Source organism: Hyperoodon ampullatus (assembly GCF_949752795.1).
Source record: "Hyperoodon ampullatus genome assembly, chromosome: 14".
Classification (NCBI taxonomy): domain Eukaryota; kingdom Metazoa; phylum Chordata; class Mammalia; order Artiodactyla; family Ziphiidae; genus Hyperoodon; species Hyperoodon ampullatus.
Genome location: NC_136927.1, coordinates 63,178,497 through 63,241,283, shown reverse-complemented (window position 1 = coordinate 63,241,283; position 62,787 = coordinate 63,178,497). Strand labels below are relative to the sequence as shown.

Genomic DNA, 62,787 nt, shown 5'->3' with positions numbered 1-62,787 from the left:
GGCAGGAGGCCCTAGTTCCTCACCACATGGGCCTAATTATAGGGCTGCTTGAGTGTGCTCATGACAAGGAGGTTGGCTTCCCCCAGAGTGACACAGAAGAGAGACCCAAGAGGGGTCCACAATGCCTCTTATCACCCAGTCTTGTATGTCACATACTGTCACTTTTGCTTTATTCTATTCATTAGAATACATGAATAGAGTCACTAATCCCAGCCCACACTCAAGGGGAGGGGAATTAGGCTTCACCTCTTGAAGAAAGGAATGTCAAAGAATTTGTGGACCCATTTTATTTATTTAAACATTTTTTTTGTGGACCTATTTTAAAACCATCATAGAGAGCCTCTCGCTTCTTTCCTGCAGAAGGGAGGACGCTTGGAGTATGCTTCGTGGAATGTTTCTTTGGAATCTATACCATGCAGCTGGCTGCAAATGAGCCCCAGTTTCTTGCGTTGTCCAGAAAATTACCGTGATGACAGTAACGATAGCTTACATTTAGAGAGTGCTTGCTATGTGCTAGGCACTGTACATACATTTCCTCATTGCATCCTCACCACATATCTATGTTGATAGGCACGGCAGGCTCCATTACACAGGTAAGAAAACTGGGGCTCAGAACAGGAGAGTGACTTGCCCGAAGTCACACAGCTCTGAAATGTCTGAGCTTGATTCAAACTAGGTTTTTCTGACTTCAGAGCCCTTGTTCACCTTAGAAACTTTCTGGCCCTGCACCATCCACTAGAAATATAATGCAAGCCACATTTGTAATTACCAATTTTCTAGTAGCCATATTTTTAAAAGTAAGAAAAAATAGATGAAAATAATATTAATAATAAATTTTATTTAACCCAGTAGATCCAAAATATTATCACTTCAACACATATTATAAAAATTCATTAATGAAATGTTTTACATTCTTTTTCTCATACTGTCTTTGAAATCTGGTATGTATTTTATACCTACAGCACATCTCTATTCAGATACCAAATTTTCATTGGAAACCTTTGATTGGTATTTAGATTTCATAAAGTTTCCAGTTGAAAAAATTAGATTCGCATAATCAAGTATTTCCAAATGTACTAAAGTTTTCCAATAACTGAATTATCAGTTTTTAAATTAAAATTCATTAAAATTGAATTAAATTCAGTTCCTCATTCACACTGCTTGCATATCACATGCTCAGTAGCCACATGTGGTTAGTAGCTACTGCATTAGACTAAGCAGTTCTAATCAAGGTCCCACACGAAACTGAGGCCCACATAGATTCACGTAACAAGCCAGAGCCAGAGCTTGTTCTAGAAACCTGGGGAAATGCAGGTAAGCAGAGATATTCCAGCTTTGCCCACCTCAATCTGCCCACCCATTCGTCAATCCACTGTTCATTTGAGAAATACATAGTACACACCTACTTTGTGCTTATCCTTGGGTCCAGGAGCTGATTTGCTGGGAGCAAGACTGACAGGCCCCCTTGCACAGGGGAAAGAAATTCAGCAGAAGCTCTCACAATCAAATGTGTGATTGGGTAGACTCATGGAAATACCAGAGAGGACAGTGGGGACCTGACCTGCTCTGGGGGTGAGGGCAGTTTTCTCTCAGGAAGAGACCTGCAGCTGATGTCCTTCTGAAGGAGCAGGCTAAAAATCAGCTACTGTTGCAACAATGCTGTGGACCAAAACAACAGCAGACTCTGTGGCCACAGCAATAAGCATTTATTTTCATGCTTCTGGGGCTGCATGTTGACTGCAGTTTGACCATTAGAAGCTGGGCTTGGCTGGGTGGCTTTGGTCCAGGCTGTGGGTTGGGCTCAGGCCTACTCTATGATTTTCCTTCTGGAGCCCAGGATGAAGGGGCATCAGCTCCCAGGGCATGTTCTCATGGCAAGTCACTGGAGTTCAAAGACAAGCAAAGTGCACAAGCATACTTACATCCTCCGCATTTTGTCCTCTCTAATTCCGTTGGCCAAAACAAATCATTTGGCTGAGGCTGAATCAGTGGGGAAGGAGGAGGGGAAGAAGAAGTTGCTCAGTAACTGTTAGAACTATCAGCAACCAGTAGGAGTTAGTCAGGTAGGAGGGGGAATGGCATCCCAGATGACAGATTCCCAAGGTGGGATGGAACATGAGCCTTCCAAGCTCCTGGAGATCTGGGCGGGGCGGGGGGTGTTGTTTTTATCACCTTCATTGCCCAAGACACAACACTGTCTGAGACTCCACAGTGTGGCAGCTGAAAGGACCCTTGTTGTTGGAATGTGGTGGGTGATGGTTTGGGAGGTTGGAAATGGTCCCTGGCCCTCACATGGGCTGATGTGTGTGGGAAAGGATAGTAGGGATGTTGGGAATGGCTGGTGTGTGTGTGTGTGTGTGTGTGTGTGTGTGTGTATGTATAGGTGGGGGCAGCATAACACGCACCAGAGAACATCCCTCATGCCCATCCCATGGGCAGTCAGAACTGGCAAGGGGTAGCTCTGACATCTTCTGACTTGCTGCCTCCTGCTCTGGCCACAAAAGGGGAAGGTGACACCTCCTTCTGGGGCCACTAGGGGAAGATCCAGATTTGAAAGAGCACAGTTCTAAGAGGCCAAGAGACCTGGGTTAAAATCCCAGCTCCTCCCTGACTCCCACATTGGAAGTTCTAAAAGTGGCTTCCTTCCAGCTCTAGAATCCCTCTCTCCTGTGATTCTAGGAGGACAATACCGAGGCTAAAGAGGGAAGGGCCATGTTGAAACGATAAGTAGGACCTGAAATAGAGAATTGATGTGTCAGGAAGGACAGGGTCCATGCTTGGGGTCACTGTGGAGAGTGAATGGGTGTTGTCTGACCTTGGCAGCGTGGGTGGGAGGCTTCCCTCCTCAACATAACTCCTATTGGAACGGAGGTTCGGCCACCATGGTGGGGCTCTGTGTGGCACGGGTGGCACCCCCCCCCCATGGCCGAGTTAGGACAGAACATCTTCCCCTTGTAGTAAAAACTTTGACAGGAAACCTGAATATTTCTCCAGCTGGAGTCTTTAGATCTCAGAGTTTCCAGGAACTTGTCTCTAGAGTCTGAAAGTTTTGCAGGAATTCTGAAATTTTGTATTTTCACGGTGCTGATTATTGCCTGAAAAGATCAGAGCACATTCTATATTACCTGGAGAACCACAGCAAAAAACAAGAGCCATAATACATTTCTTGGGCTGTGTTTGCCTTTGTATATTTGACTCAATTGGCACCCAGCAGTCATGTAAAGAGATGCTGTGGAATTTATTGTGGTATGTCTCAAACTCCTGAAATCTGGGTTTGTTTTTTCCTCACTGCCCCAAGCCATCGCACTGGCCCAGGACTCCACAATCTCTGGACAACTGCCACAGCCTCCTCAATACTCTACTGATTTGTCTTCGCACCCTCCTACCCTCAAAGCAGTATATTTTCTACACAGAAGCCACTTTATATTGCAAAGAAAGTGCAAGTCATCAGGGGGGACTGACTTGGCCATGGCTATCATGGTAAGCATCGGAGCCTTAATGTGAACCCAGCCAGTCTGACTTTGAATTAGTCAGTCAATGTTAAGAATAGGACTTTGGGATCAGACTGACCTGTGGGTGGATCCCAGTTCTGCCATACCCTAGTTATGTGAGCTTCAGCACTCGACTACCTTTTTGTATTTTCAGTTTTCTCACCTGTAACTTGGGCCAATAATAACCTCATAGAGTTCTAATGAGGTGTCGAAGAGGCCAGTTGTAGCAGGGGTTGTCAGGCCGCCCAGAGCCTTGGTAATTCAGAATGCTGGAGTCAGTGACTGCATCTTATTGATAGAGGGCTTTCTCCCAAACCACAGCCTTCCCTGCATAGGCAGAGTAGAAGCACTGAGGAATTAACACATGTAGGAGTATACTTCCACCATGGCTGGTAGTATATAACTACCCCAGCTTCCTCTCCCTTTGGGTGAAATAATTCTGAGGTCTGTGTCTTACACTGTTTCCTAGAGCTCCCCAACAGAATGAAGACCCAGATGCCCACCTTGGTAACTGGCTTGATAACACACTCCTTATTGGCTGTCCCCCCTGTCTCATTCCCTGAGTTACCTTATCAGCATCTCCTGTGATCACCTGCCTGCACTCAAGTCCTTTTTTCAAGGTCTGCTTCTGGGGAACTCAAACTAATACATAAAGCAGTCATTTGTTCATTCAACAAGTATTTATTAAGCCCTCCTATGAATCAGACTCTGTGCTACATCCTGGGGATATTGCCGTGAACATGACAGAATGTGTTGCTGCTCTCAGGGAGCTGAATGTCTAGGAAATAGGCAATGGCAAGTAAACAAAAAATGCTATCATTTTGGATAGTGACAAATACTGAGAAGAAAATGATGTGATAGTGATGGGAGCCTTTTACATGGGGTGGTCAGAGAGGGCCTCTCTGGAGAGCTGATATTTAAGCTGAGACATGAAGGATGAGAAGGCACCAGCCTTGAAACAATTTGGGGGGACATTCCAGAGAGAATGTTCAAAGTACAAAGGCTCTGAGATAAGCATGTGCTTGGGGTATTGAAGGAGCAAAATAAAATTGTGTAGTTGAAATATAGTTAATTAGAGAGAACACGCTAGGAGAAGTAAATAGTAAGAAATAAATAAGTAAGTTGGAGAAGTAAAAAGTAAGCAGTAGCCAGATCATGCAGGTCCTAGGACACAGCAGGAAATCTGGATTTTATTGCAAAGGCAATGGCAAGCCACTGGGAGTTTTCAGCAGAGGAATGATGTGATCTGAGTTAAGTCTTGTTTTTTGTTTGTTTGTTTGTTTTGTTTTGTTTTGTTTTGTTTTCTTCCTGCTGCACTGCACAGCTTTCAGGATCTTAGTTCCCCAACCAAGGACGGAGATCGAATCTGGGCCCACCTCAGTGAAAGTGCGGAGTCCTAACCACTGGGCCGCCAGAGAATTCCCATGATCTGAGTTAAGAAAACAAACTCTCTTAGGCTCTGTGTGGGAAATAGTTGGTAGGAGACTAGGTTAAGGGCAAAAGCAAGGAGGCCAGTTAGCAGGCTATTGCTGTCCTTTCTGATGAGATGATGATGGCCTGGGCTAGAGCTGCAGCAGGAGAAGAACAGGAGAATGGGAAGTGGATAGATTTGAGACATTTTGGAGTTAGAGCTGACAAAACTGCTGATAGACTGAGTGTGGAGATTGAGGGAGAGGAAACAAAAAAAATGACTCAGTTTCTCCTAGTGCAACAGGGAGGATGCTTGGGTCATTTACTGAGATGGGCAAGACTGGGCAGACACAGGTTTTGGGTTAGGATGTGTACAAAGAAATGAAGAGTTCTGTATTGAGTTAGAGACGGTCGATAGGTACCCAAGGGGAGGTGCCCCATAGACAGTGGAACTTATGTGTCTGTGACTCCAGGGGTTGGGAGGGGGGTTCTATGATGGAAACGTGAATTGGGAAGTCTTTAACCTATAACGCAGCGCTGTCCAACCGAAATAGAAAGCGATCCACGTAAATAATTAAAATTTTCCCAGTAGCCACACTGAAAAAAGTAAAAAGAAACAGATGAAACTAACTTAAATAATATACTCATTTAAACCAATAAATCCCAAATATCTCAGCACGCAGTCAATGTAAAAATTATCGAGGAGATAGCTGGCATTCTTTCTTCGACATCCGGTGTGTATTTTACATTTAGAACACATTTAGCTAGCACTCGCCCTATTTCAAGCGCTCAGTTGCCACCTGCCGGCTAGGGTTTACCGCTTGGTTCCGCTCACCAGTGGAGGGTTTTCAAAGCCAGGAGCTTGGACCCACCCGGACAGTAGAGAAGACGCACTTCCGCCGGATGGGGCGCCCCGGACGGAAATTGCGGCGGAACGGAAGTTGCGCGTGTGCGTGCGCAGCCGCAGACAGCTGAGCCGGGAGCTTGCCTACTGAGAGGAGCTTCAGCGGCTGGACGCCAGGCCTTCGGGCAGCGGTAGGTGAACGGAGCGCCGGCGGAGGTCGCCTGCGCCCTCTGCCACGCCCCACGTCTGGGACTGGAGGGGCGGCGGTGCCCCGGGAATGCGCGGTGTTCAAGGGGAGGATGGCGCGGTGGTTACAGCGCGGACCCTGGAGTTAGACTGTCGGGGTTCGCACTCCAGCCCCGCTTCCTACTCGTTTGTGACCTTGGACAAGTCAGCCCTCTTTCCTCCGAACCTTAGCTTTGTCACCTGTGAAGTGAGGATGATAGTAAAACCTGCCTCACAGTTGCTGTGAGGATTAAATACGGTAATCCATGGAAAGCGCTTAGCACCACGCCTGACACATTGTAATCACCCAATAAAGTGGGATGCTTTATTTATGTTGAGATGAGGCTATTGTCTCATCGTTATTGTCGACTACCAATTAATGTGGGCCCCCACCGGGGCCCCCTACATTGTGCTATGCAAGCATTGTGTTCGTATTGTCACATTTGATCCTCACAACAGACATGGAGATAGGTGCTGTAATAGGTACCATTATTCCCATTTTACACATGAGGAAATGGAAGCTCCCAGAACTTAAGACGCTTCCACGTGCCCAAAGTTACCTGGCGAGGCAGCAGTTGGGTCAGACGCTGTCTCTCGCGTCTTAACCACAGTGCTCTATACCCACCATCAAAGGAGGTGTGGACTGCAATTGTGCAGTTACTGAAGACTTACTGTATGCCAAGTTAGGTTTTAACATCTTTAATTCTCACAACACCTCTGAGAGGTGGGTATTATTTTTATCCTTATTTTACACATGTGGAACTGGTGGCTCAGAGGTAGGAATTTGACTTTCCCGAGGTCACAGAACAAGTAAGGGGCAGAAACGGGTGACTTTTCACTAGTGTGAACACTTAGTTCACACTAAAAGTCTGCTCTTCTCTGTCACTTGAAAGTAGGTTGGCATTGCTCCTGCCTAAAGTGCTGGTAGCATGTACAGCAGGTGATCGGGTTGGAGAAGTAACAGGCCACATCTGCTCATTTTACATGTATAGCACCTGCCATGTTACTAGAATGGGAGATACTAAGAATATAGAAATGAATGAGATTTGTTCCCTGCTTTCAGAGACCTCCGGCGTACAAGGGATAAGCAGTAATTAACAGCAAAGTGTGATGAGTCTTGTGATAGTTATAAGGAGGCTTTGGGAACCTAGGGGAGGACCCCTAGACTTTGGCGGTGGTGGCCAGGAAAGGCTTCCAGGAGGAAGCAGAGACCTAAAAGTAGTGTAGGAGTTGGCCACGTCAGTTAAGCGAAGATACACCAGCCAGAGAAAACAGCATGTGTAAAAGCCTAGAAGCTAGTGAAGATCAGTACAAAGATGTCTGGTATGGCTGGAGTGAGGTAGTCAGGCTGGAGATGTGGGGTCCATTAAGAATATGTGGTGGAAAGTAAGTCTCCACCTTTTGTACTTTGAGTCACCTAGGTTCCTTCCTGGGAGGCACCCACTGTTTCTTATGCATTCTAGAGATATTGTGTGCATTTACAAATATGTACCTGAATATTCATGTCTTCTTTCCTACACAGGTTTGTGGATGGCCCGCTATATCTAGTATAGCACTTTGCTTCTTTGCTTTTTTGTCATGTATAGATTCGACCTAACTTTCTAACGGTTGCATCTTATTCCATTGTATGGATGTACTGTGACTTATTTAACTAGTCCCCTATGGATGACATTTAGATCTTTCCCGTTTCTTCGCTATTAGAAACACTGCTGTATCAAATATCCTTATGCATAGGTTATTTTGCACATGAGTCTATCTGTAGGATAAATACCTAGGAATGGAACTGCTTGGTCAAAGGGTTTTTGTGTGTTTTTTTTAAAATTAATTTTTATTGGAGTATAGTTGACTTACAGTATTGTGTTAGTTTCTGCTGTATAGCAAAGTGAATCTGTTATACATATACATATATTCACTCTCTTTTAGATTTTTTTCCCATGTAGGTCATTACAGAGTACTGAGTAGAGTTCCCTGTGTTATACAGTAGGTTCTTATTAGTTATCTGGGGTTTGTGTGTTTGTACTTTTGACGGAAGGTGGCAAATTGCTCTCTGTAAAGGTTGTGCCATTTTCCATCTCTCTCCCCCAGCCATATGTGAGAGAGTCTGGGTGGGAAGTTTGAAGGGCAGTAATCTGAGACTCTTGGAGGTCGAAAGTAGTCACCGACCAGGCATATGGTGCCCCCACGTTAGATACTTTCCTTTTGAAGGAACCCAAAAGAAGATGCCCTCAGTAAATTGTTTTCACAGTGTGGGGAGGCGGTGTAGCAAGGTGGCTAGGGACACAGGCTTTGTTTTAATAGAGACCTTTATTTGAATCACGACTCTGCTGCTTACTGGCTGTGGGAGCTTAGGTAAGTCCCTCAGCCTTTCTGTCTATTTCCTCTTCTCTGAATGGGGATAATAATAGTGTCTGTTGCCTATGTTACTCAGGATGCTGTGAAGGTTTAAAGAGCTGATACACTTAAAACCCTTGGAACTGTTCCTGGCACAAGGTGCTACTTTGTTATTTTGTCAGGGCTTCTCATTTCATCTCTACCACCCCTTTGTTTTGAAAACAGACTACCTGGATTTGCGTCTCATCTCTGGCACTTCTTTGTGTGATATTTGGCAAGTTGTCTCAGTTTTTTCACCTGTAAAATATTATAAATGGGACAATATTATTAAGAGTGCCTTCTTGGGTTTTTGTGAGGATTAAATGTATTAATACACTTGGAAGTGCTTAGAGCAGTGCCCTGTATATAGTGTTCAATAAATGTTGGTGATGTCTATCATTCTCTTGCAGTCTTTGGGCTGTTTTAGTGCCATGCATCCTTTACAGTGTGTCCTCAAAGCGCAGAGATGTCTGAGGTGGGCGCCCTTGGCCTCTGTGTCCTGGCTGCTGCTCAGGACCTGCAGGGCACACAGTGGTGTCCGCAGCTCTGCAGGTCCCAGTCCAGAGAGGCGGCAGGAGGATGGAGTTTGGAAGGATTTCAGCTCCAGGCTGGCCACTGGACCGACTTTTCAGCATTTTTTAAGAAGTGCTTCAGTTCCTCAAGAGAAACCGTCTACTCCAGATGTGGAGGACCCACCCCCATATCTCACAGTGGATGATCTTTTAGGAACGCAGAGAAAAGGTTGGTTTTACTTTACTTCTTTTTGAACTTCCTGCTTTACTCCTTTCCAGTATCCATAGTCTGATTCCTTCTTTCTTTATTTTTTTGGCTCCGTTGGGTCTTCATTTCTGCACGCAGGCTTTCTGGGCTACTCTTGATTGCGGGGTGCGGGCTTCTGATTGCAGTGGCTTCTCTTTGTTGCAGAGCATGGGCTCTAGGCATGCAGGCTTCAGTAGTTGTGACGCATGGGCTTAGTTGCTCCGTGGCATGTGGGATCTTCCTGGACCAGAGCTCGAACCCATGTCCCCTGCGTTGGCAGGCAGATTCTTAACCACAGCGCCACCAGGGAGGTCCCATAGTCTGATTCTTAACAGGTCTTTTATTACAGACCTGGCTTTGGAGGGTTAACAGAGTGGGAAGGCTGCTAAGTTATGGAATCGTCAGAGTCTACCAAGTAACAATAATATAAAGGAATTATAGTTTTGGTACACGCAACTTGTGGGTAGAAGTCCTGGGTAGTCCTCTTTTTGGTTACCTTTGGAAACCCTTATGATCTCTATTCTGATTTTTAGATCATCCTAAGTTATAAGGTAGGTTTCATAATTGGTGCTGTAGAAGATCATTATGCTTAGGCAGAGGTTTTCTGAGAAACATAATGCACTCAGTTAAAATGCCTTAAAAAAATGTTTGAGGGCTTCCCTGGTGGCACAGTGGTTAAGCATCCGCCTGCCAATGCAAGGGACATGGGTTCGAGCCCTGGCCTGGGAAGATCCCACATGCTGCGGAGCAACTAAGCCCATGCACCACTACTACTGAGCCTGTGCTCTAGAGCCCGCGAGCCACAACTACTGAGCCTGCGTGCCATAGCTACTGAAGCCTGCGTGCCTAGAGCCCGTGCTCCGCAGCAAGAGAAGCCACGACAATGAGAAGCCCGCGCACCACAACAAAGAGTAGCCCCTGCTCACTGCAACTAGAGGAAGCCTGCACACAGCAGTGAAGACCCAACACAGCCAAAACAAACAAACAAACAAAATTTTGAAGAGACATTAAGAGACAACCAAACCTCTCCCATTTTGCACTGTTTCAAAAAAAAATTTCCCTTTATAATTCTTAATGATTTGGTTGCAGTCATATGGTGCAAATTATTTGTAATGTGCTATTTTCATTTAATATTCTTCCAAATAGTAGTCTTCATAATTAAATTTAGAAACATTGGTGCAAAATATCACATGCTGTACCATGATGTTTTCCAATTGTTGGGACATTAGGTTGTTTCAAAAATTTTTATATTATAAATAACACTATAATAAGTGCCTCATATGTATGTATACAGATACATGCATATATAGATAGCTTTTCTTCTTTAAAAATTTTTTTCTGGAATAAATTTCTAGGAGTTGAATTGGTAAATCAAGGAGTCTGTATACCTTGTGACTCCTGCTCGGTATTTTGTAGTCCTTTAAAATTTGTTGTTCCCTTCAGTCTCTCCCTGACATAAGTTTGGTGTTTTCTTTTTTTAGACAAGGGAAGTGAGCCAAGGAAGGTTTAAAAAAAAATCCTGATTGTTTCTTTCTTTTTTAAAAAAAATTACTGCTCTTTTCTATTGGTTTTCATGTGATTATCCTTCAACTTTTAACTCCATTTAGAATTTATTTGGGTTTGTGGATTAAAATGCGTTGGTGGGCACAGGGGTTGAAATAGGAATTTAGTTTGAAGGGTCTTGCTACGGTGTGAAATTGAGGTTCTTATAACTTTATGCAAATGTGTTTTATGTCATGTTAGCCATGCTTGCTTTCATTTAAGACATTTGAAGTTACTGTAGGAAGTTGCCTCATTTTTATTTTGTGGCTTTATGTACCCTCTGGCCACTGCTGCTCCCTCCAGAGTCTGGAGAACCTCATTTTGAGAAGGAGGAGTGTAACATATGGATTTTTTTAAAATAAATTTATTTGTTTTATTTATTTATTATTTTTGGCTGCGTTGGGTCTTCGTTGCTATGCATGGGCTTCTCATTACAGTGGCCCCTCTTGTTGCAGTGCACGGGCTCTAGGCACATGGGCTTCCGTAGTTGTGGTTCGTGAGCTCTAGAGCATAGGCTCAGTAGTTGTGGCTCACGGGCTTAGTTGCTCCGCGGCAAGTGGGATCTTCCTGGACCAGGGCTCGAACCCATGTCCCCTGCATTGGCAGGCGGATTCTTAACCACTGCGCCACCAGGGAAGACCTAACATGGATTTAAATTTATTTCCCCCCAGGTTGATAATTATTGTCAACTAGTTCTCCCTTTTCTAATTGTTTTTATAACCCTATTTCCTGATTCTCAGGTGCATGTTTTCTCCATTTTTAAATGATACAGCTTGTAATTGGTGTGTGTATATAATGTAGTATTTCTTTTGTTCTGAAAGGCTGTCATTAATTTGGGGGTACATCTGGCAATTAATGATGCCTTAGAATTGAGGCAACAGGGGACTTAGCGGCTAACCAGTTGCCTCAGGTGTTTCTGGGGCATTTGGGGAGGAGACCTTTTGAGACATGCGGTCCCTTTTCATCTGCCTACAGTGGAATTGCCCTCTCATTGCAGTCTACCTTGAGACGTATGGCTGCCAGATGAATGTGAATGACACAGAGATAGCCTGGTCCATCTTACAGAAGAGTGGCTACCTCCGGACCAGTAACCTTCAGGAGGTACACACATTTCCTGCTTCCCCTTGTTTCCTGGGTGAGATTCTGAATGTTTGCCAGTTCTTGGGTGGAGTTTCAGGAGCAGGCTGTGGCCTAGTGAGAGTGAGTTCCCTTGAGGAAATTGTGCAGTGTGGGACCAAGCTATACTTTTGTTGCAGTTATTTTTCAAACTTTTAAGGTGGTGCTCACCTTCAGGCAAGGAGCTAGGTTAAAAATGGGCCATGAGGAGGAGCGGAATGGGGAGTTAGTGTTTAATGGGTACAGGTTTTAGTCGGGGAAGTTGAAATAGTTGTGGAGGTTGATGGTGGTGATAGCTTCACAGCAGTGTGAATGTACATAATGCTACTGAACTGTACACTTAAAAATGGTTAAAATGGTAAATTTTATGTTATGTGTGTTTCACCGCAATCTGAGAAAAAAAAAAGGGCTGTGGGCAGTGATTCTAAAAGGTTAATTTCAAGGATCATAATTTTCTTTTTTTTCCTTGCTCTCCACCCAGGCTGATGTGGTCCTCCTTGTCACATGTTCTATCAGGTGGGAATTTGTTCTTTACCTAGAGAGTGAATATATCTTATATAATAATGCCAGAGCCAACGGTGCCAGGCTGGCCCTACCTATGGAGATGAGCCAGTGGATTTGCAGTTTTACACCAGTGGAGATAGTAATGATAGAACGGTCAGCATTTGCTAAGCGTGTACTGTGTGTCAGGTCTTGTACTGAGTACTATACGTGCACTAACTAATTCTCACAACAACCCTATGAGGTAGGTGCTGTTATTAAACTCATTTTATTGATGAGGAAACCGAGAGTGTGCTGAGTTGCCCAGCTTTTCCTTCGGTTTTTCTTGTAGCCAATGGCACATGTTTATGATGTACCTCACATCATAAGGGCTAGGTACCGTCAGTGGTCAGGGACAGAGTTGTTCTGAACAGAGATGGGTGGCATCCATCAGAAGTGAGCATACCCTGTTTATTACTTGTTTCTGTGTACAAGGCATGTTGGTGTTATGTTTCCTCAGCTGGCTATACTATCAATTAATCCAACATTTTTGTTCTAAGGGTCTTTGCTGCAAGACATTGGACTAGGTTCTTTGAGAGATTCCGAAATGAACCCTTCCTCCATGGAGCCTGACTTTAAGGAGTCTGGTCTGATATGGGAACTAAGACACATACACAGATAGTTCTAACATCTGGCAGAAAGCACTAGGTAAAAAAATCAAACAGTATAAAGGAGAAATTGCTGAGTACAGGGAATAGAATAGTTAAAGTGACAGGAGAACAAACTCTCCAACAGAGGAGAGTTGGGGAGGGCTTTGTGGAGTAGATTGTTTTTGATTTTGGCTTAAAGGCTTGTCAAGATTTGGAGATGTGCAGGGAGGGCATCATTCTAGGAATAGTTTTGGCCACACTGCATGAGTTTCAGGATCTTAGTTCCCCAGCCAGGGATTGAACCTGTGTCTTTGCAGTGAAAGCGTGGAGTCCTACTAAACACTGTACTGCCAGGGAATTCCCATTCTTCCCATTGTCTTGCTCTTTTAGATTGCTTTGTAGTTTATTTTCAGGTTCAGGTCTACCTTTTTTGACCTCTGCAGGGAGAAGGCTGAACAGACCATATGGAATCGTTTACATCAGCTCAGATCCTTGAAGTCAAAACGGCTCCGCTCCCGAGTGCCTCTGAGGATTGGGATTCTAGGTATCTGGTAATTTGCAGATTTTGTGAGTTTTGTGAGACTTGGGCTCCATGTAGCTTTATATGCTAGGGTTTCCCTTAGAGGCTGGATTCCCAGTGGTGAAGAAATCTTATACATGCCATTCAACTCTTATACTTAATGTCAGAGGCTGTAGGATTAAATGAGATAAAGCTCATAAAAGGGCTTTTCTTAGTGCCTTAAAGTAATAGGTACTGTACTCAGAAAGTGATCTGTCCTTACTAGTCTGATGGGGCTCATGGTGGCACAGAGTAGTGGATAGGAGAGAGTTTGGAGTCTGAAGGGACAGCTTGAATTTACCACGTAGGCACCTTTTTTTTTTTTTTTTTTCTTCTTTTTTTGCAGTATGCGGGCCTCTCACTGTTGTGGCCTCTCCCATTGTGGAGCACAGGCTCCGGACACACAGGCTCTGCGGCCATGGCTCAAGGGCCCAGCCGCTCCATGGCATGCGGGATCTTCCCAGACCGGGGCACGAACCCGTGTCCCCTGCATTGGCAGGCGGACTCTCAACCACTGTGCCACCAGGGAAGCCCCACGTAGGCACCTTTTATCTTGACTCCTGAAGCATGCCCAAGTGAAGATCTAATTATTCACTGACCAGTATAATAGCCACTAGCCACATGTGGTCATTTAAATTTAATCACACTTAAATAATATTAAAAATTCACTTCTTCAGTCTCACTAGCCACATATCGACTGCTCAGTAGCCACACTTGACTAGTGCTACCAGTTTGAACAGCATAGATACAGCACATTACCATTGTCTTAGAAAATTCTATTGGACATCTCTGGTATAGATAGCTGGGAGGCATATTTCAAAAATAAATATTCTGTACCCTCATGGTCCCAGAAGTTAGTCAATGTACTTAGCCTTAAAATAGACTGTGTCCATTGTGGAATAGTTAAATTAATTCTTCTTGATGATGGGTCAAAACACAGGTTGGAGCATATCCTTTATTACACAGATTAATGTACTAAGTGATGCAGGAGGATGGAAAGATTAGCTAGAATGTTTTGTTCCATTCCAATTCCTTCATTATAGAAGCCCCTGGGTATATATCTGTTAGGAATATCAGAAATCCCCCAAATAGTTTTTTTCTTTTTTTCTTTTTTTTTTGCGGTACGCGGGCCTCTCACTGCTGTGGCCTCTCCCGTTGCGGAGCACAGGCTCCGGACGCGCAGGCTCAGCGGCCATGGCTCACGGGCCCAGCTGCTCTGCGGCATGTGGGATCCTCCCGGACCGGGGCACGAACCCGTGTCCCCTGCATCGGCAGGCAGACTCTCAACCACTGCGCCACCAAGGAAGCCCAGTTTTTTTCTTTTAATTGTGGTAAAGTGTATGTAACAAAGTTTACCATTTGGACCCCTTTTAGATGTACAGTTCAGTGGTATTAAGTACATTCACATTGTTGTGCAGCCATCACCTCCGTCCATTTCAGGAATTTTTTCATCTTCCCAAACTGAAACTCCACACCAATTAAGTAATGACTCCCCATTCCTCCCTCACTTCAGTCCCTGGCAGCCACCATTCTACTCTCTGCCTTTGTGAATTTTACTGCTCTGGGTACTTCATATAAATGGAACCATACAACATTTTGGTGACTGGCTTTTTTCACTTAGCATAATACCCTCAAGGTTCATCCAGGCTGTAGCTTGTGTCAGAATTTCCTTCGTTTTTAAGGCTGAATAATATTCCATTGTATGTATATATCACATCTGTTTATGGACGCTCGGATTGCTTCCACTTTTTGGCTATTGTCAATGATGCTGCTATACACGGTTGTACATCCAAGAATAGTTCTTAAACCAGTGTTTTTAAAGGTTTTTTTTTTTTAATAAAATGGGTTTTTAAATTGTATAGTTTTACTAATAGTGGTATTCTTGATTATGGAAGATACCAGCGTAGATGGATAACTCATTTCTTATAGGTTTTAATAAGTATTATGGGCACCAAGAGGGATAAAGTGTGTAAGTGCAGTTGTATATAAATAAGTTTTATTTTAATAAATAAGTTCCTGACACAAAATAGTTTTTATTTGTAGCACCAAGTAATTTTCAATTGAAAAAAGAGGTGGTTCATGTCTAGAAAGGTTTTTGGATGGTGGTTTCATTTTTTCCAGGCATTTAATTGAATTGCTATAGAGCTCTTTTCCTGTGGTTTTCTTATATAGGAATATGCAGGTTCCAGAGGTATAGAAGTGTTGGGCAAATTTGAGGGATGATGCTAAACTCCTAGAGAAGTTTCTGTGACCTGGTCTCTGATCCAGCTGGAGAGAATGTGTACTAAAAAGAAGTGAGACGAGATGAATTTGGGAACAGGTCTTAGCTTATCTCTTTTCCCTCCCAGGCTGCATGGCTGAGAGATTGAAGGAGGAGATCCTCAACAGAGAGAAAACGGTGGATATTTTGGCTGGTCCAGATGCCTATAGGGACCTTCCTCGGCTGCTTGCTGTTGCCGAGTCAGGCCAGCAAGCTGCCAATGTTCTGCTCTCTCTGGATGAGACCTATGCTGATGTCTTGCCAGTCCAGATGAGCCCCAGTGTCACTTCTGCTTTTGTGTGAGTCACTGACCAAGAGATGGGGAGTCAGCTTCTCCTTTCTTACTTTTAAAATAACATGTTAATTTTATTACATTAAAAAAATTAATGCATATAGTACAAAAAACTGAAGACAAAAGATGGTATAGTAAGACTCCCTCACACCTGTCATCCTCAGTCTCCTAGGCTACCTCTCAGAGTCAGCCATGTTAGGAGTTTCTTATATAATCCTTTCAGAGGTATTCTTTGCACATTCATTCATGTACATAATATGGAATCTTTCCTACCCTCCCTTCTATACTCTTATTATTTTTTTCACTTAAAATATCTAGGGCTTTTAGGATCTTTTTTTCCCCTCCTCTGATCTTTTAAGTTAAAAAAAGAAGATCTGATGACAAAATAGTTCATGTTTGTTGAAGAATATGTGGAAAGATAGAAAAACATAAAGAAGAGAGTAAGAATTACCTATACTCCTACCAGCTAATGATAAACACTATTAGCAGTTTGGTGTGTATGACCCTGTTCTTTCTTCTGTGTTTGTATGTATATGCTTATTTATATTTATTTATAAAAATTGGCTCTTGGTGTACTTGGTTTTATAACCTTTTCATATTTAAAATAATGTACATTTGTTATGTCATGAAATTTTCTCTAACATATTGGCAAATAGGCTTATAGCCTATTTTTGTAAATGAAGTTTTATTGTAATACAGCCATACCCATTTGTTTATATATTGTCTGTGGCTGCTTTTGCCACTACAATATCAGAATTGAGTAGTTGTGAGGAGGATGAGTCTCTACTGTATAGTCTGCAAAACCTCAAATATTTACTATCTGTTTTTTTACGGGAAAAGTTTGCCAACCTCTCATTTTAATGGCTATCCAATACTCTGTTGTTGGAATGCTTTATAAAAATTAATAGCTAACATTTATTTAACAGTCCTTCAGTGAACGTCTTTACTATACATCTATCCATCATTATTTCCTTAAGATAAATTTAGGCTTTCATATACATGTGCAATGAAAGAGGGTGATGTAACTTAGATACTTAGCATTTGGATTAGGAATGGGTGAGAGATGCAGAACCTTGTGTTTTAAATCCAAGGTCTCCATTCCTAATACATTCTTTATAATATTTATTTTTTTGGGTCTAGATTTAAAGAGTTCAAAAATATGTAAATATAAACAGTAGAAAGTCCAAGTGTGGTACGTCTGCAACCCGTTCCTTCACCACTGCAGTCCCTTAGGGTAACCACTGCATCCACCAATTACAGTTTGGTTTATATCCTGTGATTAACACATAATAATTTTTTTTTTTTTTTTGGTCGTGTTGTGCAACTTGTGGGATCTCATTTCCCTGACCAGGGATTGAACCCAGGCCACGGCAGTGAAAGCCTGGAATCCAAACCACAAGGCCACCAGGGAACTCCCCATAATAGTTTTTGTTTTGTTTTTTGTTTTTTTTTTGTGGTACGCAGACCTCTCACTGTTGTGGCCTCTTCCGTTGTGGAGCACAGGCTCCAGATGCTCAGGCTCAGTGGCCATGGCTCACGGGCCCAGCCGCTCTGCGGCATGTGGGATTCTCCTGGACCGGGGCACGAACCCATGCATTGGCAGGCGGACTCTCAACCACTGCGCCACCAGGGAAGCCCCCCATAATAGTTTTTAAAGATAAAAAATGTCTGCTTTATTGCTTCTTAGATCTCTGATTGGTCCAGTGTGAGCCTGTTGCCAAGAGAATTCAGAGCCAAAGGATAATGCCAAGGGAGCTGCTCCTTGGGTTGGACCAGGCCATCCTGCTCCTGTTACTAAGTTCTGGTGCTTTCCTCCCCAGGTCTATCATGCGAGGCTGTGACAACATGTGCAGCTACTGCATTGTTCCTTTCACACGTGGCCGGGAGAGGAGTCGGCCTGTTGCCTCCATTCTAGAGGAAGTGAGGAAGCTTTCTGAGCAGGTGAAAAATTCTCCAGCCCTTCTTACTGTGAGTGTGTTTGTGGGAGGATGAGGACAACCTTTCTAGTTTTGCAGCCTGTGCTGTCTCTAAGCTGTACAAGTTTAGAACCATACCTGGCCAGAAGGAAATACCTGGGTGTACATCTTGGGTTTGCTGCCCAGGAATTATAGGCAGATCCACTGAGTGGTTTGCTTGGGTGGCAGCACAGTAGAATGGAGAGAGCATGAATCAGATGATTGTGAATTCTGGCTCCACCATTCTCTGGCTTGATGCCCTGGCATAGGTCACTTAACTATCTTCTTCAAAACACAGTTTCCCCATCTATGAAAAGAGGGTAGATACCTTCTTTGCTAGGTTATTGGAAGGACTGTTACTGGAAGGACAGTTGTTACTGGCACTTAGTAAGTTTTCAGAGAATGATTTATTAGTCTGTCTTTGTATTCTAGGCTATTCCCAAATCTCTTGTTCATTTTATCACTGAGCCTGCTCAGTGGTTGAGGGACAGAGGTTAGGTGAGGGTAGTGAATCAGATCAGAGGCCAGAGGGGAGATACCTCCTGCCTTCCTCCTATTGGGAGCTGGTCCCTCAGCCCTTGAGGTCTCTCCCTAACCCTAGACCCTAATATTCCAGCCCTGCAAGAGAGGACAATAGGTGGGAATACAGAGCTTTTCTTCCACTTGAGTCTTTGTGTTTTCTTACTTGCTTGGCTTAGGAACCATGGGAGGCTAGCCCCTGCTCCAGTTCTAAGTCAACAGTTTGCCTTTGTTTGTGCACTCTGGCACGCTGTCTTCTCTTCTCCCATCCCCAGATTCTCAGTTCCCTGATTTGGTCTCTGGCTGCTCACAGGCACTGTGAGTATTCTTCGTACCTTACCTCACCCAGTGCTATCCAAAGTGGTCCAAAGTGGTCTCCTTCCTCTCCCCTTCCAGCTCCCCAACAGTACCAAAACTCACTCCTTTGGGATGGAGATGGTCTGTTTAAATAGACTGAGGTGATGACAAAAACCCCCTAACTTTTCTAGGGTATTTGCATATAAAAGAAGGAACTTAATAACATTAAAGTGAATCTTAGTGAATTCAAAGGCATTGACTTATGAAAAATTAAGATTCTGCATTGTGTGTGTGTTTTTTGAAATTAATTAATTAATTTGGCTGCATCGGGTCTTAGTTGTGGCACTCGGGATCTTTGTTGTGGCATGCAGGATCTTTTGTTGCGGCGCGTGGGCTTAGTTGCCCCGCAGCATGTGGGATCTTAGTTCCCTGACCAGGGATCGAACCTGTGTCCCCTGCAGTGGAAGCGTGGAGTCCCACCCACTGTACTGCCCGGGAAGTCCCTGAAACTTAATAATTGTTACATTTTGCTATATTTACTTTATTTTGTTGTTGTTGTTAAGTATCTCAGAGTACAGCATGACATTTCACCCTTAAGTAATTGTGCATCCCTAAAAAAAAATAAGGATATTTTCAATACCATTAATTCCTCTAATAGGATTAACAAAAAATGCTAAATATCTTTTCATTTTAGTCCACTCCTACTCAAATTTTCCCAATTGTTCCATAACTCTTTTTTCATTTGGTCATTACATTTCTTTATATGTGTGTGTTTTACTTAGTTTTATATCTTACTATCTTTTAAAAAATTTTCTGGTTTGGAATAACTTCAAACTTTTCTGTAAGAAAAGTTGCAAAGATAGTTACCTCTAATGTTAACATCTCACTTAACTTTGGTACATTTCTTACAACTAAAAGATTAGCATTGGTATATTATTGTTAACTAACTTCAGACTTTATTCTGATTTTGCCAGTTTCCCCACTAATGTCTTCTTTCTGGATCCAATCCAGGATCCATGTTGCATTTAGTATATCCTGTTTTTTAAGCTAACATTATGTCACAACTTGTAAAAAAATAGTCTTTATGGAGACTCGGGTTTTGACAGTTAAATGCATTGCATGGTCCTGGAGTGGGATTCTAATCAGGGGAAAGAAATGTTTAAAAAAATTACATATGGGGCTTCCCCGGTGGCGCAGTGGTTGAGAGTCCGCCTGCCGATTCAGGGGACACGGGTTTGTGCCCCGGTCCGGGAAGATCCCACATGCCACGGAGTGGCTGGGCCTGTGAGCCGTGGCCGCTGAGCCTGCGCGTCCAGAGCCCGTGCTCCGCAACGGGAGAGGCCACAACAGTGAGAGGCCCGCGTACTGCAAAAAAAAAAACAACAAATTACTTATTTTAATGTGATTGTGATGTCATTGCCTAAGCAAGTTTGTATCCTGTCTGTAATAGTGTGAACATTTTCTCATGTCATTAACAGCTTTTAATTTATTTTTGTAGTTGTGTGGCCTTCCTTGGTATGGATGCACTATGATTTACTTGTAGGACAGCAGCTTTCAAATTGCTTTCAGTTCTTCCTCTGTTAAAACAGTGCTTTGTAGAAGTACATCTCTATGCATTAATCTTTGTCCATCTTAATAGTTATATCCATAAGATAAATTTCTAGACATGCCGTTGATAAAGATTAAGAAAAAAGTTATGAAGGACATAGTATGGACAGTTGGTGAAAATTTGGCTTATGGAATGTGGCTTAGATAATATCAATATTTCTGATTTTGATAATTGTCCTGTGACTACTATTATATAAGAAAATATTCTTATATGCTGAAATATTTAGAAGTAAAAGAGTATGATGTTTGCAACTTATTCTCAGAAGACTTAGAAAAATTTGTGCTTGCGTGTGTGTGTAGAGAGAGAAAGTATATACATGAGGTGTGAATGTGAATAATAAAGAAATAGGGCACAATGTTAACAGTTATTGAATCTGGGCAAATAGTATATGGGAGTTGTTGTTTTTTTTAATTAAAAAAAAATTTTATTTATTTATTTGGCTGTGTTGGGTCTTAGATGTGGCATGTGGGATCTTTTCATTGTGGCGCATGGGCTCTTTGTTGCGGTGCACGGGTTTCTTTCTAGTTGTGGCGCACGGGCTCCAGAGCACTTGGGCTCAGTAGTTATGGCACGCGGGCTCTCCAGTTGTGGTGCGTGGGCTCCAGAGTGTGCGAGCTCAGTAGTTGCAGTGCGGGCTTAGTTGCCCCACAGCATGTGGGATCTTAATTCCCTGACCAGGGATCGAACCTGCTTCCCTAGCATTGGAAGGCGGATTCTTAACCACTGGACCACCAGGGAAGTCCTGGGAGTTTTTTATACCATTGCAATTTTTCTGTAAGTTTGAAGTTATGTCAAAATAAAATTATAAACAATAGTCTTTATAGAAACCATTATTCTTCTTCTTTCTGAACTTTTACAATGCAGATTTTCAAACAGACAGGTTGAAAGACTAGTCTAATAAACATGATTATTAACATTTTGTCATATGTCCTTTATCTGCATATATAAAATATATATAAAAATATATAAATATATTTTTTCTGAACTATTTGAAAGTAAGTGGTAGTCATCGGGCCACTTTGCCCTGCATCCGTCAGTATGTGTCTTCTCAGAATAAAGAATTTTCCCCTTCATAACCATAATACCTTATCATTTGTAGGAAATTTAACAATTAACTAATATTCTCTAACATGCAGCCCCTATTCAAAATTTATTAATTTATCCAAAAATATCTTATTACTGTTCTGTTTTCAAACCAAGATCCCATCAAGATTTGTACAGTTTTGTTTGATTGTATTATAATATTTCTTCAAACTCTCTTAATCTAAAACAGTCCTTTCACTTTTTTGTTGTGTGTCTTAACTGATGCATTAGACATGTCTGGGTTTGTCTGATTGCTTTCTCATGTTGTCATTTAAAATATTCCCCTGAATTCTGGTAAACTGGAAGTTAGGTGTAAAAGCTTGATGGGATTTAGACTAAATGTTTTTGGCAAGAATACTTCATAGGTGATGGTTATATAACATTCAGTGGACAGAATGGTGTCATAATTTGATTTTGGTGTTATAAATTAACCATTATTATTGAACATGGGGCTTGAATCCAGCTTTTTTGCTATTCTAAAAAATGCTTTGAAGATTTTTTACATAAGGTTTTATTCTGAAGTTCATTTCTTCAGACAAGATGCCCAAGCATGAAATTATTGGGTTAAAGACAGAGTACATTTATGGATGGCTCTTGGTAGGTTTAGCTAATTTTAGTCAGTGATTTGGTATGAAGCTGCCAAACATGTTTTAAAATTGCTTCCAGTGTATTTATTTTCCCTTTTTCAGGGGCTGAAAGAAGTAACACTCCTTGGTCAGAATGTTAATAGTTTTCGGGACAATTCAGAGGTCCAGTTCAACAATGCAGTGTCCACCAACCTTAGCCGTGGCTTTTCCACCAACTATAAAGCCAAGCAAGGGGGCCTTCGTTTTGCTTACCTTCTGGATCAGGTCTCCAGAATAGATCCTGAAATGAGGATTCGTTTCACCTCTCCCCACCCCAAGGACTTTCCTGATGAGGTGAGTATTGAGAGTTTAGTGTGTCGAACTGACATCAGTATCCTTAAGCATGCCAAAGGCTGCAGCCGGTAGCATGCGGCAGAGGCATCCGTCCTCAGAGGATCAGGGGATCCTGTGGTGTATTACTATATTGCCCTCTGAATCTACCCATCCTTTGGAAAGATTTGAAGTCTCCCAAGGGAGGGAGGGGCAAGTAAAGGACTGATATTAAGACCACCAGTGGGACCATGAGGGCTGTGCGGAGAGAGGTTTTATTACAGGATGTTGTGGGAAGGACAGGTGGGGGGGCAGTGTGATGCAGTGTGAAACAGTCTAGACTTTGGCCTCAGAGCTGAGTTCAGTCCTGGCTCTTCCACTGCTTTACCAGTAGGGCTGACCTTTTCAACTTGTCATCTTTGTTTGTAAAATGGTTAATAATCACTTCCTGCTTTGGGTTATTGAGAAATAGATATAACGGGTGGAACGTACTCGGCAATGTGCTTGGCATGTAGTATGTAGTTCACGTGTGAAACCTTTTTTTGGAAGGTTTTTTGTGTTGGTGAAATGTCTGTCTTTTGGCCCCACCCCTACTTTTTCCCCTCTGTGTTATTTGTCTTATTGAGTTGTGAAAGTTCTTTATGTATTCTTTTTTTTTTTTTTTTTTTTGCGGTACGTGGGCCTCTCACTGCTGTGGCCTCTCCCGTTGCGGAGCACAGGCTCCGGACGTGCAGGCTTAGCGGCCATGGCTCACGGGCCCAGCTGCTCCGCAGCATGTGGGATCTTCCCAGACCGGGGCATGAACCCGTGTCCCCTGCATCGGCAGGCAGACTCTCAACCACTGCGCCACCAGGGAAGCCCTCTTTATGTATTCTTGATACAAATCATTTGTCAGTATATTTTTTTCAGGTATTTTCTCCTAGTTTTAGTTTCTTGATGATATCTTTTAAAGTGGCTAATTAGTTGGTAAGCTGGATGAAACAAATGCTGTTTTTCCTTTCTGGTCTGTGTTGGCACTACCCCTGTATAGCCCCATGGCTTGAATCTGACCTCTGCTTACTTTCTTCACTCTTTGAAAGCAGAGATGCCATCAGGTGAAATGTCTGGGACAGACAGAACATGGGTTGAGCAAAAGTAAAGATTTTCGGTAATTTATGTGTTTGGTTTAGTCAGCCTCTTAATTCTCAAAAATTAACCTTGGTGGAAAAACAGTTGGGGATGGTATTCCTTTCTGCAAGATTCTTTGGTGAGACTTTGATGACCTTTAATGTGTTCTATTTGATCAGGTTCTGCAGCTGATTCACGAGAGGGACAATATCTGTAAACAGATCCACCTACCAGCCCAGAGTGGAAGCAGCCGTGTATTGGAGGCCATGCGGAGGGGGTCAGACTTGCTTGGGCCGGGGGGCGGGCATCCCATACCTTTCCATGTTTCCTTAAGGACCAAGCAGTGTCTAAGAACCTAGTGTAGTGTGTGGCACACAGTAGCTACTCGCTAAATATTTATTACGTGAGTAAACCCATGGACATTATAACTTGCTTCTGTTCATTCTGTAAGTATAGACTGAGGACTAGATCACTCATTTCATTTGTTTAGCATGTGTTTTATTAAGCACCTACTGTGTGGCACACTGAGATTTTAATCCTTTAACTTTTAACATTAAAGTTTTTTAGGTCTTAGAATTTAAATATAGCTCCATGTGTTCACTCACTTTGGGAATAGTAAGTATAGCAAAGATAAGACTGAAAGGAGCATGTGACAAATGGCAAGCTGTATGGAACTAGTAATTTCCTTGTATTCCACATTGGCAAAGAGTTTTAGAGATATTAAATGTTAATTTGTCTTCATTTCTTAGTTAAAACATCTATTTAGAGTAATTTGTGTTCTTGAATTAAAATTTTATAGGCTCTGGATTAGGTTATAGTACAGGATTTGAATCAAAAGGACTCTTCTGCATACTTACTCTTGTACTGTCCTATGTGAATGAGAAGTAATTACATGTGATTAGTTCATAGTGTTATCTTCTTATAGCATTCATTTAAAGAAGATTGGTTCATCTAAGCTTTTTCTTTTTTTTCTTTATTGCAGATATTCAAGAGAAGCTTATGTGGAATTAATTCATCATATCAGAGAGTCTATCCCAGGTACATGTAAGAAACATATTTTGCTGAGCACATTACTCTACCAGTGACCCCAGTCTTCTTGGTCAGATATAGGCAACACCTGTGATAGTACATTGTGTCACCTTTCTCACTTCTTTTGCTCCTCTTCATTTCTCTCTTTCTCTTCTTTCTAATTTTTTAATATCTTGGTCTTGCTAGATATACTCAGAGGTGTGGATTAGCTTGTGGCCTCAGGTACTAAAGAGATTCCTTTTCTATAGTCTTTGTGTTTCTGAACATATGAGAGAAACCTTGTTCCTGCTCGTTAGCTGGCAAAGTTATAGTCTAAATTACTTCTGATTTGGGAGCAATTGATATCTTTAAAAATGTGTACTTAGAGGTAATTCCTTTCTTGTTATCATAACCCTTACTCCCCTTTCTCTTTTCCCTTCCTCCAAATAAAATTACTCTGTAAGTCTTGTAGTTTAGATTTGTTGATAATGTCTACATTGTTTTACAAATTTCTAATTATTGTAACTTGTGTTCTGTACCAATACTTTCATTTGGATGGGGCAGGATAGTGTGGAGGATCTCTGGGCTGCAGTTTCCTCATCTGTAACATGGAGTTAATAGTACTCACCTTATTGGATTGTTGGAATAATTAAATAAATTAAAGTGTGTTGGAACATTGTGTTTAACTTCAAAAGTATATGTTTGGATGAGGTACTGAAACATTCTGCTTGATAGATCGCATGCTGGGTCACACAAACCACGGTAAATTTAAGAAAACTGAAGTCATATCAAGCATCTTTTCTAGCCACAACATTGTGAGATTAGAAATCAACTACAAGAAAAAAACTGTAAAAAACACAAACACATCGAGGCTAAAAAATGGATTGCCGAAGAAATCAAAGAGGAAATCAAAAAATTCCTAGATACAAATGAAAATGAAAACATGATGGTCCAAAACTTTTGGGACACAGCAAAAGCAGTTCTAAGAGGGAAGTTTATTTATTTATTTAAAAAATTATTTATTTATTTTTATTTGGTTGTGCTGGGGCTTAGTTGTGGCAGGTGAGCTCCTTAGTTGCGGTTCGCTGCCTCCTTAGTTGGAGCACGCGGGCTCCTTAGTTGTGGCATGCGAACTCTTAGTTGCGGCCACAACATGTGTGTGGGATCTAGTTCCCTGACCAGGGATCGAACCCGGGCCCCCTGCATTGGGAGTGCAGAGTCCTAACCACTGTGGCACCAGGGAAGTCCCTAAGAGGGAAGTTTATAGCAATATAATCTTACCTCAGGAGACAAGAAAAATCTCAAACCATCTAACCTTATACCAGAAGCAACTAGAGAAAGGAGAACAAACAAAACCCATAGTTAGTAGAAGGAAAGAAATCTTAAAGATTAGAGCAGAAATAAATGAAATAGAGACGAAGAAAACAACAGAAAAGATAAACTAAACCTGGTTCTTTGAAAAGATAAACAAAATTGATAAACCTTTGGCTTATATATAAGAATATAAGGGAAAGGGCTCAAATCAATAAAATTAGAAATGAGGGAATTCCCTGGCAATCCAGTGGTTAGGACTCCTTGATTCCACTGCAGGGGGCACGGGTTTGTTCCTGGTTGGGGAACTAAGATCCCTAAGATTCCATATGCCATGTGGCACAGCCAAAAAAAAAAAAAAAAAAAAAAATGAAACTGAAGAAGTTACAACTGATACCACAGAAATACAAAGGATCATAAGAGACTACTACAAGCAACTATATGCCAATAAAATGGACAACCTAGAAGAAATGGATGAGTTCTTAGAAAGGTACAATCTTCCAAGTCTGAACCAGGAAGAAGTAAAATATGAACAGACCAATTGCAAGTACTGAAATTGAAACTGTGATTTAAAAACTTCCAACAAGGGACTTCCCTGGTGGCACAGTGGTTAAGAATCCGCATGCCAAAGCAGGGGATGGGGGTTTGAGCCCTGGTCCGGGAAGATCCCACATGCCCTGGAGCAACTAAGCCTGTGTGCCACATCTACTGAGCCTGTGCTCTAGAGCCCGCAGGCCACAACTGCTGAGCCCATGTGCCACAACTGCTGAAGCCCACATGCCTAGAGCCTGTGCTCCACAACAGGAGAGGGCACTGCAATGAGAAGCCCACACACTGCAACCAAGAGTATCCCCTGCTTGCCACAACTGGAGAAAGCCTGCACACAACAATGAAGACCCAACGCAGCAATAAATAGATAGATAGACAGACAGACAGACAAACCCACCCCCTAAACTTCCAACAAACAAAAATCCAGGACCAGCTGGCTTCACAGGCACATTCTGTCAAACATTTAGAGAAGAGTTAACACTTATCCTTCTTATCCTTCTGAAACTATTCCAAAAATTTCCAGAGGAAGGAACACTCCCAAACTCATTCTGTGAGGCCACCATCACCCTGATTCCAAAACCAAAGATACCACAAAAGGAAAATTACAGGCCAACATCATTGATGAACATAGACGCAAAAATCCTCAACAAAATACTAGCAAACTGAATCCAACAGTACATTGAAAGGATCATATACCATGATCAAGTGGGATTTATCCCAGGGATGTAAGGATTTTTTTTCAATATCCACAAATCAATCAGTGGGATATACCACATTAAGAAACTGAAGAGTAAAAACCATGTGATCATCTCAGTAGATGCAGAAAAAGCTTTTGACAAAATTCTACACCCATTTGTGATAAAAACTCCAGAAAGTGGGCATAGAGGGAACCTAACAACATAATAAAGGCTATATATGACAAACCCACAGCTAACATCATACTTAAGGGTGAAAAGCTGAAAGCATTTCCTCTGAGATCAGGAACAAGACACTTATTCAACACAGTTTTGGAAGTCCTAGCCATGGCAATCAGAGAAGAAAAAGAAATAAAAGCAATCCAGATTGGAAAAGAAGAAGTAAAACTGTCACTGTTTGCAGATGACATGATGCTATACATAGAAAATCCTAAAGATGCTACCAGAAAACTACTAGAGCTCATCAATGAATGTGGTAAAGTTGCTGGGTACAAAATTAATGTACAGAAATCTGTTGCATTTTTATACACTAAGAAAAGATCAGAAAGAGAAATTAAACAATCCCATTTACCATTGCATCAAAAAGAATAAAATACCTAGGAATAAACCTACCTAAGGGGCAAAAGACCTGTACTCTGAAAAGTACTATAAGTACTTTAAGTACTATAAGTATAAAGTACTTATATACTATAAGACACTATAAGATGAAAGTTAAGAAACTATAAGATCAAAGAAATTGGGGCTTCCCTGGTGGCGCAGTGGTTGAGAGTCCGCCTGCCGATGCAGGGGACACGGGTTCGTGCCCCGGTCCGGGAAGATCCCACATGCCGCGGAGCGGCTGGGCCCGTGAGCCATGGCCGCTGAGCCTGCGCGTCCGGAGCCTGTGCTCCGCAACAGGAGAGGCCACAACAGTGAGAGGCCCGCATACCACAAAAAAAAAAAAAAAGATCAAAGAAATTGAAGATGACACAAACAGATGGAAAGATATACCATGTTCTTGGATTGGAAGAATCAATATTGTCAAAATGATTATACTACCCAAGGCAATCTACAGATTCAGTGCAATCCCTATCAAATTACCAATGGCGTTTTTCACAGAACTAGAACAAGCAATTTTAAAATTTATAATTTAAATTTAAATTTATAATTTAATAATTTATAATTTAAAATTTAAAATTTGTATTGAAACATAAAAGATGCCGATTAGCCAAAGCAATCCTGAGAAAGAAAAACGGAGCTGGAGGAATCAAGCTCCCTGACTTCAGACTATGCTACAAACTTACAGTCATCAAAACAGTATGGTGCTGGCACAAAAACAGAAGTATAGATCATTGGAACAGGATAGAAAGCCCAGAAATAAACCCACACATCTATGGTCAGTCTGTGACAAAGGAGGTAAGAATATACAATGGAGAAAATACATTCTCTTCAATAAGTGGTGCTGGGGAAACTGGACAGCTACATGTAAAAGAATGAAATTAGAACATTCTCTAACACCATACACAAAAATAAACTCAAAATGGATTAAAGACCTAAATGTAAGACTGGATACTATAAAACTCTTAGAGGAAAACATAGGCAGGACACTCTTTGACATAAATGGCAGCAGTACTTTTTTTTGGCCATGCCACATGGCTTGAGAGGTCTTAGTTCCCCAACCAAGGATTGAAACCAGGCCATGGCAGCGAAAGCACCAAGTCCTAACCACTGGACCACCAGGGAATTCCTGCAGCAATATCTTTTTTGGATCCACTTCCTAAATTAATGGGGATAAAATCAAAAATAAACAAATGGGAGCTAATTCAACTTAAAAGCTTTTGTACAGCAAAGGAAACCGTAAACAAAAAGACAAGCCACGGAATGGGAGAAAATATTTGCAAACGAAGCGACCGACAAGGAATTAATCTCCAAGATAGGCAAACAGCTCATGCAGCTTAGTATCAAACAAACAGCCCAATCAAAAAAATGGGCAGAAGACTTAAATAGACATTTCTCCATAGAAGACATACAGATGGCCAAAGAGCACATGAAAAGCTGCTCAACATTGCTAATTATCAGAGAAATGCAAATCAAAACTACGATAAGGTATCACCTTACACCGGTCAGAATGGCCATCATCAAAAAATTTTCCAACAATAAATGCTGGAGAGAGTGTGGAGAAAAGGGAACCCTCCTACACTGTTGATGATAATGTAAATTGGTACAGCCACTATGGAGACAACCATATGGAGACAGCCGCTATGGAGACAACCTCCATATTGGTACAACCAGTATGGATGCTCCTTAAAAAACTATACATAGAGCTTCCATATGATCCAGCAATCTTACTCCTGGGCATATATCCCAAGAAAACCATAATTTGAAAAGATGCATGCACCCCAGTGTTCATTGCAGCATTATTTACAGTATCCAAGACATGGAAGCAACCTAAATGTCCATCGACAGGAATGGATAAAGAAGGTGTGGTACATATATGGAATGGAATATTACTCAGCCATAAAAAAGAACAAAATAATGCCATTTGCAGCAGTGTGGCTGGACCAAGAGTTTACCATACTAAGTTCAGTAAGTCAGACAAAGACAAATAACATATGATGCCAATTATAAGTGGAATTAATAAAATAGATAATCAACAAGGACCTACTGTATAGCACAGGGAACTCAACTCAATATTCTGTAATAACCTAAATATATGGGAAAAGAATCTGAAAAAGAATGGATATATGTATATGTAAAACTGAATCACTTTGCTGTACACCTGAAACTAACACAACATTGTAAATCAAATATACCCCAATATAAAATAAAAATTAAAAAAAAGTTAAAGCAGGACAAATTTGAAAATATGGACTCCTACTGTGTCCCTAAATCCAATATTTGAAGTGAAAAATACCTTTTCTAGCACTGAGGGGAATGTAGACTGAGAAGCCAGGCTCTGGCATGGGAACCTTGTTGATGAGCAGGCCTTTACCTCCTTGCTCTATAATAACTGTTCCGTTTCACTTGCACACGGGTTGGCTAGCTCCAGGGAAGGCCTTACAGTCTCTATTCTTCCCTCTGTAATCCACAGGTACCAAAGGCTTCTCTTAAAGGTAAGCAGCAGTGACATGCTGTCTTTTGTTGTGTGTCACAGGTGTGAGCCTCAGCAGCGATTTCATTGCTGGCTTTTGTGGTGAGACGGAGGAAGATCACCTCCAGACAGTGTCTTTGCTTCAGGAAGTTCAGTACAACATGGGCTTCCTCTTTGCCTATAGCATGAGACAGGTGAGCCCTGGGCTGGAGGAGGAGCTACTTCTATGCTGAGACTGACATCATTCCCGACCAGTTTCTGGTCGACTGTGGACAGCTGGGAAGAAAAGAAAGTGGCAGCGAGGCTGTCCTTGAGAAACCACAAGGATCTTATCATTCATTTCTTTATTTTTTCTAATAAACGTGTCTACCTTTTTATACAGTTCAGCAATTTGAGATGAAAAACAATTGTGCTAATCTTCATTAGAATATTTAAAATTATGTTTAGGTTGTTCAGAATTTGAAAGTGGAGGGAGGGGCACTATTCTCTTTAAAAGAAACTGAAAATCTTTTAATATGCAGAACTTCTTTTTTGGCCAACAGATGTGATTTGCTTTATAGAGGCTCCTTGTTGCCCTCCTAGCCATCCTCAGCCATTTTTAATTTCCATTTTTCTCGGCCAAGTGAACCCACTGATGTCTACTTTAGAGTTTCTCCTATAACACAGATTCCCAGGAAAGCAAAGCAGAAGGAGATGAGAAAGAAAAGGAAGAGTAATGCATATTTCCTGCAGAGAGGGGATAGTTCTGGTTGTCTGCCATTTTCTTGATAGTAGGGATGAATTTGCATGGGTCACTTCTCATCCCCGCAGTCACCTCAAGGGCAGCTTGCCGTGTGTTTGGGCTGGAGGCTGAGGGGTCTCTGTGGCCAGGGAAAAGCTATCTGATGAATGATTGAACCATCACTGTCACTCAGCTGTCATCAACCAAGCTAATTCACATCTTTTAAAGCCCACTACCTAGTATTCTGTAGACAGCGTAAGTGGGCCAATGTGTATATTGACGTCTCTTATAGAATTGTTTCAGGGATGAAGCATCAGAAGAGTTGTTGGGTTCCAATTCGCTTCATCTCTGTGGACATCACAAATATGCAAGAGAAATTTTTTTAAAATAAATTTATTTATTTATTTTTGGCTGTGTTGGGTCTTTGTTGCTGTGCGCGAGCTTTCTCTAGTTGTGAGCGGGGGCTGCTCTTCGTTGCGGTGAGCGGGCTTCTCATTGTGGTAGCTAACCTTGTTGCAGAGCATGGGCTCTAGGCACGCAGGCTTCAGTAGTTGTGGCATGTGGGCTCAGTAGTTGTGGCTCACGGGCTCTAGAGCTCAGGCTCAGTAGTTGTGGCACATGGGCTTAGTTGCTCCGCAGCATGTGGGATCTTCCCAGGCCAGGGCTTGAACCTGTGTCCCTTGGATTGGCAGGCAGATTCTTAATCACTGCACCACCAGGGAAGCCCAAGAGAAATTCTTTTTAATGCTAGAGTTGGGAAGTGAGTTTTCAGTGTGAGGTGGAAGCATATCCTATGGGCATTGAATATGAGTGTTTACTTTGGAGTCTAATTCCTAGATTAGGGTTAAGGTCCTAGAGGCTTAATCAAGTAGCATAGTGGATGAGAACAAGCACTCACATTGTGCCTTTCCCATTTAATAATGTGTGACCTTGGGAAAAGTTTTTGCTTTCTTCATCTGTGAAAAGGGATAACATTAATACCAACCTCATCAGGTTATTTTGAGGATTAAGATAATATATATAAAGCACTTAAAATAGTGTTTTATAATAGCTAAGTGCACAGTAGAGGTTGGTTGTTAATAATAAGACAGAATAGAGTAAACCCTGTAAGAGAATTCTGTTTTAGAATTCTCTACCCATTCTTCATTTCCCTCTGGATATGGTAGTTCTCTTAAAGGCAGATTGGTTTGAATGTCCAGACTTTGGTGTATAGACTTCCACTTTTGTCTGGCTCAGTGGTTCTCCAACTCCATTATGAACTTGTGTACCTAAAGATATATATAAACGTGTGTGTGTGTATATTTATATACATAAACATGAATGTACACTATGATTTTGGATGATTTAAAAGCTTTTCAAGGATACATTTTCTTTTTCTTTTTGACTGGGTAAAACCTGAGTGTGGTATAAAATTCAAAAGGTCAAAATAGTATGCAGTGCAAAGGAGTTGTTTATTCTTCCTGGGTTGCCTAGTTTTTCAGTTCCTTCCCTGAAGGCAACTGCTCTTAGCAACTTCTTCTTTAACCTTCCAGAGACATTTCATGTATTTATAAATATATTTATATGTATACTTTCTACATCAAAGTTATTATACATGTTGATCTGTGCCTTGCTTATTTCTGTTCAGAGTATATTTTGGAGAGCAATCATATCTGTATCAAATCTCATTCTTTGTCACAACTGTGTAATATTCCATTGTGTAGATAAACCATAATTTGTTTTACTGGTTACCTATTTTTTTAAATAAATTTAAAAGAATTATTTACTTATTTATTTGGCTGCACCAGGTCTTAGTTGTGGCACCTGGGATCTTTAGTTGTGGCATGTGGGATCTTTTAGTTGCAGCATGCGGACTTCTTAGGTGCACCATGCGGACTCTTAGTTGCGGCATGCATGTGGGATCTAGTTCCCCGACCAGGGATCGAACCTGGGCCCCCTGCATTGGGAGCGCAGAGTCTTACCCACTGCACCACCAGGGAAGCCCCTACTGGTTCCCTATTGATAAACATTTACTATGCTTTGTATCTTGTGTCTTTATAAACACTGCTGCTGAGTAACCTGGTATATGAATTATTTAGTGTCTGTGTTCTATAAATATATCAAGAACAATTTTTATTTATTTATTTTTTTTGCGGTACGCGGGCCCCTCACTACTGTGGTCTTTCCTGTCGCGGAGCACAGGCTCCGGACACGCAGGCTGAGTGGCCATGACTCACGCGCCCAGCTGCTCCGCGGCATATGGGATCTTCCCGGACCGGGGCACGAACCCGTGTCCCCTGCATCAGCAGGCGGACTCTCAACCACTGCGCCACCAGGGAAGCCCTCAAGAACAATTTTGAGTCTATGATTTTCATGTGCTAAATTTAGAATTTAACCCTTGCAAAAACGTGTCTCCACTGCATAGTTACCTTTTTCTCTTAGAAGGCCCAAGAGCTAGAGAACCCTTGTGGTGTGGCTTGAGTTCCTATACATGTGTCTGTAAATTGCAAATTGGATAAGCATGTCTGCCTCCGTGCTTGAAGAACGGATTCTACAAGTCCGTGGTGACCTCCATCTCTTTTTTTTTTTTTAATAGAAGACACGGGCATATCACAGGCTGAAGGATGATATCCCGGAGGAGGTAAAATTAAGACGTTTGGAGGAACTTATCACTGTCTTCCGAGAAGAAGCAACAAAAGCCAACAAGACCTTTGTGGGTTGTACCCAGCTGGTGCTGGTGGAGGGGGTGAGGCTATGTGTGTATGCATGTATATATATATATATATATATGTTTTGTTTTGTTTTTTAGAGCACAGTATATCTCCCTTTATTTAGATCTTTGATTTCTTTTAGCAGTTTTCTGCATATAGATCCTGTACATGTTTTCTTAGATTTACATCCATTTTTTTTTTTTAGCTATTGTAATTGCAACTATATTTTTATTTTGGGTGTCCATATGTTCACTGTTAGTATGTAGAAACAATTGGTTTTTGTATTTCTATCTTGTATCCTCTGATCTTGCTTAACTCAATAGTTCTAGGAGTTTTTTGGGTAGGTTGCTTGGGATTTTCTTTGCAAGTTATCATGTCTGTTTTTCTTTCTTCCTGTTGTTCCAGGGTTCCTTCTTTTTTGTTTACTTTTTGCTTAGAGAACTCCCTTTAGACACTCTGGCAGCACATTCTCTTTGTTTTCCTTCATCTTAGAGTGTTTTGATTTCTTCTTCATTCCTGAAGGATATTTTTGTATTTAGTGAAAGGATTAGTGAAAAGTATTTCTGCTCCACCTTTTTGGAAACACTATTATATGTGTATTTTTAGAAACAATTTTATTGTTTGTTTTCAGTCCTTTTAAAAATCACACTTTCTTAGAAATGTAGTGCGTTTTGGAAGTTTGGGGTTCTGTAGTCTTCTGTGGTCAAGCTTGGGAACCTAGTCATCATTTAGAGCACTAAACAGATGGGATAAGGGGTGAGTTAGGGAACCTAACCTTCTGTGAAGCTGCATGCTTCGGCTATTGAAGAGGAGAGGAAAGAGAGAGATAGGGCTCTTTCTGTGACTCCTCACAAGTCCAGGTTTGAGAAAGGAGAGTCCTGCTCCATGCCTTAGGATATGGCAGTGTCAAAATCAGCAATTGCTTGGTATTTGTGTTTGTTAGGACTCTCTGGTAGTGAGTAACAGTGGGAAACTTGTTCAAGCCATTCAGTCTGAGCCAAAAATAATTCTGTGTTGTATAAGACTTCAGGAGTGTTTTGTGGAGCCCAAAGGCAAGAATACTGCCAGGTGTCTGGAAGGGACTGTACCCAGTCTGGGAAGCCCTTGAGGCTCAGACTTTCTTCTCTCCTCCTCAGACCAGCTTTTCCTGATTCTTGATCTGTGTGGTAGAGTACAGCAGCCCTATAGTTCCTGTGTTTCATGGTGTAGTTCCAGTTTTTCACAGACCAAAGTTGTGTCTTTCAGCTCCAATTCAGATTTCCAGGAGAGGGAGTCCGATCACCTCAGCTTGGGTTAGGAATCTTCCTGTGGTCTGGTCTAGTAGCTGCTGATGGTTGGTGATGCTGAGCTGGTGAAATACCTCAAAAGTGTTTGCCTCGATAAATGCTTTGTTATTTAGGGTGTCACTGTGATTCTGGAGACCTGTACATGAACCTGTCTATTAGCAATCCACATTTTATCCAGTAGGAATTAGGTCTTATTGTATGCCCAGCTCTCCTCACACAGGGTCTGGTACAGAATAGTGTACCTGTCTTTTGATTGAATGAATAAGTACTCAAAGGTTACTAATTTTTGTCCAACACTTCATCAACTCCACAGAGAGCCCATGGTAATTAAATGAACCAAAACAAGGGTTTTTTTTTTTTTTTTAAATACATCCAGCATAAGCCAGTACTCACCTGGGGCTAGAGAATAAATGAATTTTTCAAGGTCAGCATTGGAGTCTTCACTTTTTCTTAGGAAGACTTTCTTTCCTCCAGTCATGGCCAGTTCATTTATTTATCTATTTATTTTGGCTGTGCTGGGCGGCATGTGGGATCTTAGTTCCCCAACCAGGGATCGAACCCGTGCCCCTTGCAGTGGAAGTGTGGAGTCTTGAGCACTGGACCACCAGGGATGTCCCATGGCCAGCTTAAAACACAGGCTTGCTGTATTCAGTGTCAGAGAAGATGATAACGTCTGTGTACTGAGCATTTACTATGTGCCAGAAACTGTACTTTACAGTCATCAGCACGTTGAGTCCCACCACAGTCCTTGGGGGTAGTGCTGTTATTACCTCACTTCCGTAGATGAAGAAAGGAGACTCAGAGAAGTAGGAATAACTTCCCCAAGGTCACACAGCTAGTGTGGCAGAGCCAGAATTTGACCCATATCTGTCTCATTCTGTAGCCTATAAGTACCCCCCCCACCTTTTCAAATTATGGAGAATCTAAAAAAAAAAAAAAATAGGTATAGAGAATATAGTGAATGCCCACGTACCCATTAACCAGCCTCAGCAATTTGTTAATACAGTGTTAATCATGGCTGATCTTGTTTCATCTCTACTGCCCCCACTGAGTTGTTTTGAAGCAAGTACAAGACATATATTATTTTGTCAGTAATTATTTCAGTATATGTCTCTAAAAGATGACTCTTTTCTAAAATAGACATAATGTGACTATCATATTTGAAATAATTGACAGTAGTTTCTTAATATTATCAAATATGTAGTTGATGTTCCAATTTCCCTCTTTGTCTTATAAATGTTCTTTTATAGTTGGTTTGTTCAAATCACAGAACATGAACACTCTCTCTTTTAAAAAATTTATTGTAAAACAATCGCAAACTTGTGGAAAAGTAGCAGTATAGTACAAAGAACTTTTTTCTTTGAAGCTTTTGAGAGTAAGTTGCCCTGATGCCCCCAATTCCCCAAATACTGCAGTGTGTATTTTGTGAAAACAGGAGCATTCTCCTATATAACTGTAGTACAACCATCAGAATCAGAAAATTAAGCTTGTTCGATTACTACCATCCAGTCCTTAGACCCCCACTTAAATTCTCCCCTTGTCTCAGAACTGTCATTTATAAGAAAAAGATTTAGTTTAGTATTACATGTTGTGTTAGTTGTCATTTTATCACTTTTTAGAAATTTGATGTGTCTTGGCATGGTTTTCTTTGTGTTTTGTTTGGGATATGTTGAGGCTACTTAGTTTGTGAGTTTATAATTTTCATCAGATTTGGAAAAATTTCATTTACTATTCTTCAGATATTTTTTCTGTACTCCTCCTTCCTGCCACCCGTCGCCTGCCCCCTGTATCTTCTCTCCTTCTCCAGTCACCTATATGTCCAACCACGTGATGCTGTGTCATAGGACACTGAGGCTGTTCAGTTTTTTTTCTCTTTTTTATATCTGTGCTTCATTTTAAATAGTTTCTATTTTTCTGTCTTCAGGTTCATTATTCTTTTCTTTGGCAGTGTCTCATTTGCTATTATGTATTGAATTAAAAATTTTAGATCATATATTTTTCATCTCTGTAAGTTACATTTGGTTTTTTAAAAATATCTTCTGCTTCTCTTCTGTGTTCTTGTTTTCTTTTGAAACTTAGTATTTGAGCGTAATTATAATAGCTGGCTTAATATCTTTGTGATAATTCCATCACTGCTATCATTTCTAGGTCTGTTTCTATTGACTGACTTTTTTTTTTTTTTTTTTTTTTTGTGGTACACAGGCCTCTCACTGTTGTGGCCTCTCCCGTTGCGGAGCACAGGCTCCAGACGCGCAGGCTCAGTGGCCATGGCTCACGGGCCTAGCTGCTCCGCGGCACGTGGGATCTTCCCGGACCGGGGCACGAACCCGTGTCCCCTGCATTGGCAGACGGACTCTCAACCACTGTGCCACCAGGGAAGCCCCTGTTGACTGACTTTTCTCTTGATTATGAGTCACATTTTTCTGCTTCTGGGCATATCTAGTGATTTTTGATTGGATGTTGCACATTATGTTGTCAGACATTATCTTTGAGTGTCTGGTTTTTGTGTTGGGCTTTGTTCTGATAAGCAGTTTTGTTACTTGTAGTTTGTAGTTTTGTTTGATCCTTTCAAGGTTTTTTTTTTTTTTTAATTGGAGTATAGTTGCTTTACAATGTTGTTAGTTTCTGTTGTTCAATGAAGTGAATCAGCTATATGTATACATATATCCTCTCCCTCTGGGACTTCTCTCCTACCACCCACCCCTATCCCACCCATCTAGGTCATCACAGAGCACTGAGCTGAGCTCCCTGTGCTATACAGCAGGCTCCCACTAGCTATCTATTTTACACATGGTAGTGTATATATCAATCCTAAAATCTCCCAGTTCATCTCACCCTCCCCTTCCCCCCTGTGTCCACATGTCCATTCTCTATGTCTGCCTCTCTGTTCCTGCCCTGCAGATAGGTTCATCTGTACCATTTTTCTAGATTCCACACGTCACACTGGTCAGAATGGCCATCAAGTCTTGTTTTTAATCTTTGCTAGAAAAGTTTTTTTATTCTAGGGATAATTTTGCCTTAGTACTACTTATGGCTCTTCTAGAGTCATTACTGCATGTCCCAAGGAATCAGTGAGGACTATTTGGTGGTAGGTCAGATGATTCCTAGCCCTTTGTGAGATCTGGGAGCTAACCAGCTGCCAGTTCCCAGGTTACTTTCTTTGTCTGACATCATGGATTTTTGCTCCACACAGGGATTTATTATTATTCAACAAAGACTCAGGGGGTCGCTGTGCACATTTCTACAGCTCTTTTTCTGCTTAGCTCCCTCCTCTCTCGAACTTGCTCCACAGTTTCCAGCTATTGCAGGCTCCCTGGACTTTGATCCAACTTTCCTCAATTCAGAGAGAGCCACCATGCTCTGCCTTGAGCTCTCCCTCCCTGCTTTGCATTCTCTGGTCTGGCACATGTCTTCTGGTAGAATGCAGGGGTGATTGAAGGGCTCACCCCATTTGTTTTCCTTCTCTTGGGAATCATAGTTTGGCAGATCTGTTGTCCAGTATCTGAAAATAGGTGTCTCATATATTTTGTCCAGTTTCCTGGTTATTTAAGGCCTGAGGATAAATTTGGTTTTTGTTACTTCATCATGATTGGAAGAGAAAGACTTGGGTATGTTCTGGAAATTAATGCCATCATACTGGTTTTAGTGTTCTCCTGGCCCAGTCTTTTGCATGTTGTGATGGAGACTCTGGCTTCCAGTCTGCCTGTTCACTGGGACAAGTAACCCAGGCCAGACAACCCCAGAACATTCCTGAGTGATTACTATGAGACTCTGTGAAGTGAGAGTCCTTTTGCCAAGTGTATCACCCCTGTGTCCTTGGCATCAGGCCTGTTGGAGGTCCATTCCCGCGAAAGGTAATTTTGTAATCAAAGATTTGTTGATTGAATCATATATTACGTTGTCAGAAAATTTTATTGAGCTTCTGTTGTGTGCTATTTACTGCCCTTGTTGGTGAAGCAGCAGTAAAGCACTTAGTCTTGTGATTCCTTGGTTAAGAAATGCTCTGTGGGGACTTCCCTGGTGGCACAGTGGTTAAGAATCTGCCTGCCAATGCAGGGGACATGGGTTTGAGCCCTGGTCTGGGAAGATCCCACATGCTGCAGAGCAGCTAAGCCCATGCACCACAACTACTGAGCCTGCACTCTAGAGCCCGCAAGCCACAACTACTGAAGCCCCGTGTGCCTAGAGCCCGTGCTCTGCAGCAAGAGAAGCCACCGCAATGAGAAGCCCACTGCAACGAAGAGTAGCCCCCACTTGCCGCAACTAGAGAAAGCCCATGCGTAGCAGCAAAGACCCAATGCAGCCAAAAATAAATAACTAAATAATTTAAAAAAAAAAAAAAAGAAATGCTCTATGGGTCAGACCCCTGGGGATCTGAAACAGACCAAGAACTGATGATTGTGACAGACTCATAACCTCTCCTCTGTTCTTTTGCAGCTCAGTAAACGCTCTGCCACTGACCTGTATGGCCGGAATGATGGAAACCTTAAGGTGATCTTTCCTGATGTAGAGATGGAGGATGTCACTAACTCTGGTCTCAGGGTCCAAGCCCAGCCTGGGGACTATGTGCTGGTGAAGGTAAGGTATCCTTTTGCACTGTTGACTTGCACTGTGAAGTGGGTATTGGATTGGATAATTTGGGGGAATGAAATTTTTTTCTGGAGAAATTCTTTAGTAAAATAAAAATCTCTTCTCAACCTGACCAATGGAAGGGCACTTTAATTGAATTTTAGACTGCTCCAAACTAGGCTTTCTGTTTTTCTTCTCTCCTGCCCTGAAAGGGTTCTTTCTGGGAATTTGGTGAGGTTGGAATACATAGTGGCAAGCAGTTTCCTGCTGCAGAGAGGCCAGGAAGTGTAAGTGATTTTAAGTGAGTTGATAGTTCTCTCTGTCAGAGATCAGCATGCCCTTCAAGGTCTCTGATGCTCCAGGCATCCCTAACTTACATGTGCTCCAGTTTCCTGCATCCCTTCCCTGGACTAACAGGTCTAGTTGAATGGCTGTGGGATTTTCCCTTTCTCCCTCTCCCCATTTCACTGAGGATATTCCTCCTTTCTTCCCTCCTTCATGAGTTTCTTCCTTCTTCTTTTGCTTCCTGCACTACCACAGGTCTGCTACTGCCATCTTCCTTTTTTTCCTCATGTCCACTTTGCCCCAGAGCCAGAGACTGGCAGGACACTTACTGATGAGGTGGGCAGGAGTAAGACCACTTTTCCAACACTGAGCTTTGAAGCATCTGCAAGAGAGGTGGCGAGAGCGTGACGCTTCTGCTGATGTTGTCCAGTGTTATGTCCTCCACCCTGTTCCTTAGTGCCTTACCCTCTCCTCTGCTTTCTGTCCTTGCTCTTCGTCACCTCCCTCTGGAGTCATGGGAGCCATGGTTCATGGTGTGCAGCTGAGGAAGGCTCATTCCCCTGGCATGTAACTTCTGTAGATTGGCCTGGAAATTTTACCAGCGCTCAGAACTTTTCTGGTCTGTCCATCTAACAGAAACAATGATTTTTCAGGTTGGGGACTTGATGATCCCATTCCTTTCTGGCCTTGTCCTGACTGGGGATTGTCTTACTTTCAGCATTACCTAGAGATTTCCTAAATGGAGTAATTCCTACTAGGCAACAACGTGATTGATCTGGAAACAGTCTCTCATAGGCTTTTCTACTTGTTCATTCTTTCTTTTTGACACTCTCTTGTCTTCTTCTTTGTCTTCTGAATGTTTGCTTCTTTGATTTTCAGTTGCTTTTTCATACCTCTTCCTATTCTCTTTCCACTACACATAAGGGTTATTTGCAAGATGAGTTTGGTGGTATGGGTTGTAATGGTAGTATGATATTCTTTTGTAAAATGGAAAAATTCCATTTGTCAAGAAAGACAGAAAGGTGATACTTGGGACTCTTTTTTTGTTCCAAAGTGACATAAACCCCACAAGTGAGATTTAGTGAAAGGATCAGAATGAAGGAGAAGATGTGGAACCAGGGGTCTGTTGGATCTTTCTGTCACTTTTCTCATCTTTCTCCACTTAGAGTCCCCGGGCTGTGCTAGAACCATTTCCTCATAAATTTCATTTTCTTGTCTCCCTTTCTTCTATGGTGCTTATTTGGCTAAACTCCAACTTTGGTGGAAGTGGTTATCTGCTTACTCTGCAGCTGCACCCTAGCAGCTGAACATTGTTGGGGAAGAGCACACAGTTAATCTCTGTTACATAGATTAGGTCAGATGATGGGGATTGAAAACTCAAAATACGGTGGCTTAAATAAGGTAGGAGTTCTCTTTGTCATAAAAATCTAGATATAGAAGGTCCAGGACTGGTGATTGTGATGGCTCCATGATCACCAAGGGTCTAGGCTCCTTCTTCTGTCTTTTGCTCTGCTGTGTGTGGCCTCCATTCTCAAGGTTACCTTATGATTCAAGATGGCTGTTCCAGCAGCCATGTCCTAGCTAGTAGGAAGCAGGAAGAAGAAAGGTGAAGGGCTTGGCCTCTTCCCTTTAGGACAGTTTGCAGGAGTTGCACATACTATTTCCACCATGGTAACACACCACGCCAGGCTGCAAAGAAGCTGAGAAGTGTGGTCTTCATTCTGAATGACGATGTGCCCAGTTAAAAATTGGGAGTTCTGAGGAGTTACTGAGGAAGAACAGGAGAACTGCTGGGGGACAAATAACAGTCTCTTCACATAAACCAACGGCACTCAGTTCACATTCATGCCATAAAACTCAAATGAATGGCGCTGAAATCCTAATCCTACTGTATTTCCCCAGTAAAGTAACTTTTCCACTCTCATTCTCCCTACATCTTCACTCACTTATCTAAATCCTAGTCTCAGCTGATGTCTTTGCCTCATATTTCATAGAGAAAATCGATACAATCAGGTGAAATCTCATTGTCGCATCATTATTTCCACCCGCTCACTCACATCTCCACCTGTCCACGCTGTCTGCTCATGTGGGACTGTGTAAGAAGTGTCTGCATCTTCTGTCACGCTGCTCCTTGTGCTTTTTGCTTCTATGCATTCACTTCCTCTCCAGATTTGCATTCGTCTCCTTTCTTTCTTGCATCCTAAACTTAATGTGCCCAAAATAGAATGAATTCTTCCCACTTTCCTGCAGTTTTCTTCTTTTCAAACCTCCTCCATCTCAGCAAGTGGCACCACTCAGTTGCTCAAACCAAAAATATAGGAATCATCCTAGATACTTACTTTCCTGTACTCCCCATCAGTAGTTCATCTGTTTCAGCTCTACCTGTGGAACGTATCTTGGACCTGACCGTTTCTTTCCTTCTCTAAGCCATCATCATTTCTTGGTTGGGAGATTAGAGCAGCCTCCTCACGGGTTTTCTGTTTCTATATTTTGAAAATGAATTATTTATTGAAGCATATCATAAATGTAGAAAATTGCTCACAAGTGTACTATTTGATGAATCATCACAAAGTGACCCTCCCCATGTGAATACCACCTGAATTAAGAAACAAAATATTTTCAGAACTCCCCAAACCCCTGTCATGTTCCTACCAGTTACTCTTTTCCCCTGCATCCTAACTTCTAATACCATAGTTCAGTTTTCCTTGTTTTTGATATAAAATTGAATCATACAGTGTGTGTATATATATATATATATATATATATATATATATATATATATTCTTAACATCTTTATTGGAGTATAATTGCTCTAATACAGTGTATATATATATATTTTTTTTGCGGTACTCGGGCCTCTCACTGTTGTGGCCTCTCCCGTTGCGGGGCACAGGCTCCGGACGCGCAGGCTCAGCGGCCATGGCTCATGGGCCCACCCGCTCTGCGGCATGTGGGATCTTCCTGGACTGGGGCACGAACCCGTGTCCCCTGCATCGGCAGGTGGACTCTCAACCACTGCGCCACCAGGGAAGCCCACAGTGTATATTTTTGATGCATGGATGTTGTGCAATTCATCCATGATTATATTTATCCATATTATATGAATATACCACAATTTATGTATTGGCCATTTTGGTTGTTTCCAGTTTGGAGCAATTATGAATAGAATTGCTACGACTATGCCCTGTGTTTTAGTGCAAGTATATATTCATTTCTATAGGGTATATGGTTTGGAATTGCTGTGTAACAGGGTGTGTATAATAGAAATAGCCAAAATGGTTGTACCAGTTTACACTCCCACCAACAGTACCTGAGAATTTCAGAGGCTTCATATTCCTGTTTCCATTCTTGCCCTCCTCTAGTCGTTCTGCCCCATAGCAGTCAGTGTGTCCTTTCTAAATCAGATCACTCACTCATCTGCTTCAGCCCCGCAGTGGTTTCTCATTGGAGCCAGCATAAAATGCAGGGTGTCCATGGCCTTTTGTGATCTTCCCCAGCTACCTTTCCAACCTCATGTCCCCTGTACTCTTTTTATTCTCTTTCCTCTAGTCTTGGTGACCTCCTTTTTGCCCCTCAGACCTAGTTCTAGTGTCAGGGACTGTGCACATGCTGTGTTGCTTAGGAGGCTCTTGATTTTTGCCTGGCTGCCTTCTTTTAAACCTTCAAGTTCTCTTAAATGTCACCTCCTTGAGAGGCCCACTGTAGTGCTGAAAGCAGCTTCCCTCTGCCTTGCTTTTTTCACTGTTTACATTAGCCCATTTTATCTTCATAGCACTTTTTAGTGCCTGAACTAATTTTCGTTTGTTTGTTCATATATTGTCTGTCTTCTCTTGAAAGCTCCTTTGAGGGTAGGAAAAACATCTGTTTTGTTCTTCTTGATATCTCTAGCACTTAGGACAATTCCTAGAACACAATAAGCACTAAATAAATATTTACTAATGGACTGACTCATTCTTATGGTCAGAAATGAGGCCCCTGGTAATTTTGGGGGTCACATGCTTTCAGCTCTCAATTAGAGAAAAAAGAGAGCCTTTCTCACCAAATATTGGCCATAAATATCTTAAGGAGGAATTTGACTGGTACACCCTGGATCACAGCTTACCTCTGGGATTAGGAGGGTCAGGGTCTGTGATAGGCAGCTCACACCTGAACCTTATGGTTGCCTCTGGGGAGAAGCCATCTCCCAAGAGAAAAGGGAGAAGTGGCTGTTTGGGAATGACCTATTTTGGACTTCTTAACTTATATGCATTAGCATTGTATCAAACGTCTCTTCCTCTAAGGATTGGGGGCACAGAGGAACCATGCAGTCTCTGCTGGCCTGTTATCTCCATTAGATTCCTTTTGGTGGCCTCTCCTCTGGACAATTCACATTAAGTCCCTGTAGTTCAGTCCTGGTTACCTTGCCTTCTTCTGACTGGTTTTCTTTCAGATCACCTCAGCCAGCTCTCAGACACTTAAAGGACATGTTCTCTGCAGGACCACTCTGAAGGACTCTGCAGCATATTGCTGACCTGAGTGGTTGGCCTCTCATTCCTTCCCAGCAGGAAGAGAGATATGACTGGTCACTAACAAAAGAGGTAACGAAGCTTTGGAGACAAGCTGTAAGTGGTGAAGCAACTTTCTATGAAATGGAAAATGCATTTCTTTGCTCCTTTGTGAACAGCTTTTACAGTCATTAAATTTACCTAAACTAACGTGGTCCCTTTTTGTCTACTTTTACTTCGTTTTTGCCTTGGTTAGTGTCTCTGAGATTTTCCCTATAGTTTCTGGATTAAGTGTTTCCCAACCCGATTTCTACTGTGGACACCAGAAAACCTCTCTGGTTTTCTCCCATGTACCCTAGGAATTAGAGACTGAAGGGGAGGCGAAGGTGGAGAGAACCATTTGCTTAGCAAAAACTGCTCTAGATCTTTCTGACATTTTGGTTTGATAACGTTGACTTAGCTGCCTGTCTCCTCACTTTATTCTCATATTTTACCTGAGAATTTCCCTCGTGGACCCCTTTTTTAGCCTGTCAGTTCATTCTTTACCTTCAGGTCTGACAGCACTTGGAGTTTAGAAAGCATCATTACCTAATAGTAGGCTCTGAGGAGTCATTTTTGGCCCATTCACTACCAAGATTATGTCATTCTGTGGGGATCATGAAAAAAAAATCCAAAAGATGGTAGTGCAGAATATTTGGAGTCAGAAGGACTTTTGTTGAATTCCCCACTCCATTGCTTCAGAGTTGTGTGAACTTGAGTAGTTACTTTATTATTCTTGTGTGCCTTGATTTTCTCTTGTGACATGGGGATAATAATAAAATGCTTATCTCATATGGAGTTCAGTGAGATTATATTTGTAAAGAATTGAGCACTGTCTATGGAACACAGTAAAATCTTTTTTTTTACTTTATTTACTTTATTTATTTTTGGCTGCGTTGGGTCCTCGTTGCTGTGCGTGGGTTTTCTCTAGTTGCGGCGAGTGGGGGCTACTCTTCGTTGCAATGGGCTGCTCATTGTGGTGGCTTCTCTTGTTGCCACAGAGGTGAAATTACATGCTCCTTCTCCTGGGCTTGCATAGCAGGTAAGAGCATAGATTTTGGAACCACAGTCCAGCTCTGCTGCTTACAAATTATGTGGCCTGAGACACGTTTCTTAATTTCTCTGTGCCTCAGTTTTCAAGCTTGTAAAATGGGGATAATAATCATACATACTTCATCAGGTTGTTGTGGGGATTAAATGAGTTAATTTATGTAAAGTGCTTAGAATGGAACATGGCATCTAGTAGTGCTATTGTTATCTATTGCGGTTATTGTTATTATTTTTTTTAATTTAAAAAAATTATTTTATTTATTTATTTATTTTTGGCTGTGTTGGGTCTTGGATCTTCGTTCCTGCGCACAGGCCCTCTCTAGTTGAGGCGAGAGGGGGCTACTCTTTGTTGAGGTGCACAGGCTTCTCATTGTGGTGGCTTCTCCTGCCACCTAGCGCGGGTTCTAGACACGTGGGCTTCAGTAGTCGTGGCACGCAGGCCTGGTAGCCGTGACTCGCGGGCTCCAGAGCGCAGGCTCAGCAAGCCGTGGCACACGGGCCCATTTGCTCTGCGGCATGTGGGATCTTCCCGGACCAGGGCTCGAACCCGTGTCCCCTGCACTGGCAGGCGGACTCCCAACCACTGTGCCACCAGGGAAGCCCCCGGTTATTGTTATTATTGTTTGTCTATCAGGTGCCCTGTTCTCAGAGCCTTTAGAGAGAGCACACTGAGTATGGATTTTGGAGTGCGGGACTGGGTTTAAATCCTGGTTCTGCCACTTACTGAGCAATGTGAGCTTGGGCAAGTGAAGTCACCCTGCTCAGCATCGGTTTGCACGTGTGTAAAAGGGGGTGAGAGGGCAGGCTTTCCAAGGATCACATCGATGTAGGTGGAGGGGTCTGGCACACCGTCGCTGCTCACTACTGTCTGCCACATGCACATCTGTCTGCCTCAGGAGGTGTGCCTCAGCAGGGTCCGGGTTTTGTTTAGTAGTGAATACTAGTGACAGCCACATGGCCGTGTCACCTGGGTGGGGCAATGAGCTAAGTGAATCGTCTCCTTTAATCCTCACGGTACTTGTGAAGAAGGCACAGTAATTTCCAGAGTCCACAGTAGGAAAGTCTAGCCAAATGTAACACGCCTCTGTGGCCCAATCCTGTCCCCTGTTCAAGAAATCTTTCCTGAGATCCTGGCCGAGGTGCTGGGAGAGAAGTTGGCAACATACCCACCTTGGGCCCAGGCTCCAGCACTCTCAGTGACAATAGCTGAATGAGGTCAGCAGCCTGGAAAAAGGACAAGATGTGTGTTGGCCTTTAGAATCCTGCAGGTCTGTTCTGAACAGGTACATGGGGTGAGAGGGGTGTCAGTGGGATTCAGTGAGATGTAATTGTCCCCAACTGAATGCACCATTGGCATACCACTCAGTCACAGCATGGGAGGAGCCATTCACCAGGTTTCTCATGATTTATCTGGAAAGGTTGACTTTTTATTGTTTCAATGATTTTTTTCCCCAGCATTTTATTGTGAAAATTTCTACACATGCAGCAAAGTTGAAAGAATTTTATAGAGAACATTTGTATATGCATCACCTAGATTCTTCTATTAACATTTTCCTGTACTTGCTTTATCACATTCATATTCTTCTATCTGTGATCCATTGGTTTTTGAAAGTCGTAAATCATTATAGAAGACACTATAATATATATACAGTAAAAATGAAAGTCCATCTCAACACTTCTTCCCCTTTTCTCCTAAATCCTGTTCTCAGGGGTACCCACTATTGACATTTTGGAGTATATCCTGACAGACTATTTTCTAAACACATAGAAGAATGAATAGATGGGAACATTCTAACCAGATGGTCCTGCACCTTGTTTGTTCCTCTCAACATCAGTACCCATAGAACAACCCCTTTCTTTTAAACAGCTGCATAGAATTACACTTTATATAGCCATTACCTGACTTATTTTACCAACTCCCTATTGATGGACACCTAGGTTAACTTTATTTTTCACCCTGTAACACGTGAAGCTACAAAGAACACCCTTGCACATGTACCCTCATCCACTGGTGTAAGAATTTCTGTAGACATGGAATCACAGGGTTCACTTCTAGTCTCAGAGCTGCCACACCTGTGTGGAAAGGAGGGAACAGTATGGGGAGGCAGGAACCTTGGCTCCAGTCCTGATCCTACCTGCTGGGTGACTTGGGAAAGTCACTTTCCCTATCTGGGCCTTGGTTTCCCCATGTTAATAATGGAGCAATAACATTAGATCTCTTCCAGATACAGATCTTGGGATTTCATATTTCAATGTTTACTGAGCACACCCTGTGTACCCTTCAGAGAGTATACTGTTCATAGTCCCCGTCCCCAAACTGGAGAGACAGTGAACACACAAAGTTAAATAAATGAACACACACAAATATACATATGTGTGTATATGTATATATGTGTGTATATATACAACTTCGCATATATAACTTTACTCATACTCATACACACAGTGAGATCAGTATTTTGAAGGGAACAGAGTAGAAAGAGAGAGAGGGTTTTGGGTGGGGGAGAGAGAAAAGGCTTACTTTAGATATTTACATGTGGTGGTCAGGGAGCAGCTCTCTGAGGTGATGCCATTTGCACAGAGACCAACAGTGGAGAGAAGAGTGTTCCAGGCAGGGAGACAGCATGTGCAAAGGCCCTGAGGTGAGCACCAGCCCATCCTGTGTGGCTGGAGCGTAGTGGGTGAGGAGACAGAGCTAGAGAAGTGGGCAGGAGCCAGATCTCACGAGGCCCTGGGGCTGCAGAGAGGAGACTGGACTTTATTCAGAGCACGATGAGGAGCTGCTGGGGGCTTCTGAGCAGTGATCTATTTCTCCCTCATGTGATGCCCTCATTGTCCCTGGGAACTTGCTTTTCCCGTTGACTTCTGTGTGTGTGTGTGTGCCTCCTCCTTGCCACCATTCAGGCCACCTCCTCAGAGATGTCTTCACTGACTACAGTGTCCAGGGTAGCTCTCTCACCTCCACCACACACTAGCTGATCCATTGCTCTGTTTATTATAAATAAGATACATTATTTTATTTATCTGTTTTGTTGTTCAGTTTCTATTCCTCCAGTAGACTTTGATCTGTGAAAGGGCAGGGACCCTGTGTGCACAGGGCATGGCACACAGTAGGCCTTCAATACATGTTTGCAGCATAAATGTTATGAAGAGAGGAACAACAAAGGGGTGTTCAAGGAAGTCTTTCCAGAAGAAGGAACTTCTATACTGGGTTCTGAAAGCTGAGTAAGAGTTCTCCAGGTGAGGTCCAGAGAGGGGAAGTGACTTACCTAGGCCCACCCAGGAAGGCACTTATGCCACCTGGGCCTTGGTTTCTTCACGTGAAAAGTAGAGCAGTAAAGTAATGTACTTCCTTTTCTCAAGCACTCACCGTGGGGTCCTGGAGGTTCACATGTGTCTCCTTGCTGGTGTAGAGGCAGGACAGGATGTCATTGTAGGTTTCCAGTGAAAAGACCAGGTCTGCCAGGCTGCCCGGGGCTAATTTTGGGAGGGGCTTGGGGGCCAGGTGGTCAGGCCTTGGGGCTCTCTGGCCTGGGCTGCAGGGGTCATAAGCTTTAGAAAAATGAAGGAGGAAGGAGAAATTCAGAGGGAACAGTCTCCTCGGCCAAAAACTGGTTACAGCTAACATACGGAGGATTCACTGTGTGCCAGACACAGTGCTGAACATTTACAGGCACAATCTCATTTTGACCTCACAACAGCACCATGAGATGGAAACAGTTTGATAGATGAGGAAGCTGAGGCCCAGAGGAGTGAAGTGACTTTCTCAAGATCCTATACATGGTAAGAGGTGGAGCTGGGTTTTGAACCCATGAGCTACACTTCCCTGCTTCTCCCTCATGTAACCCCATTCTTTTCTCCGTGCCTTTGTTAACAGTGCCTCCTTCCTATCCACTCAAATCCTCCTGTCCTCCTGACTCACCTGCTACCATCCCATGGAGGAGAGGGGCAGCCAGCCTCATCCCTTCTCTGGGCCTCGGTTTCCCCATCTGAGGGGTCCCTTCCAGCTGGGAGTTACACGCGGTCCTGCCGTTCCTTAGCCACCCCACCTGCCCTTTTGTTGGAGCCTAATTTTCACTTGTGAGACATACAGCCCCGTGGCCTCTCCACCTGTCCAGGGTTGAGCGGGACTTCCCAGGCTCAGTGTGAGCTCCCGAGGGTGGGGCCTGCCTGGTCTGCCCTTTCTTCTCCCTTCCCCTCTCTCCTCCTCTTTTGCCCACCACTTCCTTCGCTTGCTCCTTCTCCTCTGCCTCCTATCCAGAGAAGCCCCACCTCATTTTCCTCTGTGCCCATTCTCCCCCAGACCAGTGGACATCGCCAGAGGGTCTGCCCTGGCCAGGGGCTGCTCACCTGGACTTTCATCAGGATGGCCTCCTCCGTGAATTCTGTGCTGGTGACATAGTGCTGGAAGTCTTCCGGGCCGGAGATGGCTGGGGCTGCAATGAGGAAATGGAGCTGGGGCTCAGCCTCCCTGGGGGATGGAGGGAAGGGCATGGGGAGGCACTGAAGCAGCGAGAAATTCCTTCTCCCTCTCTGCTTAGCTTTAAGTTTATTGTGGGCTGGGCCTCAGCTTGTTGTAACAATGAGCATTTATTGAGCCATACCTCTGTGCCAGGTTTTATGTATTATCACAACAGTCCATTCTGTGAGCCTGTGATTAATCCCATTTTACAGACTGGGAAACTGAGGCTCGGGGGGGAAATGATTTACCAAGGTCATAAGGCATAATGCCCTTTTCCCCCTCCACTAGGAAGTAGGCTCCCCATGGGAAAGCTTTCTCTGTTTTATTTCCCATCATATTTCCAGAGCCTAGAAGAGTTCCTGGTACACAGTAGGGGGACAGCAGATAAGCCCCTTCCTTGGCTGGGAGCTACGAACACAGAGTGATGTGTAACAGGTCTTCCAGCAGCGGGTTGAGCAGGGTTGTGGCCAGGGGACACCCCTGGAAGGAAGGCATGAGGGGGTCATTGTTGAGGTCAGGGCGAGATCAAGGGGCTGTTCCTTGGGGTCACACCCCTCTCTCAGGGGGCGGGGCAGGGGGAATGAGCAACTTACTATCTTCTGTAGGAGGAAGGGCAATACCTCATCCAGGACATCTGTCACCAACCCCAGAGCTTTGTTCACCCGGAGGGGGTCCATCCTAGGGGCGGGGAGAGCAGGTGGGGTCTGAGACACCATGGAAGGGGAGACTGAGGCCAGAGAGGGGAGTCCAGGGCAGGGCTGAGGAAAGCCCCAGTGGGCCTGTGATCAGGGAAGCTCAGGGTGGCTGCTTCCTTCCCCGACTGGTGTCCCTCTCCTCTCCTCTCTCCTCTTTCTCCCCTTTTCTTTTCTGTTTTTTTCCCTTCTTGCCTTCTTGCTTTCTCTCTTCCAGACTTTGTCTTCCTCCACTTTATTTCTTCCTGATTCTCCCTTTCTGCCTCTCTTGCTTTATTTCTCTCTCTAATAAAGGTCTCCGGGGTTTTCAAAGAGGGAGAGATCACACCTGGCAGTGGAAGTTAATGGAAGCCTTCCTGGAGGAGGTGGCTTTTTTGTTAGGTATATTAAGAATCATAAACAGGGCTTCCCTGGTAGCGCAATGGTTGAGAGTCTGCCTGTCGGTGCAGGGGACACAAGTTCGTGCCCCGGTCCGGGAGGATCCCACATGCCGCAGGGCGGCTGGGCCCGTGAGCCATGGCCGCTGAGCCTGTGCGTCCGGAGCCTGTGCTCCACAACGGGAGAGGCCACAACAGTGAGAGGCCCACATACCGCAAAAAAAAAAAAAAAAAAGAATCATAAACAATGGCCACTTTATGTGGCAGGTTCTGTGCTAAGTAGCTCACACGGGTTAGCTCATCTCTTCCCCACAACCACCCCATGCTGGCTGAGTTCTGTGATCTTGTTTATTGGTGAGAAAACTGAGGCTCCTGGAAGCCAAATAGCTTGGCCAGGGCTCCTGGTGTTAGCAAGCAGCCAAGCCAAGATTTGACCTGTGTGGATGCACACTTTGGCCATAACATTCAATGTGAAGGCAGGAGATACTGATGGGTGGTGTGTACAGCTGGTGGTCTTGGAGATGACCCTGCCCCTGACACCCTTGGTCACTCTAGACAGCTTAGGCTGGGGAGAGGCAGCCTAAGACTGAGACTCTCTGGGGAGAGTCTCAGTGAAGGGTTGGGTGCAGGAGTGGTGGGGCGTAGGTACTCACTGCTCCAGAACCTCAGTGCTCAGGTATCCTGGTGGGTGTGGCACTCCTCAAGTACCTCGATGTGGATGTTCTTGGTGACTTTGAACCGCAGGATCCTGTAGGGGCAGCATGTCTGGGCAGGCTCCAAGCCGCAGCCCAAGACTGAGTCCAGAAGTCACAGGCTGGTGGGGCCTGCAGTTGTCTGGAGGGCTCAAATGAAAAACTGGAAGAGTTAATTAAAAATACAGAGTTCAAACTTTGGAAAACCTAAAAGATCTGGAAACTCTCAGCCAGCATCCTCACAGGGCGGCTGATGTAACCTTGAGATGGGCCACATCCTCTCCTGTTTACTGCAGTCCCCACCAGGCCAAGGGTCAAGCTGCATTTTTACTGCACATCATTATAAGGGTGATGATATGTTTATTGTATAGCAGAGAAATATTTCTCTGTGCCCACATCCCTGTGAAGAAAATATTTCTTTGTGCTCACTTTTCTATTAAAAGGGGAAGCTAGACAAAGAATGCCGCCCTTACTCAAGTTGCCTGGATGGTAAGTGGGATTGGAGTCCAGGCGTGGTGGACCCCAAGGTGAGCTTGAACCAGACCCTCCTTGGATCATCCCATGAAAGCATCTGCCTTTTACTCAGATGCGGCACATGTCCCCTGACATGGAAGTCAGAGGGTTTTATCTCAGCCTCTGCTGCAGATTCACTGTGTGATCCTGGGCAGGTCCCTCTCCTACTCGGTGCTTCAGTTTCCCCATCACAAAAAAGTGACTTTGAAATATGCCCAAGTGGAAAGGATTATTGTAACCCTTTTGGTGACATAGGCAGCAGACTTTTGCTAGCCTTGCATGGCTGCCTGGAACCGAGGGAGGTGGAGAGGAAGCCCCCAGGGCACACACTCACCTCTAGAACGAGAGGTACAGGTTGCTTCGCAATGTGACCTGCAGCAGGCTGTCACTCAGGATTTGTGGGGTGACATCAGGGCCTTTGGCATCTTCTGTGACCAACCTGTGAGTGGGTTGGGGGGTGTTGTTTGTATGGCCTGGTAAGGCCCCTGTGACTCTGTGGAGTGTGTATGTCTGTATTGGCTAGAATAGGGGCAGACCCCAGGAGGGGTGGGGGCTGCTTTGGGACAACCCCTTCCCTGACCCTCAGCCCACCTGCAGAACACTGGGCTCTAGTTGCAGCCTCTAAGCCTTGAAGACCTGGGAAAGTCCCTTTCCTTCACCAGGCGTCAGTGTCACCCTCTACAAAATGAGGAGAATACAGTGGAGGACCTGTCCGTGCACATTTAACAGGTCTGAATTCAAATATAAGGGTTCTGCAAAAAAGACGCAAGCAGGCAGGAGTCAGAGAGAGCAAGACGGCTGGTGATCCCACCGCCTTCCACTCAGGGACCACCTGCCCTGCTGAGCATCCAAGAAGGAGGACATGAAACTTCTGCTCCCCATGATGGCCTCAGGTCCTCGCATCTCCCTGAGCTAAGAGGAACCCAGAGTTTTATGTACTTTTTGAACATTAGATACAAGCTGGTGACTTACCTGGTGCCCACTAGAGTGGGCAGCAACAAGTTCCAGTGCTGGAGGAAGACCTGGATGGGTTGGGCTCCCCAAAGGCTGTATGCCTGCCTCCACCATGGCACGTTCCAGAGGATTTTTTTTGTCTTTTGTTTTTTTTGCAGTACGCGGACCTCTCACTGTTGGGGCCTCTCCCGTTGCGAAGCACAGGCTCCGGACGCGCAGGCTCAGCGGCCATGGCTCACGGGCCCAGCCGCTCTGTGGCACGTGGGATCTTCCCAGACCGGGGCACGAACCCGTGTCCCCTGCATCGGCAGGCGGACTCTCAACCACTGCGCCACCAGGGAAGCCCTTTCCAGAGGTTTTTGAAGAATGACTTGGACCATGTGGGGTTTTTCCTACAGCCCTCCCAAGCTGATGCTCTGTGCCAGGATGGGTGAGTAGAGGTGGTGCAAATGCACAGGCAGGGGTGAGTGGTGGCCAGTCCTAGGCCTTAGGATGGGCTGGGGCAGGTGTGGGCCCAGCACCCTCCTCCTAGGCCTCTCTGGGAAGCACCCCTACCCACCCCAGAGCCCTAGCTTTTCATTTCATTTCACCCCCATCAGAAAACTTCTTCTGAACTCTATCATCTTAGGACCCATCTGGCTCTCCCTGCTCATTCTGGGGGATGGATTCGGAGGCCTACCTGTGGCTACATAGGTTGACCTTGCAGGAACCCCTGCCCCAACCTACATAAATATCATTCATTTATGTTGGTACTTATTTTGCCAGAAGGCTCCAACTCATTTGCCTTCAGGGCCAAGCAGGTAACGTAAAGGGAGTGGAGGAGGTGTCTGGGGACTGACTTACGGACTACAGATCCTACACCAATGATTGCCACGTGGGAGGTCAGGCCACGTGTGGCCAGATCTTTGTTATAGAGAGAGTTGCTATTAGGGGTTGAATTGTGTCTGCCTTCCACCCCCCAATTCATATATATATATATTTTTTTTTTTTTAAATATTTACTTATTTATTTATTTTGGCCGCACTGGGTCTTAGTTATGGCACACGGGATCTTTAGTTGCGGCATGCAGGCTTTTTAGTTGCAGCATGCAGACTCTTAGTTGCTGCATGCGAACTCTTAGTTGCAACATGCATGCGGGATCTGGTTTCCTGACCAGGGATCGAACCCGGGCCCCCTGCATTGGGAGCGTGGAGTGTTACCCACTGGACCACCAGGGAAGTCCCCCAATTCATATATTGAGTTCCTAATCCCCACCTTATAATGTGAACTGATTTGGAAATAGGGTTGTTGCAGATGTAGTTAAGATGAGATCGTACTGGAGTAGAGTGAGCCCCTAGCCTAATGTGACTGGTGTCCTCATAAAAAGGGGAAATTTGGACACAGACAGAGACACACAGCCAGGGAGATTGCCAAGTGAAGAGGAAGGCAGAGATCAGGTGATGATTCTACAAGCCAAGGAAAACCAGACTGCCAGCAACCCTCCAGAAGCTAGGGGAGAGACATGGAAAACGCCTTGATCTCAGAATTCTAGTCTCCTGAATTTCTGTTGTTTAAGCCACTCAGTTTGTGGTACTTTGTTATGGCAGTCCTAGCAAACTAATACAATCAGAAAATCTGGATTTTTATTAAAACACTCCAGATTTTTATATATTGGCAAGTCACTAAAATATTAAAAAAATACTATGGGAGTTTGCGATACCCAGGTATAAGCTGAATGTGGAGGGTTGGAGGGCTGCCAGGCTAAGATCCCTGATTGAGACTCTGCTTTGTTCCTTGGAGGATTTCAAGTGGCTTCAAGAGGCTTAGGGACAATAAAAATGTACTTGCTGAGGGCTTTCCAGGCTGGAGAAAAGCTCCAACGACGCTGGGGCCTCCTACCCACCCACAAGGTGAGAACACTGTTTCTGAGGGGGCAGAAAAGCCAGAAGGCCACTCACCCACCCAACTGGAGCAGCTCCCCCAGCAGCGGGAAGCTCTGCCCCGAGAGCAGGTCCCAGACCAGCAACAGATCAAGCCCACTGCTCTCTTTGGAGAGGCCTTCTCTTACAAAGGGCAGGTGGTCCAGGATGGCGACTCCTTCACTTGTGGCCCCCATCACAGGGATCCTGGCCACACTGTCCAGGACATGGTGTTTTGAGAGCAGGCCTGAAATGTCTGAGGACAAGGCCCTCCTCAGGGCGGGGCTCACCTTTCATTCAGTCGTTCAACAAAGGCCCACCAGCACCTGCCCCGAGCCAGCGATTTAGACAGTTCATTTAGCAACAGGTACTTATGAATCACTTCCTCTCTTCTGGGCTCAGGGCCCATGGGGTTCATTCTAGGAGCGGGAGTGGGGGGGTAGGGGCGGGCACAGAAAACAATTGAGCCCTCAGATAAGCAAGCAAGGCAATTTTTGAAAATAAAATGGAGTCGAATTGGAGCATGACTGGGGGGAAGGTCTACTTTAGATAGGGTAGAAATGGAGAGCCTCTCTGAAGGGGAGGCATTTGAGCTGAGACCTGAATGAAGTGGAGAAATCCACTATTGCAAGATCTGGGGAGAGAGCAACGTAGACAGAGGGAAAAGCACATGCAAAGGCCCTGAGGTGGTAATGAGCCTGGTGAGTGTATGAAACAGAAAGATCAGTGAGGTTGGACTGTGTTGAATGGGGAAGGAGGTGAATGGATAAAAAAGAGCTCACAGCCAAGAGTTAGGGAGAGACAGAAAGACAGACAGGACAAGTACAGTATGCTTGGATAAGGCCATAGATGAGGCTTCACTAAAGGGCTGTGGGAACCCAGTGGAAGGAGACTCCTTCTGCTGGGGAAACTGGGACTATTAGAGCTTTGCCTTAAATGGTGAATCAGAATCCATTGTGTTGAGAATGGGGGAAAGAATAGCACAAGCAAAGGAAGGAGGCTGGAAAGTCTATAGGGGCGGTCAGGGCAGGTGGTGGTAGAAGAGGCTGGAGAGTCAGGGCCTTGAAAACCAGCCTGAAGAGCTTGAAGCTTCTCCTGAAGGCACTAGGGAGCCACAGCAAGTGTTAGAGCAGGGGAAGGATGGGGTCAGCTCTGGGCAAAGGAAGGCAAATTCTGCTGCTGGTGATGGGGAGGCCAGAAGAGGAAAAGGCTTGAGCAGGGAGGTGGTGTCACCTTCCACCCCTGCTCCTCCCTGAGTTCCTGCCTCCTGCCACCCACCCCTTAAAAATCTATCTGTTTCCAGCTGATCCTTGCTGAAGCGCAAGAAGACTAAGTGCTGGGCCTCCCCTGGGGCCTGGGGCAGCAGCCCCCAGCATAGCAGTGACCCCCAGAACAGCAGCATCCTCCTGGCCAGGACCTGGGGACAGAGAGCTGGGAACCCCACTGGCCACCTCACTGGGGAGCCACTGGCCAGCTTCTCCCAGCTCTGCCTCTCCTAGAGCCATCTCTCCAGCTTTCCTTCCCTCGCTTCTCCCCCTCGCTCTAGATCTTCTAGTCCTTGAACACAGCCTTACCCCCACCATCTCACATTAGTGCTTTCGGTTCCTTCTGCCTGAAATGTCCTTCCCTCTCAAGTGGGCTCTCTTCAAATCTGGGCTTTGCCACTTCCAGACCGTGTGACCCTGAGCAAGTTACTTGATCTCTCCGTGCCTCAGTTTTCTCATCTGTAAAATGGGGGACAATCGTAGATTGTTGTGGGGAATGCACTCAATAATATGTGCAAAGCACTTAGCAAGGAGTGTGCCCAACAGCTGTTAATGTGGCTGTGCAACATTGTGAGACATTAAAACCATGGAGGTTTCTGAATCTTGAGGAAGACAAGGGTTGGGGGTCCTGGGGGAAGCACCATAGTGGCCAGGGTAGGCACCTGGGGGGCTTAAAGCCATGGCTCTTTACCAACTAGTAGGGAAATACTTCAGTATTTAAAACAGTACATTTGTACTGGTTCCTGCCTGCTGAGCCTCAGCCCAGGTGGCCAAGTTGGCATAGTTGGGACCCCAGAGCCTGCAGGCAGGGGGCACTCCAGGTGGGCAAGGGTGTGCTGCCAGGAGATGCAGCCTTTGGAACTGCAAGGCAGAGGCCAGCTGGGTACAGACACGTCCAGGGCAGATGCCAGCGTAAGCAGGGCCCATTAAGGAGCCACCACATCCCCACCCCAATGCCCATGAAGACACTACCCAGAGGGTAAATGCTGCCTCTGGGCAAAGCCCCCAGAGTGGCTGAGCCTGCTCTGGAGTGCCTGAGAACATCCTGGCATTGTCTCAAATCAGCAACATCCAGTTTTTTTTGCTTGATGGCAGGAATTCAAAACAGTGATTAAAATGGGTCCTAAAAAAAGAGAAAGTTTCTTGTTTATTTGCAGATGTGAATTTTGGACTGGGAAATTTGTACTCATGGCATTAACTATTCATATTCTGCTACCAGGCTGATCTTAAATTCATCCACTACTCATCCAACCAGTGTTTAGCCAGTGCCCATGTTAGGCACTTTTCTTAATCAGTTCACCCAAGTCAGGTCTCTCCTCCCTTCCCGCCCTTAGTACTTCACACTGTCCCCCAGCCGTCTCCATCTCGTACCAGTCTTGAATCATACTGGCCCCGACTTTTACTTGAGTCCTTACTATGGTAGCAGGCTCTATGCCGAGAGCTTTACAAGCTTTGTTGCATTATTGAATCCTTACCATAACGGTCTGGGATCATTGATAGCAGGCCTATTTTACGGAAATGGGCACAGATAGGAGAAATGGCTTGCCCAAGGTCACACAGGTAGTGGCTGCAGAGCCTGGATTGGAACCCAGTTTGGCTGAGAATCTATGCACCACATCACCACATTATTGTAGGTACTTAAGAAATATTTGCGAAATGCCCATGTTAGCTTCCTTGTCCTTACCTCTCCAAGAATAGGGCTGTCCAGAATCTCTCCCGGGCCTCTGTCACTAGCTTCTCAGAAAGATACAACTTTTATAACCTGAGCTCTGAAGCTCGTGTGGGTGGAAACATGGCAGGAAGTCCAGCCTCCTGGCTGGTTTGTGCTCAGCGGAACCCTTCAGAGGAGGGAGGGGTCCTCTTGGCACCGGAAGGCTAGGGGCTTCCGGCCAAAACTGATGGGGCTATTCACTGGGGTCCTAGGGGTAGGCTCTAGTCCTGGGCCAAAAGACCCCAGGGAGGAAGTAGGAGGGGGCCTTGTGGTTTTGGGGGTGGGCCCTTTCCCTTAGGAGCCACATCAGTGCTATGGAGCCTGGGGCAGGGCCTCCAGCTCTCAGGAGGGGCCCAAGGAGGCTCCTATTGCAGGATGTAGCAGTCACAGGACCCAAGGGAGTTAGGATGTATGTTGGGGTGTGTGTAGAGGACAGCAGGGGTAGAGGCAGGCCTGGGAGGGACCCAGTGGCCACAATGTGGCCACTCCCCATGCTCTTTCCATATATGACACCCATGCCATGCCTCTGCAGCCAGACAGGTCTGGGTTCAATCCCCACTGTCACTCAGTAGCTGTGTAAATGTGGGCCAGTTACTTTCCCTCCTGAGCCTCATTTTTCATGTCTGCAAAAGGGGAATAATAATCCATCTATGTCTTTTGGTATTGTGAAGATTCATTGGGGCAATTCATGTAGATGTTCCAAAAAAGTTGCTTATTTTAATTTCCATTTTATAGATGAGAAAATGGAGACTCAAAAAGGTTAAGTGATTTACTCAAGGTCACACAGCATGTCTGGCAAAACTGGGATTTGAAATCAGGGCCCAGAGAGGAAACTGGCCATCCAGTGAAAGGGAAATTTGGTGTTACTATGTAATGCAGCTCCAAGACCTCGAGTCCTCACTCCCAACCAAACTGCTCTGCAGATGTCCTCTTCCGTGAGAATCTTGACGCCACCATTGTGAGTGCACATAGCTGGCTGTGTCAGCATCCACTCCTTCATTAACTGCTGTCCAGTGCAGTCATCTCAGTGGTGGGCAGGACTCACCTCTAGGCGGCTTTTAGATTTTCCTTGTGGATAATTCCTTTCCCTTTCACAGTCAGAGATGTGGTTAGGGCAGGTGTTAAACTCCATTCTTGGGCTGGAAGATGGCACAGAGGGGCTGATGATGAAAGGGCTGGTTCTGGAAGACAGCAGCTCTGCAGGAAATGCTAGGGCAACGTTAGCTACGTGCTCCCAATGCAGAGGGCCTGGGTTCGATCCCTGGTCAGGGGACTAGATCCCACATGCATGTCGCAACTAAGAGTTCGCAAGGCACAACTAAGGAGCCCATGAGCCGCAACTAAGATCCAGTGCAGGGCTTCCCTGGTGGCGCAGTGGTTGAGAGCCCGCCTGCCGATGCAGGGGACACGGGTTCGTGCCCCGGTCCGGGAAGATCCCACATGCCGCAGAGCGGCTGGGCCCGTGAGCCATGGCCGTTGAGCCTGCGCGTCCAGAGCCTGTGCTCCGCAACGGGAGAGGCCACAACAGCGCGAGGCCCACATACCGCAAAAAAAAAAAAAAAAAAAAAAAAAAAAAAAAAAAAAAAAAAAAAAAAAAAAAAGATCCAGTGCTGGGCTTCCCTGGTGGCGCAGTGGTTGAGAATCTGCCTGCCAATGCAGGGGACACGGGTTTGAGCCCTGGTCCGGGAAGATCCCACGTGCCGCGGAGCAACTGGGCCCGTGAGCCACAACTACTGAGCCTGCGCGTCTGGAGCCTGTGCTCCGCAACAAGAGAGGCCGCGACAGCGAGAGGCCCGCGCGCCGCGATGAAGAGTGGCCCCCGCTTGCCACAAGTAGAGAAAGCCCTCGCACAGAAATGAAGACCCAACACAGCCATAAATAAATAAATAAATAAATAAAGCAAACTGTCAACAAGTAAAAATAAATAAACACTATTATAAAAAAAAGAAAAAGAAAAAAAAAAGATGCAGTGCAATCAAATAAATAAATAAGTCAATGGCTGATATTAGTATGGTTTGATGCCATATTTCAGATGGGATGTACTTATTCTAGGATCTCAGCATCATAAAATCATGGACGTTTTGGTTGGAAGATGCTTTAAAATTTGGCAGGTCCCCCACATTTTTGTCAATTGGGTCTCAACATTACTGCCAAGTGCTGTCCTCCTGCCTGGGCAGAGAAAGGCTCTAGGGTTAATTTCCTCATCCGAGTCCCTAGGGGCTGGTGCAGGATTTTGGTGGAAGCACAGAGGTCTCCCTTCCCTTCCAAGATCTGGCCTCTCTAAACAGGATAGGAGGGAAGATTTTGGCTGGAGCACCATGAATTCTGTATGTTTACCTCATGGACTAATCTCTGCTGAGAGATGGGAGATTTCCTGGGGGTCTCCTCCATGAAAGGGAAGCCCTGGGAAGGACACAGAGAGGTACAAGACATCATTATTGTCTGTCTCTGAGCCCCAGTCTATTCATCTGTAAAATGGGAAAGTTAACCCACAGGAAGTGTCTAGTACTGTACTGGGAACTGAGTAGCCCTCAGGGAATAGAGGCTGTTAGTTGTCACTGTTATTTTGAGGAATAGAGAACAAACATATGGATACCAAGGGGGAGGGGGGTGGGATGAATTGGGAGATGGGGATTGACATATATACACTATTGATACTGTGTATAAAATAGATAACTAATGAGAACCTACTGTATAGCACAGGGAACTCTACTCAGTGCTCTGTGGTGACCTAAATGGGAAGGAAATCCAAAACAGAGGGGATATATGTATATGTAGAGCTGATTCACTTTGCTGTACAGTAGAAACTAACACAACGTTGTAAAGCAACCATACTCCAATTAAAAAAAAAGAAAAGAAACCTGGGTCACTGTCCTGCTGTGGATTCAGGTGGGAGGCTGGGGCAAGTGGGTGAAGCTTGGGTTCCCACCACTTCACCAGCTCTGTGTTACTTGAGTTCTAATCTGTAAGACAATAATTCCTGCAAGGCAGGAAGGGTTACTGAGATATCACTTGGTGTTTTTCATTTGCTGCTGCTGCTAAGACTCAGAGGGAAGCAGAGGATTTTTCCCTCTCGCAGCCCAGGAAGGTGCTGGAATCTTGGAGTTCCAGATCTGCGGCTCCTGCCTCAGGGGTGCACGGATGGCTCCTGTGTTTCAGGGTGCAAATCGGAAGGGGCTGGCACAGAAGACCACCTCTCTTCTTCTTTACGGGGAGTGGAGACTCTGGGGGAGTGATGAGGGAGCAGAGAGTAGAGGGAGGTGGTGCGGGGTAATGGATAGGGGCTGCTTGGTAGTCGTGTTGAGCTGTCAGAGCCTCAGTTTCCTCACTTGCCAAGTGGGAGCACCATAGGAGAGGCACTGGGTGAGTGAAGGTCTGTAAGACCCTTGGCCTAGTACCAGCAGAGCAAATACTTGTCTTGGTTTGGGTTCCCTAGAAACAGAACTTGAGACCAGGATTTGAGTGCAGGTAGCTGATAGGGGAGGTGATGCCAGGAGACACTGGTAGGAGAGGGGGAAAGTGAGGCAGGGAGGGAGACAGCCCATAAAGGTGTGTATCAAGCAAGTGACCCCATGGGCACCTGGGGCTCAGTCCCTCTGGGGTGCTGTGGGAGCCAGTGTGGAGTTGTTCCCTGCTCCCAAGGGGTGAGGAAGCAGGGTTATATATTCACCACCCTCCAGGAAGCCCAAGAGGTTGTGGGTGGTCCGAACCCAGGAACCATGGCCATGGCTGTTTTGGGGAAGTGCCCCAGTGTGGCCAGGGCTCCAAGCTGCTCACCTCTGACAGGATCCTGTGGGCTGGGATGGCGATCCATTCATCGGCGCCAGATGGGACCAAAGAACGGAAGCCCTGCCCTACCCTCCAGACTCCTGGGAAACTCTCACAATAGAACGTGGCATGACCCTAGGGGGGCAGAGGAGACGTGCGCCAGAGAAGATGGAGATGGACTGTCTCAGCTCCCTTGTGAGTGGGGGCTCAAAACCCAGGTTTAATACGATTTAGAAAAATAATGGAATGTGGGCTGTGGACCACAAAGCGTGGCTGGGGGTCGAGGATGCATGTGGGGAGCTGCAGCACAGGGCCCGGCACTCAGCAACTGCCCAGCGAGTGCTCACTGACCCCAGTGTAAGCACCTTCTGCAGGGTCTTGTCCTGTCCCTCTCGGCCTAACCTGTGGGAGTCCTGTAGGAGAAACTCCTTCCTGGCTGCCGTTCCACGTTGCGAGGTGTTCTTATGGATTTTTTTTTTTTTTTTCTGTATGCGGGCCTCTCACTGTTGTGGCCTCTCCCGTTGTGGAGCACAGGCTCCAGACGCGCAGGCTCAGCGGCCATGGCTCACGGGCCCAGCCGCTCTGCGGCATGTGGGATCTTCCCGGACCGGGGCACGAACCCGTGTCCCCTGCATTGGCAGGCGGACTCTCAACCACTGTGCCACCAGGGAAGCCCCTTATGGATGTTTTTACTGTGAAGCTGAGTAGCGTCTTTTCCCAAAACACCCGCCTGTCCCTTCCTGCAAGGCCCCTCATGGGATGTGAGCTCTGTGTGCTGGGATGGACCCAGAGTCTGGAGGACAGGGGCCTTATTGTCTGTCCTGAACCTGCTGGCATCAGGAGGGCCAGGGAGACAATGACAGTCATGTGCTGTCTAAGTGGGAAGGGACTTCAGTGATAAGGCCCAACATCCCGGAGTCCAGGTAACAAGAGTGACCATGACATCACCCACAGATGACATTGTTTGAGCACATCCCACGGGCTGGGAACTGTTTTCTCTCATTTCATCCTCACCACAGCCCTCCAAGGTGGGGACTAAGATTCTCCCCATTTTACAGAGAAGGAAGCTGAGGCCCAGAGAGGGGGAGCCATATTTTAGGGTCAAGCAACCACTGAGGGGTCCAGGCCAGAACTCAAATCCTGCCTCCAGAGTCACACTGTTCAGCGAGCCCCCGACCCACCACATCACCAAGATCAACACAAAGTGCGTACCCACCAGAGAGGTTGTCCTACC

The 62,787-nt window shown here is 44.5% G+C and overlaps 1 protein-coding gene across 4 annotated transcripts; it reads left to right on the top strand.

Annotated features, from left to right (window-relative positions):
- Positions 1 to 8,758: 8,758 nt before the first annotated feature.
- Positions 8,759 to 44,334, top strand: CDK5RAP1 (CDK5RAP1 mitochondrial tRNA methylthiotransferase; the record flags this gene model as incomplete). Of its 4 annotated transcripts, none has more annotated exons than XM_079719963.1 (13): positions 8,759 to 9,081; positions 11,639 to 11,742; positions 12,239 to 12,273; positions 13,331 to 13,431; positions 15,795 to 16,005; positions 17,819 to 17,939; positions 22,151 to 22,381; positions 23,644 to 23,741; positions 24,447 to 24,502; positions 30,161 to 30,291; positions 33,394 to 33,543; positions 39,232 to 39,372; positions 44,078 to 44,334. In XM_079719963.1, 13 exons carry the CDS (start codon positions 8,772 to 8,774, stop codon positions 44,156 to 44,158), a joined length of 1,770 nt encoding a protein of 589 aa, XP_079576089.1. In that variant the 3' UTR covers positions 44,159 to 44,334. The 4 variants fall into 4 exon arrangements, with proteins under 4 accessions (XP_079576089.1, XP_079576087.1, XP_079576086.1 ...); XM_079719961.1 differs by having other exon boundaries at positions 8,772 to 9,081; positions 33,397 to 33,543; XM_079719960.1 differs by having other exon boundaries at positions 8,772 to 9,081; positions 17,819 to 17,972.
- Positions 44,335 to 62,787: the final 18,453 nt, after the last annotated feature.